Genomic DNA, 71673 nt, shown 5'->3' on the forward strand with positions numbered 1-71673 from the left:
AGATTTCTAGAGGCAGTGCAAATGTAATTAACCCTAAAAGAATTGTGATAAAGGGTGTCTAGCTTTATGCCTGAATTTACCTATCCCTGTTTGCTTTTAGGCTGTCGAATAAGTGTGAAATGATACAAACTGGCAGTAAGATATGTTTGTGAACTTATATGCCACCCTTATTAAGAGATACCTCGTGGGGAACATATGAATGACAGGGCTGCTGGTGTCGTGCAACTTTTGTAAATGTGGTATCTATTACACCCCTCCCCTTGGAGAAGAATTGAGCATCATCAGGCTGTTGAATAATTGTTTGCAGCAGTTTGATGCTTTTATCTTGTATATACATCACTAGAATTTAGAATGTAGATCCTATTCTGCACTTGGGAATGGGACGACAGCTGTATATGCTTCAACGTTTTGTTGCTTGTTTTGGTATTTCTTATTCATGTTCTGATTTATTTTCCCCCTCAAGTCATTTTCTCCTTGTATCTAGTTGAGATCTACATCTTCCAAGTCATTTTCTACTTTTCTTCCATAATTCCTTTTTAGTTCAAGTTTTTTCTTCTCCATGAACCAACAGGATTCATGTGATCCCGGTAATCATTCAGACGTGACGGAAGAACGATACGAGGTAAAGTCGCCTGGACCATCCTTTGCTACTGGGACGTTGAATTCAGATAATCAAGAAATGAAGGAAGAGCCAGCTGATGCTCATTTTAGTGAACCCCAGACTTCCAAGAGTTCGTCATCTCTCGCAGATGCCGGCAAGGGAAGCCTGCAGGATGGGAAATGCAACAGCAACATAAGTGCTTGTGAATCTTCGGCATTGGAATGTTCATTTCCCATGTCAAATGAGAGCAGTGATCAAGGGCTTTCAGGAAAACAGCATGAGGCTTCAGCAAATATATCTTCTTCTCATGTGGGAAAAAACACGCCACTGCATGCGTCTTCAAGGAGCTCTTCGTCCAGTGAGCTTCCAATCGTGCCTCAAGAAACTTCAAAGAATGTAGCGTCTGTCTTGGATGCACTTCAGCTAGCCAAACTTTCGCTGAATCAGAAACTCACTAGCTTCGCTCCTGTAGCCAGAGGAGCTTCTGGCAATGCTATTAAACCCTTCAACCAGGAAATAAACAATGTGCACAGCTTCAGAGTTCCCGTTAGTTCTCCTGGCCTTTTCAGATTGCCAACTGATTATCAATATGAAGCAAATGCTAGAGCCAATCTTGGCATTGGCGGACGATCAACTTTTGCTAATTTTCTGCCAGAAATCGCTCCCGGCAGACTCCTTTCCGAACCTTTTGTTGAATCTCAAAGTCTATTCCCAGGCGACCCATTTCTCACTGCTCCCCATAGACCCTTCACTCCTGAAATCAGGTCGGAAATTCCTCCTCAGAGGTCTCTCAGTCTCAGCCAGCATAGACTAAGTCAAGGTCCATCCTCTTACCATCTAGACCATTTCACAAGCCCGGTTCTTCCACCAGTTAAAGATACTTACCCATTTCTCCCAGATATTACGCTTCGTGTACCCTTGAACGAAGAAGGAACTTCGAGAGCCTTTCCACGTCCAGAAAGCAGGTTACCTCCAGGTACACGATTGTCTTCCTACGATCAACATGTTAGACCAAATATGTACAACAGGTAGCCCACCTGCTGCGACGAACGCCGCATCTTTTTGCAGGCACAGTTCTCTTATACATCCTTTTCCATCTTTTTTCTTCTTTTTGACCCAGAATATACATCTGGACATGTTGAGCAGGACGAATTAATACATTGGCTGTTTCTTGTTGTGGATATGTTGTGTTTGTACAATACAATAGGGTTGTGCTGCTGTCAAATTTTGACAATACTGTATGTTTATTTAGTCATTCTGGGATCAGGATCAGTACATGATGTTATTAATTATTACATATGTACCTTTGCAGCAACAGAACAGTTCAAATAGTTTCTGTTTTGTATGATATCCAGAAACAAGGTTAATTTCTTACTAGAATTGAAGTGTGATTCATGTTCTTAAGCATTTGATTGTTGTTGAGTCATGCAAAAATAGCCTTACTCTTACATAACATATTTTAGGACATTGACAGATTTTGGAACACTTGCAGATAGCAAGAAATGCAAATCAAATGCAAGACAAGATTTACGTGATTCACAGGAATATTTCAAAGTCTATTCCCGAACAACTTATACATGTGGTTTCATCTGCTTGTTCGGCAGGGATGAACGTTTATTTTCGTATAAAGTGGGTGGAAATTTGAAATAGGACCGTCGATCGTTTGGTAGAATGATGAACAATGCAGTTGATCAAATCGTAATAAAATGGGTGAAAACGATTTAGTGTTCGTTTTATTGTATGATTGAACAAGTTAAATCTGCATTCTGAATGTAAACACACTTTTTTGTGTTGTTAATTGCTCCTTTTCCAATCACTTCTATTATTAAATTTCACGGAAACCAAATTTTGATAAAAGTTATAAGTTTGTATTTTTAATCCTACTGCAATTATTTTTCATTTAACTACCCGAAGTTCATTAAATAATTTGTAATTCCCTCTTTAACCTTAAAAATGAGGTTCATTTTGAATTTAGCTACACAAACTGTATTTACATAATCAATTATATGAAATAATAAGTCTAAATATCATAATAGTTTTTTTGCTAAAATTTATTATTCCCAACTTCATTCCCTGATAATCAATTTATCTTATATAAATTATAAGACCACAGAGCTAAATTGGGCACAACAACCACACAACATTTCATAGCAAATTTGTCACGACTTTTGCAACGGATCATGTTCGCGACAAACTTTGCAACGAATTTGTGATTATGTAACGAATAATATCTCTTGCAAAATTTTTGCCACAGAAGACGCAATTGCTAATGAGCCTCATGGAAGATAATATAGTTAGCACTGGAAAATATTATGAGTTCATCAGAAGATAGCTTTCATTAATCTGCCATCCCAACCACCTCAAAAGATTGTGAAAATGATGATGACCCTTTTTTCTTTTATTGGATATATTGAATTCTCCTTTCTATATTTACTTTTAATTAAATGTCTGGTCATATTTAAATTTTATAGATTGTTTAGATGTTAAATATCAAAATTGAAAAAAATGTTGTAAAAATAGAATTATAAAATTTTATAGTAAAAATTTGCAACGGAATTTAGAGAAAATTTTTACCAAAAATTTTCATTGCAATTTTGCTATAATTTTCATTACATATGTCGTTGAAACATAATATGATTTCGAATAAGATTACTGCAAACTTTGGTATGAATATATTATCACAAATATCATTGCAAAATATTGTAAAATCCGCAGCAAAAGTCATAGTTTTCGTTGTAAAATTTGCTAAACATCAAAGTTCTCAGCGCCGTAATTTGGAAAGAACTTTTGCCACAGACAAATATTCGTGCCAAAATTTATCACGGATAAAAATTCATTGCAACTATAGCCCTACTACTAATAGCAACGGAAAATTTTCCATTTGCAAATTTTTTTTGATATTCTTTTTACGATCGATTTTATCTCAAATTTATCCCTAATTTAGTTTCTAAAATATGGTTTTTCATAGCAAATCAGTCCCAAAAAATTTAATACATTATTTGAAATTAGAAGGGAATTTTCGACAGAAGTCATCACAAAATTCGTCCATAAATTTTTTTGCTTTTTTTTTTTGTCAAGTTTTTAATATTTTATACTTTATTTTTGAAAAAAATAAATTAAAATTAATTTTAAAAATATAAATATAGTGTAACAATGCGAATAATAATACAAAAAATACGCCAAAAATCCTAATCTAGCAACTCGGGCTGATGCTCATTGGCGGGTTTAGGCTCGGTAGCATCCTCAGCTAGCTGCTACATTGATCCCTCAATTGGAGCGTCCTTGATTGAGGGGTGAGGTGCGTCAGCTACAGGTACAGAAACATTGCTGGGAAGCCCATTCTCGTGCATATCATGCTCAAGCATTTGCTCAAGCTGTGATATGATGTGAGGGTTTGTTACAGGTAGAACGATAGTGGACGTGGATGGTCAGGTGTTTGTGGTTCACGAGTGGGTGGTGTCTGATATATATTACAAATACGTCTTATGATCCTTCTGTGGCTCTTTTCACGAAAAAGTAGTGTATCGATTTTTCAACTTAGGTTTTCGCAAATCATTGGGGTTTACATTATTTAGCAAATGACTCGAGAGCAATTTGTTTTCTGTCTCAAAGCTTGCTAGATACACTAGATAATTGAAATCTCATGAAGCTAAATCATAATTGCAAAGATAAGGAGTCATAAATTCAACCAAAAGACACATCCAAGTTAGACTCGAGTCTATAAAGGAGTTGGTTGTAGATGAAGTAATCAAAATTGACCATGTGGGGACAAAGGACAATGAGGTCGATTGTTTGATGGAAGGACTTGATCTGTCATAGTTCAAAACTCCAGATTGGGGATGGGAATGAAAACCAACAATAATGTGTTCTCGATAGCAACCGAACATTCTAAATGAAGATCCCTTGGAGAAGGTTCAATGTGGTATTAATAAGTCATAGGATACATCTTAACACCTAAATTTAGGCTGATATTTTGTATCTAAAGTTTATCCCCTATAAATCTACTAGGTGTTGTAAGTCCTGATATAGTAAAAGTTCAACTCTCAACTGGGTTAAGTTTATTAAATGAGATGCAAGCAGTGCATCCTTGAGATGCCAACTAAGTGAATGTAGTTGTTTGCCGACAACCAAGGAAAGGGTTTTTTCTGAAAGCATTCATGAATGAGTCAGGATACAAGGCCTATAGTGTCAACCCTAAAAATCAACATATTGCCAGTAGCTTGTTACCACTAACTAACGCTGTCCTAACCACGCTCAAGTTCAAAGCTCAGTACCATTTAGCCCAGTGGTAACTGAGCTCAGATGATTGGAATTACATAATGCTAATTTTGATAGGTATGTAAATATATATTGGGATTGTAAGAGTTAAAATAACTCGTAACTTGTCCAACATTGGAAGTTCTTTGAAAAAGAATCTTCTTTTATTGAGTTCAAAGTTCAACTTGAGTTTGAAGTGTTACTAGAGACTAGAGTGAACTATAGAAACCACACACATGCACCGCTGCTCGCTCGCGCGCCTAGCCTGGCTCTAGCGCGGGTGTTATGACAAATGTCAAAATATACATGTTTTGCAGCAAAATTATTAGGATTGACTTAAATTTTGTAAGTGCTGAAATGTTTCGCTGTTACAGGTTTGTAACTATTATAAAGTTCAGACGTTTATGGCTGAAGTCTGGCGAGTTGTTGGTCGGTGATTATGACTGCTTTAATGCCATGAGCCATATATATAAGGATGCACCCAACAACTATACACACTTAAGAGTACAAGAAAACAGTTGTGCATTGCTACCTTCTCTTCTCTCTAAATTCTTTTTTTCTTGGATTTGCTTAGGAGTCCCCGCGACTGACTATTTCGAGGTGAATTTCAACATGGTGTAACGTGAAATTCTAATACCATCTTATCTTGGAATAAATGAAATTGTACTTAGTGCACATGGAAATGAGGTGTCTAATTGCTTTAGGGTAATCAGAAATCTTGTGTGATTCAGGGTAAAAAATGGCTTCACCCTCTCGACCAAGTACCTCATGATCTTCATCAAGTCAAGACTACTACTTGACCAATTTGATAGTTGAGTTGCAACGGCAATTACAAAACAAACACGATGAATTGGTTGAACTGAGGCATGAGATCTCCGGGCAAGCTTACTACTATCAATTGTCTGAGAGAAGAGCTAACAAGTTGGATGAGGAAAATCAGCATTTAAGGTGGGAGGTGGAAGTTTAGCACAAGGATGAGTTGGATCAACTCAACCAAGAAAACCACCTGCTCCACAACGAGTTGACTGAGCTTCGTGAAAATCTATAGAACTTAATAGTGGAGGATCTAAAGGTGGACAATGAGCTGACTAATGGGAGTGTAATTGACTGAGGTAGATATCCAATTGACATATATGAGTTGTTACTATACAACTCATAAAGCTAAGTTTTATTGCTTTATTCCATTTTTGCTCAACTTGTTATTTCATTGATTGTGATCTAACTGTTTTCAATGGAGTTGGTTTTATTCAATAGTTTGTTTTGGTTTAAAACACTGCCTCGCATGGTACCTATAGTTCATTTCAATGTATACTAAATTAATAACTAATTAATGGTATTAAAGTTCAAAATTATTGCGACTACGTTGATCATATATATATATATATATATATATATATATATTATTAACTATATATGATTGACTTAAATGCATTTTTTATCCCGTAACTTAGGGCATTTTGCATTGTCATCCTTTAACTTTCTAAAATAGTATCTTGGTCTTATATCTTTTTAATTTTCGTGATTTTAGTCATTTTTTCGCCAAAGTTCACCCTTTTTGTTGGAAAAATAATCTCACGTGATATTTTTTAAAATTGGGGATTATGTTCCTATGGTCCATTCTACCAGCATTTGTTCCTTTAACCTTTTTGAGGTAGCATTTTGGCTATGTATCTTTTAAATTTTTGTAATTTCAGTTATTTTTCCCGCGAGAGTGAACCCTTCTTGAAGGTGAAGGTGATCTCCGGTGAATAAAAGGACAACAATTGCAGAAACTAAAAAGATGCAACCAAATTAACAAAGTTAGTACAACAAAATACGTTATTTCAGATACAGAATGAAAAAAGCATTTAATTCATATATGTTTAAAAGAGAATCGGTTATAATATATTAAACAACCCAAACTAACAAAGTTAGTACAACAAAATACACTATACCGACATACTAACCATACTGACAGCAACAAATAAAGAAAGGTCTATCAAAACATACGCGTGCTTTGACTGTGATTTCATTGATTACATGCATGGTAATACTAATAACTGCAATTCACTTGCTACGTATCGCGAAATCTTATGAATTTAAGTCAGAATCATTTTTAAGGGGTGAGTGAATTGCATTTATGAGTATATGATTGCTTGGGCAAATCGATGAAATCACTCTTTAATGATTCCCAGATTTCAGAATTCAGTCAAACCTCACAACATTAAATTGACAAGATCAGCCTCTTAGTATTTCCAAAAGTGAATAAATAATGTTCTTCAATTCAGAGGAATATGATTTTATGACCTGCCATGGAGACCTGTTTTTGAAGATTATAAAGCTTCTAACAGGCGAAGATGATACCTGCACTCCCTCTCTCCCTCTCTGTCTCCTCTCTCTCTCACATATGGGCACAGAAAACTCCTGTTGGAAAGTTATGATGTTGCCATGGCTGGCCTATGGTCACATCTCTCCATTCCTAGAGCTAGCCAAGAGATTATCAAACAGAAACATACAAACTTACCTTTGTTCCACACCTGCAAATCTCAGTTCTATCAAGAACAAAATCCCTGGAAAATACTCCTCTTCCATTCATCTTCTAGAGCTGCATCTGCCTGATTTCTTGCCTCAACTTCCTCCTCACAATCACACAACCAATGGCCTCCCACCCAACCTGATTTCCATCCTCAGGAAGGCTCTGGATTCGTCGAAACTGGATTTCTCCACGATCATGAAATCCCTCCAGCCCGACCTATTAATCCATGATACACTGATTGAATGGGCCGCGGGCGTGGCGTTTTCAAACAATATCCCGTCAGTTTCTTTCTTAACTTCCGGTGCAGCAATGTTTTCCTTCTACTATCATTCCCTGATGAAGCCTGACGTGGTGGAGTACCCTTTCCCAGCCATTAAATTTACAGGCCCTGAGCACGATATGATAAATGGTAACATTGAATCTTTCAGAAAGAGGAGTCAGGAGAGAGATCTTGATAATCAGGAAGCAACTGAACTCCTGCTGATCAAAAGTTCCAAGGAAATTGAAGGGAAATATATAGACTATCTTTCTCAACTTACGGAAAGAAAAATCGTGCCTGTCGGGCCACTAGTCTCCGCTGATCGAGGCCCTGATGATGAAAACTCTGACCTGATGGAATGGCTTGGAAAAAAAAGTGAGTTTTCGACTGTCTTTGTGTCGTTTGGGAGCGAGTATTTCTTGAAAACAGAGGAGATTGAAGAGATAGCTTACGCATTGGAGCTCAGCGACGTGAACTTCGTATGGGTCGTCAGGTTTCCAGGAGACGAGGAAAAAAGGGTTCAGGACGCACTGCCTGGAGGATTTCTTGAGAGGACGCAAGAAAAAGGTAAAATTATGGAGAAATGGGCACCACAGGCAAAGATTTTGGGACACCCAAGTGTTGGTGGATTTGTTAGTCATTGTGGTTGGAATTCAGTGATTGAGAGCATCCACTTTGGGGTTCCAATAATCGCCATGCCAATGCAGTTCGATCAGCCCATTAATGCAAAACTGGTGGTGGAATTGGGAGTTGGTGTTGAAGTTGATAGAGATGAGAGAGGGAGATTTAGGAGGGAGGACATTGGAAAGGTGATCAAAGATGTTGTTGGAATTATTGGCGAAGAATTGAGGAGAAAAGTTGGTGAAAAGAGAGAAACTTTGAGGGCTAATGGTGAAGAAGAGATTGATGAACTTGTACAAGAGATAGCGCAATTGTGTGGAAAGAGTAGTGTTAAGGGATCATCCTTTATCAAGTAAAAATTGGAGCGATCGACAGCACATGGATGGAGATCAAGTTGTATGTTCCCCTGGAATGACTTGTATTCAAGACCTTTATTTGTTAGTATTTTGGAGTTGTGTTAACCTTTGCCTATGCATTCCTAGTTTACAAGGCACCAAAAGAAATATGACTATAACACAAATTGATTTGATAACTTTGAAGGTGGAATCCATATGTTTTGATCTTCTTTGAGTTTATTTGAGTATTAAGTAACATCAATTCGAGAGTCCTTTAACTTATTTCCTAATTAAATGCTATAAATATAAAATATTCAGTGTTTTGACTGTCTTCTCGTCTTTGACTTGTGTTTTCACATATGTGTTTTAGTCTCTTACTAATAAGGAAAATTATAATTTTGACAATTTGGTCTTGCAATTTGAGAACAATTCCGATCAAAAATATCATAAATTGCCCGAAAACTCCATGTGTTGTAAGCGTGATAAGTTGATTCGGGGATTTGTAGCCATTTTGATGATGTGGCTTTTTGACATGGCTTTTGCATTGTTTCAGCATATTATGGAAAAATTCTTTCCAAATTTGGTCGAATCAAATCAATATACTTGCTCTGTGATTGGTCACTTTTCTTGAACTATACATCAATCACTCAACAAAATATATTACATTTGCTGTATAACTGGTTCAGGTTTGACCGAATCGAACTTGAACTAGAATTTTTCGCATATTATGTTGAAAAACGATCAAATATGTATAGTCCTACGATTTCAACAATTTTTCGCGTATTATGTGCTTATTTGTGGTTGTGTTTTATGAAAGTCAGATGAATGATTATGTAATCGTATAATTTAGTGTTGAATAAAATCGAATGAGAAAGTTATTGATGATAAAATAATTGTTAAATGAAATTAAATGATGATGATTGTTAATGTTGTGAATTGAAATAAAGAGATAGTTGTCAATTTTGAAAAAGGTCGTCTAAAAAGCTATTACTAAGCAATGTAAAAAACAGTAAGAAAGGAAGATATGAAACTAAAAAACCAACGTACGCATATGGAGTTACAAAGGACGTTATAAAAATTGTTGCAAAAAGAAATACAAAGGTCAATACGACAACCATTACAACATAATACATGACCGTTATGAAGAGTAATCCAAAAATCGTGCCAAAATTCAAGCACAACCATACATATATGTGTTACAAAGGCCGTTCCAATAACAGCTAAATCAAAATCAATTTAGTCATTCCAAAAACAGGTCCAAATGTATTTTTTGCTATCGAACAACTATTGTAACGACATCTCATGGCTGTCACAAATTGTAACAGCTTTCAAGCAAGCCTCGTTACAAAGAATTTGTAACGCCCAAAATAGCCATGGTATAAGGTGCCATTACAAAAGCTGTTACAATTTTCAAAAACAGTTCCAAATAATTAACTTGATCGTTAAAGGTTGTTACTATAAAATAATCTTTTTGTAGTGTATATAGCGAAAATCAGAATTTCCCCAAAAGAATTCGGACAAGAAAATTGCAATTTTAATCTTGAATTATAAAAGGGTGGCATTTTTAATCCTGTTAGAATTCAATTAGCTCAATTAGGCCTCGTAATCTAAAAAGAATTGGTATATATGTTAAGGGCAAAATTCATAGAAAAGTATAAATTTTGCCAAATTTGTGATTGCGACAAGTTTTGATGGTAATATATCAATTTCTTTTAGATTGCAACACCCCGAAATATAGGCTTTATTTTATTTACTACCTTGTATATTAGAAAATAGCAAAATAAGGATCATAAATATCGAAATGGCAAACAGCACCCCCCAAAATTAATTTTTTTTTTAAATTATAGGCCTCTGGCCACTAAATATTTAAAATGGCTAAAAGTTGCTAACGTGTAAAAATCTAAAACTTTTTAAATTGGGAAAAGACCTAACTAGACATGTTTTGAAAATATGGATAATTACATATTATGCTCCCTTGAGGTTTGGTGTAATTACACATATACTTTCTGTGGTTTGAAAATTAAATCTAACACCTCAGAGATTTGCTTCCGTCTAACAAATAAATCCTCCATTTAGTTTAAAATTTACCAAAATTATTGATATTATCAAAAACATAAAATAAAATCTATATTAATCCATGATTGTCTGATTAGTGAATTATGGTAGGTCAAACAATTATTTTCGAACTAAACTATCCTTATAATGGTGAAGATATACCTCCTCACATGCATTAACGCGTGGACGTATGAGAATAATTTGATCATAGCAAGATTTATTTGACCTGTCGTAAGTCGATATAAGTCAATTAGGGGTTAATATAATTTTTTTTTATTAATATCAGCAGATTCGGTGAATTTTGACTAACGGATTGACTTATTTGTTAGAACAAAGCAAACCTCATAAATGTTAGATGTAATTTTTCAAATTACTACAGATTTACGTGTAATTATACCAAATTTTAGGGAAGATGAGTGTAATTATCCCTTAAAAATAACCTTGAGCATAGCTAGGCGGCGGCGAGAGGGATGGATTGGGAGGGGGCCGAGGGTTGGGGGTTGGTTTTTGTTAAAATTTTATTATATATAATAATAATTTATTTTTTAATTTATAATTATATATGAAATATTAATTTTATTTTTTTATAATTTTATGTGTTTATATTTTTTGTTGCTAATACATTTAAATTGATTTTTTTTTCTTTTGTTTCCTTTTTTTTTTAAATTAAGGTATGTGTTATATATTTTATTTTAATTTATAATATATTTTAAAATGTATAAAATTATTAATTATATGCACGTTGAAACATTGTGTCACTATAGCTAGGTTGAAATATATAAATACATAGTTTGTTTTGTTACTAGAGAAGAGATTATAAAGAATATGTCCAATCACTAAAATATTCCAAAAAAAAAAATATGTGGTAGGGAAATTGTTTTACATAAACTCTTATGTGGCAGAAAAAAAGAAGAAAATATATTAGTTGACAGTTGATTTTTATTAAATTTTTATGTCAGTAAAAGCCCCCAAAAAACCACACTATGTTTGTTTTCATTTTCAAGTTATCTCAAGGACGAGTCAAAACATAACCAATAATTGCCATCATTCAGAAACACCTTATCTAGGTGTTTTAAACTGTTTAGTATAAATACATACATATACATAAAAATATATAAAAAAGACATGATTTGACAGTGATTTGACAATGAATAGTAATTTTTGTCTCCCAAAACATAACATTAAACATACAATACTTATTTTAAATTATTTTCAAAAATAAATCCAAACATACATAATATCTCTAACACACACTTATTTATCTTTGTTTTTTTCTCTCTATCTCCACAAAATACAACAAAACACTCAGAAAACAAATCCAAACATTATACATAATTTTTGTCCACCTAATCAATTTCCGCCCACTTCTAAAATTCGATGCCAAAGTCTCCAATTTCTATTTGTCATTTCTATATTTAAAATTTTTGTTTTGTTACCCCCTAAATATACAAGATATTAAATGCAATTAAACTACCCCAAATATGACCCCTCCCACAAAGGCATAAAAGAAAATTATAACTCAAATTAAATTTGATTGAACCAAATCAAATTATAAAATTATTATAATATATTTATTATATAATTAATTATTTTTTTAAAATTACATTATAATCACACAATAAATATATTGTATTTATTATATTATTAATTTAAATCGGATCAAATCCCACCTGAGTTTGAATTTTCTAAATGCACAAAACATGTATCATAGTACCTAAGATCCTTACCCCCTCAAACATATGATTTTCACATTTTGGGAAAAATTCTTTTTTGGCCCTATTAAAGGGTTATTTTCGTTTTTGGTACCATAATTATACAAGTGTCGTTTTTGGTACCATAAAATACAAAAATACGTCGTTTTGGTCTCAAGTTAACGACAAAGGCCATGTGCCTTGCACATGACTGTTAACTCCTATTGGCTCATGTGATTTTGACTGATTTTGAGTTCAAATGCCTTGTTTAATAGTACCACAAAATAAAAATATATATATACTTTTGTACCATTAAAAGAAAAAAATATTTTGACGAACTTTGACCACAAACAAAAAGAGTTTCTTTTTATTTTTTTAAAAAATAAATATATTAGGAAAAAATTGTTTTAATATATATAATAAATAGTTCTAAAGTTATAATTATTTTTATTTTAGATAACAATTTATCGCGGCGCAAATATGTCAAGTAAGCCGACTTACACGTGTCGAAAGTTCGATTCACAAATTATGAATTTCTTAATAAAAAAATTTATCTAATACTTTTATTCAAAAAATATATTTTACTTTTTATAGTTTGTGCTCAAATATTAATATATTTTTATACAAATAATAATTTAATTTTAAAAATAATAAAATAAATCCTAACATTATCTGAATAAAAATAATTATAATTTCATAAGTATTTATTAAATATGATGTGTATGGTCCAAGGAGACTTGGTCCAAGAATAAGCAAAAAGGCCCAAGGCCCCATAAACAAATATAATAGCCTATGAAGGAAAATCTACTTAAGATAGCCCAACTAGCAATAACAGGCTCAAAACCTATCTCTACACATCTTTCCATAGCACATGTGGCATGTATTTGGACCTTCCATGTGTACCCTTTATCCAGCATGGAGGACTCGTGTTGAGGGAGGTTCCCTCAAGAACTCGAACTCTTGAGCCAGCTAGACTCGCTGCAGACCAGGAGTCATCCTCAGTCAAAAAATCTCTTTCTTACCTGGATAAAAACTTCAATTTCAAGATTAATTGAAAATACGGATGAATTATGTTTTATCTTAACTGTTTCTATCCACTTTACACCAAAAATAGGGCTCACGTACAATTTCTTGATGAAGAGGGACACTTCTCTATAAATAGAGGTTTAATCTCTTAGACGGGGATACCTTCTGAAAGTGAAACTTTTGCTATTATTCTGCTATATTATTTCTACATGCACTTTTGAAAACAAATTCCTCTTTCACATTTAGTCATTATATTTCTTTATTACGCTCTATCATTTAAACTTATTATTTACTAATTTGAACATTGGAGTGTTAATGTTGTTTTGCAAGTTCTGTTTTCCAAATTCTTTATTGGTTGGCCCAAGCCCATTATCGAAAGTCCAAGCTCATTGGACCCATGCTAAAATTGCAGGCATCAATACATATAAAAATAAAATTTTCATAATATTTTTATTTTTGTAAAAAAGAAAAAAAATTCTTATAGTTTGTGGCAAAGTTGGTTATATTCTTTTTCTTTTAATGGTATAAATATTGATATCATTAAACAGATATTTGAAGTCAAAATCACGTGACGGCTACATGCAAGACACATAGTATCTATTGTTAACTTAAGTCTAAAAAGTTATGTTTTTATATTTTATGATACCGAAAACGACACTATTATAATTGTAGTATCAAAAACAAAAATAACCGGATTTTTAGGGGAACAAAAAAAGATTTGCCCTCACATCCCATTTTCCAACACCTCTCCCCTCTATACATCCATCTCTCAACCTCCACTCTCCACGTATCTTATGTTCTCCCACGTGTATGTGTTACCAAAAATTCAGTCCCTTATCCAAATTTCTCTAAATATATAAATAAACAACCTTTGATCATTCCTCTGCATATGATACTTAAACGGAACTGCTTCCGACAAAAAACACAATATAAGGTTAGGGAAGAAGACAGCAATCCTTGTAAATCATGGATACAAGAAAGAGAAGCATCAGGATTCTAATGTTCCCATGGCTTGCTCATGGCCATATCTCAGCATTCCTCGAGCTGGCGAAGTCACTTGCCAAAAGAAACTTCGTCATTTACATTTGTTCTTCACAAGTAAATCTAAATTCCATCAGCAAGAACATGTCATCAAAAGACTCCATTTCCGTAAAACTTGTTGAGCTTCACATTCCCACCACCATACTTCCCCCTCCTTACCACACCACCAATGGCCTCCCACCCCACCTCATGTCCACCCTCAAGAGAGCCCTCGACAGTGCCCGGCCCGCCTTCTCCACCCTCCTCCAAACCCTCAAGCCCGACTTGGTTTTATACGATTTCCTCCAGTCGTGGGCCTCGGAGGAGGCCGAGTCGCAGAATATACCAGCCATGGTGTTTCTGAGTACCGGAGCTGCAGCGATTTCTTTTATTATGTACCATTGGTTTGAGACCAGACCGGAGGAGTACCCTTTTCCGGCTATATACTTCCGGGAACACGAGTATGATAACTTCTGCCGTTTTAAGTCTTCCGACAGCGGTACTAGTGATCAATTGAGAGTCAGCGATTGCGTTAAACGGTCGCACGATTTGGTTCTGATCAAGACATTCCGTGAACTGGAAGGACAATACGTAGATTTTCTCTCCGACTTGACTCGGAAGAGATTCGTACCAGTTGGCCCCCTTGTTCAGGAGGTAGGTTGTGATATGGAGAATGAAGGAAATGACATCATCGAATGGCTCGACGGGAAAGACCGTCGTTCGACGGTTTTCTCCTCATTCGGGAGCGAGTACTTCTTGTCTGCCAATGAGATCGAAGAGATAGCTTATGGGCTGGAGCTAAGCGGGCTTAACTTCATCTGGGTTGTTAGGTTTCCTCATGGCGACGAGAAAATCAAGATTGAGGAGAAACTGCCGGAAGGGTTTCTTGAGAGAGTGGAAGGAAGAGGGTTGGTGGTGGAGGGATGGGCACAGCAGAGGAGAATATTGTCACATCCGAGTGTTGGAGGGTTTTTGAGCCACTGTGGGTGGAGTTCTGTGATGGAAGGGGTGTATTCCGGTGTGCCGATTATTGCCGTGCCGATGCATCTTGACCAGCCGTTCAATGCTAGGTTGGTGGAGGCGGTGGGGTTTGGGGAGGAGGTGGTGAGGAGTAGACAAGGAAATCTTGACAGAGGAGAGGTGGCGAGGGTGGTGAAGAAGCTGGTTATGGGGAAAAGTGGGGAGGGGTTACGGCGGAGGGTGGAGGAGTTGAGTGAGAAGATGAGAGAGAAAGGGGAGGAGGAGATTGATTCACTGGTGGAGGAATTGGTGACGGTGGTTAGGAGGAGAGAGAGATCGAATCTCAAGTCTGAGAATTCTATGAAGAAATTGAATGTGATGATGATGGAGAATAGGGAAGGAATGTTGAGTGAAAATGCATGAGCATTGAGTTTATACTTACAAATAATAGTGGAATTATTTATATGTTATTTCATTATTACTTTAATATTTTTTTCGTTTTATTAGTTAGAGATAAGTATACTTTGTTCCACTGGGATTAGTGTATTTATACGTAGATTTCTTGTGGGTTGGAAAACATATGATATCTTTGAGGTTTGATTTTGTTTGATAATAAGTTTCTCCGTAGCTAAAATTCAATAAATTTATTGATATTATTAAAAATTTAGATAAGAAATTATATTAATCTTTCATTATCTATTATAGATTACAAAAAAATTAATAAATTCATTTTGATATTATCAAAAATTAAATAAGGAATTATACTAATGTTCTATATAGATTTGGTAAGTTAAATAAAAAATCTTTGTAATCATATTTTTCGTATATATTATCATACAATTAATGTACGCGAGGTATACTTTTATTTTTATGATACTTATTTAGTTAGAAAATTTTTTATTTAACCTATAAAATATTAGTACTATGTCTATCGATGGTGCATTAGAAAATTGTAGTTTATTGCCTGTGATTTAAAATTATAGTAAATAAATATTATTAATTATAATTAAATAAAACTTGATATAAAAATTATGGTTATGCATTATGAAATTATTTTTGTTATATCTATGAGCCAGAGTAATATTTTTATTAGAATTTTTAGTCATGATAAATTTTTACAGCATCCGCAAAAACTAGACTATCACCTATTGTGTGGTCGTAGTTAACGCTTATTTTTAACTAAGTACTTAATTATTGTTAAATATAAAATTTCTTATAGCATCATTATCAAGTTTTATTGAACTTTTTTGGTTCATATTAACAGCATTGAAGTTCAACTTATGGCGGGGTTTATTTGTTTTAGGAAAACAAACCTTAATATTATTAAATATAATTTTTTAAATTATAAAAATTTTATATATTACTATCAAATCTCATATAAAGAAGATGCAATTATCTCAATTAATTATGAGATGTTTTAGGGCTTGAGGTCAATCAAAGACCGTGGAACTCTTTATTTTGACAAAACAAAAAAAAGATGATGACCAATTATATATTCTTCCGAGGTTGGTGTAATTATATGTAAATTTTTACAATTTAAAAAATTATTTAATATTACTGAAGTTTGTTTTCTTATAACAAATTGGTCCTTCTATTCGTTACAATTCACCAAATTTGTTAATATTAAAAAAAAGAGGGATAAAAATTTATATTTACCTTTTATGGACTATTAGATTTATTGTACCTCACATAAATCTTATTATAATCATATTACCCTCATATGTCTTCACATATTAATGCATGTGAGAATGTATATCTTAACCATTATAAGGGTTATTTAGATGAAAAAAAATTGGTTGATCTCCATTAAGTCAGTAATAAATCAATCGAGTGTAAATATCAAATTTTATTAAATATTTTTTGTTAATATCAACAAATTCAGTGGATTTTGACTAATAGAGTAACTTATTTGTTAAGCGGAAGCAAACTTTAGGGGTATTAGATGTAATTTTCTAAACTACAGTGAATTTATGTGTAAATTACACCAAATTTTAGGGGAGAGAAATATAATTATCCTTACATATCATTAATGAGAATACTATTTTGTTGCTCATTTATTTTATTTTTGTAGTATTATAAAATTTAGGGAAAATTGAAATTTTAGTATAGTTTAGGGGGAGTGATATTGTTGGTCCTATACGAACTTATTTTTGTAATATAGTGTTATAATTTTAAAATTGTGAAAATTTTAATTCTTTTTAGGCCACCTTGGCCAGAAAACTGCAAGATTTACGCAGGAGCTAATTAAATTATTTTAAATTCGTAATTCGTATACATGATGCAGATGAAAATGTCAAATTCTCTAAGTTATATTATTAGAATTATAATTTAATTAGGTTATGTATAAGTTGTATATAATTATTTAGTCAAAATCGGCTTGAAAAGGATTGTAATTAATTGTCAAATATTTGAAGTTACAATACTATGAGAATAACTTATGTAGATTAAAGATATCACTCCCCTTAAATTGCAAGATTATTTTTTTTTTCTAAAATTTATAAGTTTCAAAACGAAGTAATGTAATTTTGTAAAATTTAGTAAAAGTCCTAAAATTAAGTGAGCAAGGAAACTTTAAAAAAGAAAAGACAAAAAACAAATCATTAAAAAAAGGGGAGTTTAATTTTGATACTTTAAAATTTTCCTATATTTAGACCAACTCTCAGAAACATCTTCTCAATCTTCTTCTCTAGTATGAGTAGAGGGTTTTTTCTCGTATGAGAGGTTAGTGTTTAGGTTGTGTCCAGTGTAGCATTGAGTGCTTTTGTTGTTGTCCCACTATCACTGAACTCGCCGTCCGACACTAATTCCAGCCCTACAACATGTGCTTCAATTGGAGTTCAAACGTACACTAATTGTAGATTATAGTCATGCGCTAAAATCAAGATTTACTTTCTCTCTCTTTCGATCTATCCAATGTTCGAGACCACCACCAATTGAGTCTCCACTTCCAGCGACTCAATTACATCCTTACCCATCCAATTCCGTCCACTATATGGACGATTCTCTCCTTTTTCATTTCCACCACTATTTAACAGCCCCGCCACTATTTCTCCGTCATATCTTCGCCGCAAGCAATCATCTTGCCGGCGGACCACTTCCCCTGCATTCGCCTCCCCATGGCACGCACATCTCTCTGATCAGTTTCTGTCAACAACTTGTCTACGTCATGGCCTTCTCATCATTTGACTTCTCTTGTTTCTTCTTTATTTTGCCACATCAATATTTATGTAGGATGTTGATGGGTAAATTATATTTTTAGTCCCATAAGTGGACCTATTTCTAATTTTGGTCCCACACTCAGGTTAATTTGCACATTGAGTCCCATATGTGGTGTGTTTGTTTTCAATTTGAGGATTATTGAAGGAATTTCGTCCAATACATAACGGCAGCTACTCTCTCTGTCACTTGCTGTTAAATGTGGAGGAAAATGTGGAGATTTGGAGGGTTCCTTCTATTTAAGTCTTATTTCTTCATTTCTCTCTTGCATTTAGTAGGAAAAATGTCATGATATATGGCTGCTAATCGAGAAGTTTTTTGTCATTGTGGAAGGCTTGCGATTTTGAAAACCTCATGGACCGACGACAACCCAGGTAGGAGGTTTTTTGAATGTACGAAAAAAGAAGCGGGTGTTGTTTTTTCTTTGGGAAGACCGGCCAATGTGTGCAAGGGCAAATGTTATTATACCCAGAGCTTCGAAAATTAAATAGAATGGAGGACAAAATTGCACAGATGCAACAAAGACAAACTGTTTTAGTTTATTTTTTGTTGTATCTTGACTTATGGTGTTGTTTAAGTATTGTTTTGGTTGAATCTTTCTCAATTTTTTTGGAGTATACGCTCCAATTTTTCATGTATTCGGCAATATTAGGTTGCTAATTTTAGGATATGTAATCTGTATTTTGTACTCTATCATCCTGTTGTTTTGTAATCAGCAATATGTAATTTTGTGACATTTTCCTATTAAATGAGAGAGAAATGAAGAAATAGGACTTAAATAGAAGGAAGATGATGTAATGGTTTTTCCCACCAAATTGCTGATTTTTCCTCCACATTTAACAACAAGTGACGAAGAGAGCAGTTGCCGTTATGTATTGGACGGAATTCACTCAATGGTCCTCAAATTGGGGGAAGAAAAAACAATATGGGACTCAATGTGCGAATTGGTCTGAGTGTGGGATCAAAATTAGAAAGAGGTCCACTTATGAGACCAAAAATATAATTTGCCCTGTTGTTGACTGTGTAAATGAGGTCTATTCTTTTCATAGGGGGAAGAATTTATTTATTTGCAATCACATGAGGATAAATTGCATTAAACCCTATTATAATACGATAAGAAAGAAGATGTATGACAAAATGCAGAACACTAAACTATCATTCTCTTTCATGAAAAGGGTACGTGGTATGATTTAAATCATGATAAATTATTTGAATTAACAAAAGTATATATATACATATGCAAATTAAATTTTTTATTTTAAATCATATTTCAGCTTCTATTTATTTATATTGTCTATTTTAATTAAAGCAAAATTGTATAGACACGAGGTGTATTAAATAAAATAGAAAATACAGCAAAATTATTGGAATATTAAAAGGTCATCTGGTTTGATCATAATATGTTTATGATATTTCATGGTTGAATTGAGTAATATGTTACGAAAACTCAAAAAAGAAAATAAAAACAAACAAACACACGGGAAAAATAATTAATAATTATCTCCAATAACCAGCCAACATTCACATGCATGACTTCTAATGTAAGGTAGAAAAAACATCTCCCTATGCCATCACTTGTCATAATTTGTTTCATTTCATGATCATCATAATCTGGAATGGATGGACGATTCTCAGTGTAACCAATACTGAGTTTGTCTTGCCCACATTTGAAGCAATATGATCTGTAAGAACTACATTAGTTTGTACTCTCCATCTTAATGCAAGAAAGAGACCATATTGTGTGTTCTAACATGCATATACTTAAGACGACTTTATTTTTTATATAAGGTTTTAGTATATTGAATCTAAGACAATCACAGCCATTCATTTATGTTCGGATATACAAACATCTGCAGTCTTTGAAATTTAAATTCCGAAACCTCCTAAAATTACAATAAGAAATGCATATAGAGCTCAAAGCTCAAAGCATAAAGTGGGCATAGCCCCAAAACATGTTGCTTTTCTTTTACCAAAAATAGCTTGAAAAGAAAGGGAGGGAAGGCAAAAGAGAGAGCAAGTATTAAAGCAAAAGCAAAAAAGTGGACAACCTTAAATGTGCAAGAAAATCATATATAGGTATATCATAAGATATGACAAAAAAAAATGCAGGCATATATATATAAGAAGCAGCCATGTTAGAGCACGGGTACAACTACAACATAGTCAAGTTCAAGAAAATGAAGAAGAGCCTTGCTGCAAGCATCGGGAGCAGCGGCCGGCTGTCGGCAGATGACGAGGACGACGACGAGGCGTCGAAGATGGCGATAGCATCTTATCAAGCGAGGGAAGAGGAGATTGAGAGGAGGAAAATGGAGGTGAGGGAGAGGGTGGAGTCTCAACTCAGTCGTGCAGAAGAAGAAGCAAAGCGTTTGACACAAGTTTGGGAGGTAAGTTCTTGAAAATGGTTAAATGCAATTTATCCTTTTTGATATGTGAAATGGGCAAAAAATCACTATAAAAAAAATTAGTAAATTATTTTTATAATTTGATAGGGAGTAATTTGCTTTATTTTTCAAAGCGAATGAAATAATTTGCTAAAAAAAATTCGTGGGAAGATTTTTGCTCATTTTTTATATCTGATGGGATAAATTGCATTTTTCTCTCTTGAAAACTATAGCAAATATTTGTGTAGAGTGTACATTGTGAGTTGATTTTTGATTGTGTGTATGAAAAATACATCGTGCAAGATACAATGGTTAATGATCCTAATCTTGAATTTTATATTATTTTTTCAGAAGTTTTAAGATCTTCTGAGCTTAAAAATATTACGTCTGTCAATATGATAAGATCCACATAGACCAGCATATAATTTAATAAATTTACATAATTTTTTTAGAATAATATAAAATTTTTAGGCTTTTACATTTGTGTTGTAAAGTAGACGCTCTTAAATGAGTTAGATTCAAGAAAATTGATTTTGAAATAAATGATATTTATGGAAGTATTGTATTTGTCAAATACTTGTTGTAATTATGTAGTTTCACAAAAATGCTAATTATAATATTTAGATAAGACAATAATAATTCCAATTTGAGTTATTCAAATAGCACTGCCGCAGTCCAATAGCAATTCAAAAGTTAAATTTCCAAACAAATTTACAATTTTTTTCAGTCAAAATGGAAATTTGGAGATTCTTACTCACTAGTTCGAAACAGTCCCTCAATCTTTTCTATTCTTTTGAGTACCAAGAATTGGACCTTTGACATGACTAAAAGAGTCGGAGAAAGAAGGATTTGAGACCCCGTCTGCGGCTTTATCAAAACGAATAAAAACAGAAAGAAAATGAGAAGCAAAGCCAATCATTAGAAGTCATTATTATTTGTCGATCAGGGCCTAGTTCAGTTGGTGAAATTGAATTATGGGAATGTTGTATGAAAACTCACCTTATACATGAGATGTTGTGTTTACTGAATAATAAATGTTGTATTTACTGTAATAGTAGATAAATTATTTAACATTGATTAAAGTATGATTGTTGTAATGATATTTGTTAGATATTGATATCCGATAAGAACGTTTTTTATTAATTTATTTCAATTAATAATAATCCATCGCTCTTCCTTATTTATTTATATGACGAAGATAAAAAATATTTATTTATTAAAATTTTGAAATCGTGATTATTTATAATGTAAGTAATAATTCATCTTTTTGCAGTTATACTAATATATATACTGAAAATTCAAATTGGAAACTATATTTATTTTTGAATTGTTTTACAAGTATTGCATATGCCTTATTCAATTTCACATTGTGAAAATTGGATTCAGGAGCTGGAAGTGTTCACAGATCCAATGAGAAAAGATGTGAGCAGTGTGCGGAAAAGACTAGACATGGCCAACCGTGATCTCAAATCTCTTCAACAGATCTGCCAAAAGAAAGTAAACATTCTTCTCTTCTTTTCCACAACAAAACATAAAAAGAAGGGTAAATTACAAATACTTCACGATATTTGCTATAATTAGAAATAAATCTCATTATTAAAAAATTATAAATACCCCTTGAATTTAATAATCATCTAACAAATACCCCATACAATGAATTGTCACCAGGTATTTGTCAGACAATCATTAATTTCAAAAAGGTATTTATAATTTTTCAAACAATGAAATATTTGTAATTATGATAAATCTTAGAGGAGGTTGTTGTAATTAACTCTACAAAGAAAAGAAAAGAAAAGGAATAAAACCATCCCTTTTGACCACATTTGAAAATAGAATCAATTCTTTAACCTTTTGTTCTCTGCACTGTTTGCACATTTGGACAGGAGAAAGAATATAAAGAAGCAATGGAAGCTTTCCAAGAAAAGAGCAAAGAGAAAGCACAGCTGACCACTGCCCTTATGGAGGTAATCTTGTTTGAAATCAAGATAAGCAAATTTTGACAAGAATTCAAGCGAATCACTGTTACTTCACTACCCTTTTCCTCTGGTTTTGCAGTTGGTGAATCAGAGTGAGAATTTCAGAATGAAGAAGCTGGAAGAGCTCAGCAAGATTGTGAACTTGAAAGCACAAAATACTTGAAAAATGTTATGTTTTTTCCTTTCTATTTTATAGTCAATGCAGCTTTTCTTGCCAAGTATGTCAAAGTATTTATGTCAGCACGGATGCAATAGACCAGGTTGTTAGACAAGTAAAAGAGTCGTCCCATTTGGCTGTAACGATCCAATAACATAAATCCAATCGTGCCATAAGTGTCACGACTCTGTAGCACTATAGCTAAGCACATCGTGTCCGAACCAAGGGTATACAGGATACTAGTTAAAGATGTTTAAGTTGATGGGATTTTCATAGTTTCAACTGCAATTCATAGCATATACAATCACAACTGACATAAACAACCCACTTGTGGACAGGACAGGAAAAGGTATCTCAATATCCATTGGAATGTAGTAGTAGGGCTTATTGTTGATCTTTCTTAGACAAATCAACTACAAATAACAAAAAGGTAAAGCTGAAATTGCGAGTGATTAGTGATAGATGAGTAATAACACTGTAGGCCCTGGCATTTGCCTCTGACTTTGCATCTCCCGTTTCTTAAAGGGAATGGCAAGAACACCCTTTTTTCCGGTTTTTTCTCTTTTCCTCTTTCAAATTCTGTCCCAATATATGTAAGGGCTGCACAAAGTGTTGGTCAAATATTTGTAGATGAGAGAAGCTCTTTGTACTCTGCCAATAGATTCGAGATTTCATTTAACCGCAACTGGAAATCAATAGAACAGATTTGCATTAGAACGTGAAGATTAAAGAGATACAAACTAAGACGTGTGGAAACCAGTGTATTCCATGATTTGCCATTTTGCTCACTAGGAGATCTAGAAAATTATCATTTCTGATAGAGTAGGAATTTGCTACTCTTTGGTACCCATGCCACCAAAAATAAACACAGAAAATAAAACCACACTTTAGTTCCACTAAAATCAGTCCTCGAACCGAGACCACGTTGTCAAGTGCCCAAGGAAAAGGTGCAAGGCACGGTAAACACATTTATGAAAGTAATCTAGAAATTTGAATGTTTTTCACACATATGTACAACACCAATAACTTTCAGCACATTAGGGCGCAAACAAACAAACTTAAGTACAAGAACAAGAAGGAGAGTATCTTATTCTATTGGTCCTTTAGTCTTTACTTCAATTTTCATATATGAAACAAATCTTATATATAATTCAGGCCTAGTGAAATCCCTCCAAGAAGCACATAATAATACTCACAACTAGATGGCTGGACTACATATGGATTAAACGTCATTCATGGAATAAAATTTCTTATAAAAGATTGCAATTGAATAAAGCATAAATAAAGTGGCAGTCACAAGAAGTGCATCTTCTGCAATTTTATGCCTTAACCAGGCAGTGGTTTGCAGGAGCAGAAATCTGAAGGCCTGAAGATAGGAGGATAAGAAAGAAAAATGAGAAAGCATGATTATGGTGAGAGCTGACAAGAGAGCTAGAGGATCTTAAGGGAGGGGTAGAGATAGAGACTTTGGCACATGAAGGAGAGCAGTAAATGAGGTGTTGCTAAATAAATGAGGGAAACTTGTCTTCAATTTCTTTTCGTTGTCAAGCAGCAGAGAATCTTCGTTTGGTCGCTAGCTTAAGGACTTTTACTGGGTTGACCAGTTGTATCAGTTCCAGAAACCAGCAGGTTTGAGCTGTAGAAGGTAGGGGTGTAAATGAGTCGAGCTCGACCATTTTTTATGAGCTCGAGCTCGAGTTTTCAGCAAATTTTATTATTATAAATAAATAATATTAAATATTGTTATATTAATTATAAAAAATATTAAACATATGGTATAACATAATTTATTATTATAAATATAAACTACTAATCAATTAAATAGTAATATAATTAATAAAATTATAAAAAATATATACATCAAATTATTAAAATACTTGCACATAATTTTGTATAGTTATTAATATTAATAAAAGAAATACACATAAGTTATTTTTAAAAGTGATTGATCTCATATATGCAAAAAGAAAAATAATAATTAAAAGATGATTTTTTTAAACTTAAGTACAAAAATAATGATTGATCTCATAATATATATAATAAAATAAAAATAATTAAAATTGTTCAACTATCATTACTATTACTACTACTATTATTAGTATTGTTAGATTAATTCATGAGGATCGTCAAAATATTGACATAAGTTTATAAGTAATAAAATAAGTTGAATACTATGTATCTTGGTATAAATATATACTCACAAATAGATATACAAAATTATAAGTTAATTGTTAGGACATGTTAATTTAAAAAAGTATAAGAGATTATAAATGGATATTAAAATCTAAAATAAACTTATATGCATGCGTCATATTAAATAATTATTTAATATAGTTTTTATGAACTAAAATGTTATTTTCCTTTAACATATTCTAACAATAAAAGTTTTAATACAATAATGAAATATTTTCAATTGTTAAATATTTAAACACCCGCGTCAAGTGTCATATGAACCTAATATACAACTATTAAGTTTGAGTGCCTTAAAATTAACTATTTTTGCATGTTTTTACATGAAATTAAATTTTAGACCCATCAAAGAAGATAAATTTAAGAATAGACATTGACTCTGCCAGCATTACTAGTTTCTAACAATGCTTTTCACTTGTCCCCAGTACAAACTTTCATGTTAAACAAATACCTCAAGAGGCAAGCTTTGAAGTTTATACTGCAGATGAAAATGATTCATGGTGCTGCGTTCATAATGCATGAAACAGTGTAGACATTATAAGTTTATAACCATCAGATATTCAAGGAAAAAAAAATGAATGGAGTCAAATATAGTCAAATGTGAAACAATCCATAACATGCTCCATGAGGACTAAAATATCTTGTACCTGAGTAGCACTTTTTACATGATAGAAGTGAAATGCATCTTTTCCAGGAAAACCAGATTCCACAAGCTCTAAATTAGATCCATCCTTTCCTCTGTCAGAGAATGAAACAGGTCACAAAATGTTAGACTGTTAGTCAAACAAATTACCGCAAAGTGGAAAGTACACCGTAATCTGACGGGAGATTCATAAATACTAACTACTTTAAGAGCAGACCAAGCTTATAAAAATCAATCAGACGGGAGATTTCAGAAAGGTTTTGTAAATTAAATCAAAATGTTGAAGATTCTTCCAACACAGCAAAAACCATTACTTTTTAGTATCATTGCTCAAGATTCTCTTATATGTCTGCATCTTGGATCTTATAGCAACAGAGGCCTGCTCAAGTTTCATAAAAACAAAAGAAGTGCTTGAGTTCTTGACAAGTTTTGCATTCTCTCTATTCTCCATCAAGAAATTGTTTCCCAAAAGCTACTTATCTTTGCTCATTTCTTAGAAGATATAGAGATCTGTACACACGCACACACATATATATATATACATACATGCGTGTTTGTGTATGCATGTATAAATCTTTTGGCTGTTAGCAGGGAGCACTCCTTAGGGGCCCATTTTATGAAGCAGAAACCACCGGGAACAAGCCTACAGGATGGTAAGTGAGAACCAGGAACAATGCTTCCAAAACTACCCAAATTTTCCCAGATTTAGGAGATTAATTGTAAAAACTCCTCAACTTGGAAAAACCTATGATGTAAAGCTTCTCCCCATGGGAGTGCAATATCTCCAGCTATATAACCATCAGAGTGAGCTAGTATTTTGACAACTTAGTATTAAATGGCAGTCAGACGCATCAATCACTTTAAGTGTTTGCCACCACTAGCTAAAGCTGAGACAATTACTAGAGAACATGACTTTTAACTTTTGGCTCCAAATGTCATGCATAAATGTGCTGATATACATTATTATAGTCATTTACATCCTTCTGTGAGCATACGAGCAGAATTTACATTATTGTGGGAGGAAATAATGCATTTGCAAATACCTCACAGGTAAAGTACATTCGTGGAGTTGTATCATTTGTGGGTTTGCTTGGACTCCTTGTATCATTTCATTATTTATGATTTGTGCAATTTACATTTACCCAAAAAAAAAAATACATTGCAAAGTTTGCACTAGAATGAAAGCTACAACACACAGAGAGAGGAAGAGAGATTCAGGTAGATAGATACAGAATGGATTCTGTATGAGTATGGAAGAAAACCAAAAGATGCAAGTGGCCAACTAGATGACCAGCGAAGAGGATATTAGGAATATGGAACATAATTATTGAGAACCAAAAAGAAGCAAGCATGCATTAGAAATGGGAACATGCAACTGTCCAGAAACAATGAAAAGGGTCCACTCAGATACCAATCAGGAAAAGTCCATAAAGAGCAGCGTAGTAGGACGGAGAAGAACTTAAGTGGGATAACCGTTGAAGACCCAAGACAGAGTATCATTTGAGAGAACAAAGCCCTTGTATTGTTTAAACCACTCGTAAACCATCCCCAATCTCCCTGTATTAGCTAACTCTACCATTGAAAGAGAACACTACATTTGCTAAAACAAATTATATACCATGCCACTTTCCTTTGTCCAAGTTTCTAATTATTAGCATCTCTCATTGTCCACAAGAGATACGTATCGCCAGTTTGTTTCCTTTATGAACTGATCAAAATTTATAGAATAAGAAACAGGCAGACACGACAATGTAGCAGTCTAGGGGAAAAGAATTTCGAATTTGTTTAGCATTATGTCAAAGAATTGACTGAATCAGCAATTTCACAAAAATGTCAATCAAATGCCTAGAAATCCGGAAGAGTTTAATCTCACATATGAAAGCGGGTGATCAACCGCTGATAGTCACGAAGTAATGGGCTAAGCTCTTTTAATTTAATAGACTGTGGTGCAGACTTCATCCAGTGTTCTCGGAGTGCCTGCACAGCCTTTAAACAAATAGGTTCAGAAAACAGCAGACAGACTAGCATATGTTAAAATCTATAAAGACAAATTAGATATTCAAAAACCTGCAAGTTACTGACAGCCTGTTCACTGTGAACTCTTGATGCTAGTTGGAGAAGTTCTTTGTCTTCCACTTCATCCATGATACACTGTGGAGTAGAAAGCAGATTTGAAATTTCTAATCTTTTCTGTAACTCTGAAACTGCAGATCCATATCTCTGGTTATCCTGTGGAAAGAGACACGGAAATTTTGTATATGATTTGTTATTTTCTCATACAAAGATTACGAATTAATTTATTAGTCCTATTTCCAAGTTAGGACAGGTTCAACCACTGTTTTAAAATTTGTAGACTGTTCTTGAATGACAATGGTACCGAAATAATTTGGCTTGAAATATTTCTTTCAGCTCTGTATTCATACTTTTCTGCATTTAGCTTAGAATGCAGTACAAGTTTGGACATTGGAGGAGTCAATTTAGAAGCGACAAGGCTCCTGAAATCCACTTCCCCACAAGATCCTGAAAAACTGTTTCCTCTTTTGATTCTTGTGGAATAATTAGGAAACAAGAAGTTTTCCATGTACATTGTGTTGGCATCAGTGCAGGCTCTTGTTCAGCTTCAGAGACATCTTTGGTGCCTTTGTCCAAATCTATTTCAATAGAAGCATACACAGCACAAGTGTCCACTTTGTTATGAAGATTAATATACTTTTTATTTATGTTCTTTAAGAATACTTTATGCTTTTGAGACATGAGGAAATTACATTCATTCTTAGTACATATATTTTATGCACACAAATATGATACATATTTACGTATAAATTTGTTTAACATTTATATTTATTTTAAATAATCTTTTCTTGATTTATTCTGTAAAAGTTGAAAATTTTAATTTTTTTTTCCAAATAATCTTTTTTGATAAGTTCTAAAAAATCTTAAAGTTACATTTTATGTCCATGACTAAACTAAGTTTACTTTATTTGGAATGGTAATTCAAATATAAGGGAAACAATAGGTCTCGATATTGTTACCTTCACAACAGCTTCCACACAAAAATATATGGAATTTATTTGTATTTTAGTAACACTATATATGTATACATATTATATTTGTGTAGCATAACTTATAAATGTAATGTAAATGTAGATTACATATTTACATTCTTAAAAAGAAAAAGAAAAAAAAAAGACATGCATATTGATGCATCAAGAAATTTACTTAGAAAATAAATTAGAGTTCAATAATTATATGTTAATCTATATAATTCAATGAGTTCATAATACTTTATTACAAAGCAAAGTTTAAGTTCAATGTATTAACTTAATATATTGTATTCAGATATAATATTATTAAAATAAAATTTTAATATTATAATAATAATAATAATAATATTAATTTACATCTTGATCTTTAAAAATAATAACATCTCAAGGATGATTTTGTCTAACAAAAGATTTAAAGAAAAATTAGTGTTTTCATAATAGAAAATAGATAGATAGATATAATATCCAGAAAAACGTGCCTTCACTCTTCTGGATTTTAATTACCTTTTTCAGAACAAAGGCAGCAATAGAATGTACTAAGAGTATAACGGCCTCCTGGACATGTTACTTATTGTGAAAGAGAGGGAGCTATGTTGGAAAACATTTTCACATACCTTTGCTCCCATGGTTGTGTTTCTTTCTTGAACAACACCAGATGAAGGTGCTGGTAACCTCTTTGCAATAGGATCATCTGTGGTGAAGCATATTATATATGTAACTCCAAACTAATAAAGTCCAATTTGGGAAATGGTTCAGAAAATGGAATCATTTTCATCATTTGAAAGCTTTACACCAATACAGGAACAAGAGTCATTATTTCAGCAAAGGATAACAGCAGCAGGCTTCAACTTTTAGAGAGATCAGGTTTGCAGAGACCATTAAGGAAAGAACAGAATATGATTTCACAGTATCCAAAAATCAAATTAATAAATGGATCAAACAACTTATTAGAATGATATTTACTGTAGTTATGAAATTAGATGACGCCAATAGTTAGCATGGTTGTTGATGCAAGATTCAGTAAACAATCATATTCTGGAAGTACTAAATACCCTCAGGTACAAGCCACCAGAGATCGCCATAAGTTGATTTTCCATCAAAGCCACCAAATAATAAATACCGAGAACCAATAGAGTTCATGGAATGGTATGCTCGAGCAGCTGGAGGTTCATTGCTAGTAGGTAAGCGTTTCCACTGCACGGACACTGCATGCAATTATGAAATAGTACACCATCAAGAGTCATACTTATGGACATAAGGAGAATGAGATTCATAGAAGGTGAATTAGAGCATCAATCCTGTACTCGCAATACACAGGAATTACAAGAGCTGCATTAATATCAACCCCGTCACAATGTGTAACAGAGACAAGTGCTCTTCTCATAATGATGATGCCAGGAGCATAATGAATGAGTTTTGCAGTTACATCACAACTACTGGGTGAATGGTTAGACAGACAAATTCCACAGTAGATGCGGAAGAAGGGTGCTAATGTATGCACAACCAAAACCTTTCAGTGCAACCACAGTTAAGAGAGTGCCTTTCTAGTAATCAAACTCCATCAGTAGTTTGCCGAAGAAAATAAAAGAGAAAGCCTTTGGTCTAGCACCATGGAATTCAAAGATCAGAACTAAAAAATTTAGAATGACGAAATATCACACGTTAGAATGACTCATTTCCGCATACTACAGAAAATATAATACTGATTTCACCCTTGACAACAGCACTTTGCCTTCATCAGCACTCAAATTTATCATCCCCTCCAATATCCAAGGCTTCATCACTTCACATATCTCCTACCTTTTCAAAAGTGACATGACTTCCTGATCTAATGTAACTCTCTCACAGTAAACCACCAAGTACATCCGCCCACAGTTAAACATAAGAAATAAACAATAATAGAGAAAGAAGCATATTTAATAAATGCATAAGGTTCAGAATAGCAAAGACAAGCTTCAACTTTTGTTAAGTCATACAATAATGATTTCACACTGTTTCGATCAAGTTTCTAATTAGTTGGTTTTGCTGACATTGCCAGGATTGCTTGGTTGACAGGAACTTTCATTCACCTGGTCCTGGGCTCACTAGGCTCGACAACCAGCATTTAACAAAATTACTAGAAATGTCTTCTTGCATGTCATTTCTACAGTTATTATATAGCACTTTCTTTCTTGAGTTACAATAATCTGTATGTCTAGTAATGTTAAATATATGTAACATTGTAACTTATCATTGAAGCACACTCATATCAGGTTATCATTATTACCAGCAGCATGTTCTTACACCTGCCAAAGTCAGGAAACTTTTAGACCAAATGTTAATGTCCTAAGTCAAGAAATAATATGTCTAGCAAGCAAGATTGTGATTCAATATTAAGAGTACATACCACATGAACATATCAAACTTTAAAATGATTTTCAACATGTAATAATATACAATTAGAAGATGAGGTAGGTAAGTATACAGTCAGTAATGACACTAACTCCTAGGGGAAGTTTTTGTAATTAAGCGTAATCTATTTATGCATGTGCATATTATGCAACATTTAGCATTATAATCTAAACCAATTACCCAAAGATTCGATGCTGATAAGAAGTAGTACAATGAGGGTGCTGCAACATCATCATAGTTGTGAAATCTGTTTCACTTATGTGTATATTTCGCGTCATACTGATTATTATGGATTCTGTCTCACTTTTCTCTTTTTCCTTATAGAATATAGATACATGAAATACTTTTAGAGGTAGAGCAACTTTCTTTAAGAAAGGAGAGGAGAGCAAGTGACAACATTATCGGGCAGCAATGTAAATGGAAACCAACACAAAACAAGTAAAAAGATAAATACAGGAAACTAGAAAGATCAAACCAAAATGATATAACATCTTAAGTAAAATAATAAGCCATGGTGGGTCAGATGCATAATACGCACCTCTATCTAATACAACACAATCATTGTGGTAAATGTCATAACGGCTCAGCCAACCGCCAGTTCCATGCCCACCAAATAATAAAAGCTGATAAAAGAAAACATTTATGAGTTAGCTTACATGACAAATACAAGAACAACGATCAAGAGAAACAGAACTTTTTTATCTTAAATTATACTAGTAGAAACATACAACAAATGATCATTTATACTCAACACTGTCAATTGATTCATAGGATTTTGAAGCTTCACATGAAAAAATTTCAGCTAAAATTCTGGGAACACAGGCCAAATAAGTGTGTATCTGGCCAGTAACTAAAATTTGTTCGAAGAGCCTTATGCTTGGAGAGTGCATGATCAGGAGAACTAAGGGTGTAAGATGAGTCAAACCAGCTCTCAAGCCTAACAAGTCGAGCCAATTGAGGTTCAATCCAAGCTCAAGCTTGACCTTGTCTACCTTGGCTCCTTCAGAACCAACCTTGAGTGAAAATACAAATGTGCAAACTCATGGAATGGATCAAGAGCTCTTTTAATTTTATATTATTTATATTATTATGAGTGCGAATAGTAACAATATCATTATCATATTCTCAAAAATAATATCAACGATAATAATAAGATTACATTTTAATTTTAAAATTCTATAATGTAATAAACACTACACTTCTATTTATTATGATAATATTGTACCAAAATATACCAATGATAGTCAATAATATAAATACTCAACTTAAAAAATTTAAAACAATAACGTTTCGTATATATTCTAGTATATACAATTATATTATGTAGCGAGATTGGATTCGAACGCCAATAAGCTGGATTGTGAATGATGTGAGCTCAAGCTCAGCATTTTTGAGATAAGATTGAACTTGAACTTGAAGTTTCAAGCTGGACAAGGTTCAAGCTCAGATTTTTTAATGACCACTTGAGCTTGAGCTTGAGCTTGAGATTGAGCTTGAGCTTGAGCTTGAGCCCTAAAGTCGAAGCTCGACTCAAACTCAACTCATATACACCCTGTGGAGCACAAATAAATGTCTGTACACTACAATGCCAAATAACTTAATCAAGCAAGTGAAGCACAACATTTATGCAGCCTACCCATATAAGTAATGGGATAAGGTTTTACTGTATTAAGTTGACTTGTTCATGAACCATCAAAAACAAAAGTTCACTTGTTAATGATAAGTGTAATGTGCACAAAATTTAGATCAAATATGACATGTATGAACAACTAAATAATATATAAAGTTACATAGTGCCCTCCAGAAGCGATGGTGTGTCCACAGCGGGGTGAAGGAGATTGACCAGGAAGCTTCAATTGGGTCCATCCAGGTGCTTCATTCTCTTCCTTCCACAAGAAAGACCCAATAATTACAAAATAGATTAAGGATGCAAGTAGTAGTTCTCAAAATGCCATATTCCAGAATAGAATCAGATCTTAATAGTGAAATAATGAACGAATAATAGTTATGAATCTTTAGGAAAATAAAAGTTGCCGGCTGGTGTAACTCTATATATGAGAAAGTCATTCTTCTACACCTTTATCTTTCTAATGACTTGATTCATCCAAGGAAGGAATGTAATTAGACCTTCAGTGATTGAAAAATATCACATTACTACACAAAACTAAGCTCAGGGTTAAGACTCATGATCTCAATCAAGTGGTGTAAAACTCAATTTAACATCTGACTACAGTCCCAATAATTCTTTAGTGGATGGAACATGAAATCTGTTTACACTGAAACCCCGTCATTTGATATAATACTTAAAATGCATTCCTCATACCTACACAGATATTAACCGTGATCGGCTTTCTGATTGCTTCCACTAAATGAAAGGATTAAACTAAAGGGAGAAAGATGTACCTTCTTCAATAAGTCCCTTTAAAGCCCATAGATCACCCATGATTGGCCCCCCACCACCTGCAAAATTTGAAAAGACAAATCCATAAAGCTATATTCAATGTAGACTAATCCAAATAAACAAAATAAATTTGAACATAGTTAACATGCCATACCGAAAATGGAACTACAAGACCAATCTATTCCCGCAGTCAAGATTCGAATTTCAATATAGGAATTGGCAACAAGTTATAGCAGAAAGTTCAAAAAATGAGACTTCTATGCATCCATTACAGTTTACCTTCAAATATTGAAGATTAAAGTTGCATTGTACTTTAGGGGAACTTTCAGACAGACGGTAAGTTGCAATTCTAGGAAATAGGAGATTACATGTGGACATTCTCAAAAGGATCAGGAGATTCAAGCATGAAGAGAGCGAGCATATAAAAGGGACAGCACAAAAGTAGTTAATTCAGGGTCATCTGCATCGACATTGCGCACAAAGAGGATGAAACTATCAGAAAGAATATTGACTCTACTCCTATCACAATTGCTAGTGTTTTTGGGGCAAAATATTTGAGAGAGAGAAAGAGAGACATCAAGAGCACTTTACTTCCAAAATTAACTTTTACCAGAATTGAGCAAAAGATGAACAGTACAAATTCCACAAACAGAAACTCCATTTCTTTCAGAAACAGAAGAGTCAATGGAAAAACAATTTACAGTTCCTGGTAGCAGTTAAGGATGCTAAATTACCTCTACCACCATAGATGAGCAACCGCTTTTCAATCATTGTGGCAGAATGACCACATCTTGGTGGAGGTATTGTCCCTGAAACAGACAACTCCATCCACTCAAGAGAAACTGCGTAAGAAGCAATGAAATATCAAGGTGCCGACTATGCTAGATTAATATGAAGAAACAAAAAGGACTTGGCAACACGAAAGGTAAATATTACTTGTGTCTAGGACATAGACATCTGAGAGCCACTTCTTACCATCCCAGCCACCATACCTGCAATGAATTTAGACAATCTAACACAACAAGCAGAATAAAAACCAAGTAAATAATCAGCCAGATATAGAAGCTGATCCCCACATCACAATTTTACGGTTTCCAATAGCTGAAGCAGCAGCAAAATCCCTTGATGAAGGCAAGTCCCCGAAACTGGTGAGCTCTGACCATTGCCATATATCTATAACCAGAGGAAATTAAGAATCAACCACTAATTTACATGTTTGGTTCCCATGTCATGACAAAGAAGAGAAAATCACCATTGCTTAGCCGGAACTAACAGAAGCTTACCAGTATCTAGAACCCAGAAATCACCTAACCTGTAACCACAAACTTTCTTATAAATAAAAAGTTTATACAGGCTTCACCGATTAGGTTAGCTGGAAGATACACAAATGTACTTTTTACAAGAATACCTATTGCCACCAGACCTCCCGCCAAAGACGAACATGTGACAATCAATAGCAACAGCAATATGAAAAGCACGTGGACTTGGGCCCACTTTCCCATCAGAACCACTACCTGTGCACTCTGGCTCAAACCACATATTGTTGTCTGTTACCAAATTCAGAAACTTAAAATAAGACATTTGTTGTAAATCGGTCATTTTATAGTACTAGTATGTTAAGTTAAGATGCATAAACATTTAACCAAAAATTTTAGAAGCATTGACTTTCAGATGTTACAATTTTTCCAATATAACAATAACAAGACTCTTAGCACTTCCAGGAAAAGGTATTATGCACCCCTGGCATGTAAGTTCAAGCTATATGTGCTTCTTGAGGATCAAGAATTCGCACAACATCATACCATTTTGAGGTAAAGGCTAACTAGGTCCACTTTCACAGGGTCTTGCAAAATTACAGCAGGCCCCATAAATGGAAATTATACTTACCTCTCTGTCACTCACAAAACTGGAAGGAACGGAAAATATTAGTGAACAAATTTTCAGCTAATTGATTAGTTATTTACATTCAGACGCCAAATATAAATAGGAAAATAAAGTGTCAAATGTAAAATCACTGTCTTTCCACTTTCCAACTTAGACGTACTTTACCGCCATATCTTGCCAGCAAAAAATCAATCACTATAACCGCTTAGTACCACCATGCGCAGCCAACTCTACCTTCTATTTCCAACGAATCCAACCTCAAAAATATCTAAGGTCAGTTCATATATTGTTAAACAGAAGCTAGTGTTCGTGTAGATGTACCTCGGCAGAGACCATCATCTGGACAGGAATTCCTCTAAAATTGGTGGACCTACAGAATTTAAGATTCACCACCGACATGAATACCCCCCCCCCCTCCCTGGGGCTGACATCAAAAACCTCTTGGCTCCTCTCCCTTAATCCGACCCACTAACATATCCAGCATCCAACCTACACCACCATAACGCCCTTGAGAATATTTATTTCACTATAACATCAAAAGCTTTTCACCTGGAGAAACTGCCAAAGGGGCCAATTCCAGTAACCTATTACTTTAATTCATCTCCACAAATTTATCTTAATACTCTTTCTTACCCAACTAAAATCTGAGGTCTTACCACCTCCCACTTAAGCTGCCACGTCAATTTCACCCACCACCGTTGATCAAATTATAATGCACAAACATCTGTTGTAGTAAGATTTATTCTGTCAAAAGGAGATCAAAAGAGAGAAAACATGTTGTACTTAAGTAGGAAACTTATTAATAGCATGATTTATATCAAAATATTAGACAAGTGAAGCGAGAAAAAGAAAGCACGGCATCCATATCAACTTAAATGAAATCGAATATTCTTCAATCTGAATGGTACAATTATCCATTTTGATTTGATTTTGATTCTCAACAATTGGAATGAATGGACATATATGTGAGTGGGAAGCACGTGACAAAAAATGCATGTCAATGAGGAGCATTTATGTGCCTGTGGAGGTGAGTAGCAGGATAGGGTATTACCACATAGCATTCATGATTTTCTATATGCTGGAAACGATGGTAGTGATAATTAAAACTTTTAAAATGGAAAATACGCAATGATAAACAAAGGTGACAGGGAACAAAATGCACATCATTGGGGGAGACACATAGTTTATGTTTTTTAAGTCTGACAGTATTTCTCCTTTTTGGTGATCCAGAAAGCTTGAGTTTGTTTTTCTCTTTTTCCGTTTTCTTCATCTGTCTTTCTTCCTAAAGGCTCATTTTTGGGTCTTATAGCATAAACTATCAAAAGGAAGGAAGACTCTTAGGATGAACTCTCTGTAAGCATGTCAATATATTGACATTTGTAATAATTGACAGTTTTCTCTTGGTAGAACTTTATAAAATCAATCCTATAGCTGTAGGTAAAACTTTATAAATCCATGGTCTCCAGTTCTAGGACCCAGTTACATGCAGCCAAAAGTAGCATATAGTTAATGTTCAATCACGCCTGTAACCATAATCAACAAACCAAACCCCTCTCCCTTTACCAGAAAGACCCGAATTGGTGTTTGAAACCGAGGATTAAATCCACAGAATTTGGTTTGAACTACCAACGTCCAAAACTTAAACAGATTTTTGCTGAATTCTAGTTCAATCAGCTCAACATTTTGATTCCAAACACAACGCAATCCAAAACAGCATAGAGATCTTCTCAGGTTTCACGCTCTCCACTCAAGTTTCTCGTCAAGCAACTCGAATGCCCGTGTCATAAACTCAACAGCACCAACTCGTAAACAAAATCGCGACTTGCAGTAATAACATACCAAGCGCAACAAAAAAAAAAAAAAGAAACTAGTGTTACCAATGTCATAAACAATGACGTCATTGAGGAATTTCTTGTCCAGCAGACCACCGAAAAACACAATCTTCGACTTCCCGATGTTCACAGCTGTATGCCCGCTGCAATTCCAGCAAAGGATCAGACTTTACCAATGCAATAATATTCAATTTGTCAGAGCTAACATTTAATTTGATATGCATTTACCTTCGAGGTTGGGGCAGAGGTCCAGTGAAATCGGAAGCAGAAGCTCGAACCCAGCAATGGGTCTTCATCCTCTTCCTCCCTCTCTCTCTCTCTCTGGGATTCCACAAGACTACCAACTGTACTCGAGTATTATTGTAGTGATTTCTTGTTTCTCGTTTCTTTTCTTTTCCTTTGGTTTGGTATTAAATTTGTTCTTGTCAAAACAACATTTCAATTCAGAAATTGAATATCCATACAAGTTACAGAACAATGAAGGATAATTTCTATTATTGTCTCGGAATTGGATATTTGGCCCAACTCGACCTACTCAGATGTTTATATATATTTTTTCCAACACAAGATCAGTTGGGCTGACCTCTATAATAATGAATAGAGTTAAAAGCAGACACCCCTAACAATTGAGGGATTTTGCACTTTACCCCTTCTTTTTTTTTTTTGCATTTATCCGCCCAATTTTTATATTTCGTAGCACTTTGCACTTTACGACGAATAATAATAGAATATTCAGTTTGCATGAAAACATAAGGTCAGATGGAGGAGTGTAAAAAAAAAGAGGGTAAATTACAATGACCTCCCATGAGGTTTTGCATAACTACGAATACCCTCTCATTATTGAAAAATTACAAATACCCCCTAATATTTGATGAAATTATATAATCTTTGGATGGAGGTATGAAATTGTTAATTTTGTTCTTATCCTATGTTTTTATTTTTTAAAAAAAATTAAAAACTCATAATAAAAATCGAACGAGATAAATGGAATAATTTTAAGAATTATATAAACACTTATCCACTTAGTCTCAAAAAATAATTAATTTAAAAAATAAATAAAATTATAGTTTTTAATCTATAATGGCATTTGATTAGTTCACAATAAAAATGGATGGAAATCTAACAGATTGGACTGATTGTTAGACGCCGTTAAAATTAAAGTGGTAATTTCTCAAATAACGAATAATACTCGTAATTATGTCAAATCTCAGGAAAAGTCGTTGTAATTTACTCAAAAAAAATGATTAGGGGATAAATTGCAAAACCCCTCAGACATTGGGGGTGTCTGCTTTTAACCCTAATGAATAATTGGTTTTTGCCAAACCATACAATCAATGCTCGCACACATCAGCTCTCCTTTTTCTCTCCTCCATTTTGTGTTGTTCGAGGGAACCGCTGTCCAATTTTCGTTCAAGTATCCATGGAGGGGGAGTTGAGCGACTACCATATCCACCGTAGTGGCTTCGATGGTGATTTTGAGAATTATTGATGCTCCAATAAGGATCGAGAATAGAGAAAATGCTATGAGTGAAGAGGGAGAAATGGGATGAGTGAAGGTGGGAGACATTGTACTTTTGATCCCAGACGATAGAGAGTGTTACACTTTTGGTCCCACAATTTAAGAGCTCAGCACATTTGGTCCTATAAGCTAAAAAAATATAGCATTTGGGATTAAAAATGCTATAATTTTTTATCCCATGGGATCAAATATTCCACAAGTTTTTCTATAGTACCAAAAATACTACAAATTTCGTTAAACATTCAACAGAGCGCGTGCAAATCACGTGCTTCCTGCATTAAATCAATGATCAATTCCTTAACAAAGCACGTACAAATTTGTGGCTGGCACTAAAATTGCAAGTTTTTATGATTTACGGGACTAAATCTAGTGAGTGCTAAAACAATGAGACCAAGTTGCAGAAAGAGCAAGTCGTGGGACGTAAATTATAATTTTTCTTGCTTAAAAATATTAAAATGCGTAAAATATATCTAACCATACATTTATTTCCTTTTGAGGCAATCGAATAATATAATGAATCATAGAATCATTGCTTTGTAAGCAAATAGCAATTAGATGATTACACAAGAATTACAAGTGTAAATTTCACTTGTCATGTTATTCATATGAAACTTGATTTGCTTGCAAAGGTTTCTTGCATTGTTGTTAGCTTATCTTCTTTGGAAGTTTAGCAACTTGATACCATATACAAAGACGAAGAAGAAAAGGAGTGCCCACCCGACGTGCGCCAAAGCAACATATCCCAGAAACTCAGATTCGTAACCTAGATACTGCTTAAGATAGTACTTCACTGGGATGTCACCATGCTCAGGTACATGAACATTATCCATTTTGTCTCCCACTTGTGATGTTATGAGCCCGTAAATCGTCCATGCAACTGGAGAACCCCAATAGTACCACCTCCACCAAATCGGGATTTGCTGCAACATTTATAATAGGGTAAATCATGACGAGCTCTCATGAGGTTTGTCAACTACGGATACCCTCTTGTTGTTTGAAAAACTATAGATACTCTTCTAAAATTAATGGTCGTCTAATAAATACCCCTTGTGAGAAAGAAGACGCAAATTGTTTTTCTATTGAGAGAAAGAAATAGATGCAAAAAAGAGTTGAGAGTAGTATTCTTACCATTCTTGGGATGAGAAAGCCGGAGAAGAGGTTCCAAAAACTGAGGAAGAAAGACATGACTATCGCGGCTATTTGGTAACTTGGCGTGAGCGCGACAAGCATCATTCCATATAGAGTGAAGTAAACAAAGCACATGAATACGTAATAATAGAACCATAAGAACTTCGTTGCGCCCCACTCAAAACCAATCATCGAATAAAGGAGAAGACTGTAAACAAAAGTTTGGATGGCAACATAAATTGTTTCAACGCCCACCTGTTACGTTCACAAGAAGAAATGGAGCTTTCAGTTAGAAGATGGAAACAGAAAATCGATGATTATAACCAACTATATTACCTGTGCAAATGCATATGGCAAGGCTGAAAACATCCCAGCTGCTCTTTCACGGTAAAAGACTGTTCTTTCGATTGCCACTACTGACTGAACAGCAGAAGTGTTTGTTCCTCCAAGGAATAAAACAGCAGCATACATAGCTCCCATAAGATTGGACAAGTCTTGTTGCTTGTGCCTATTGGAAACAAGACAAAACATTTAGCCAAAATTCAAAAGTATATGTACACGTACACTCAAGACGAATAAACAAACTTACATTTTATCTCCTTTATCCCAGAAGATGACTCCAAATATGATTCCAATTATAGTGGTCATGAAAAAACGGATGACATTGTACTGAGGATTTCGCCAATACGACCAGTGTTGTTTCCAGAAACATGCCTTAAATTGAACGAGAAACGGTTGCGAGTATTTTGTCGGAAAGTATAGGTCTTGGGACTCTGGTGTAGGAGTGCTTAGCTCCTTATTAACTTCTTGATTTCTCCTATTGTTAGAACATCAAATGAGAAAAAACATTATGTTGTCTCCAGCAAATTGTGTAATGAAAGAGGTAGAATCGAAATTATGCTTCAACTTTAGTACCTTTGGAGATCAGAATTGGAGTATATTTCAGCAAAATCCAAGCCAAGTTGAGTTTCAACTGTCGAAGAACTAACTTCCAACATCCATGTTGCTGGATTGTATCCGTCTTTGATTTTAGGTACTCCTCGAATGGACTGCAACATATACATATTTCAATGATTAGGGATCGATCTTTTATTCGTTTCATGGCTACTGCATTCTGTTTGGGAAAATTCATAGAATGGAGTAATACGTACTTCAAAGTATTCTACTAAAAGTTGAGAATTACGACCAAGAGGTCCTGCGTAAATAACTTGTCCTCCTCTCTTCATTAGAAATAGCTGTAAGAAAATATAGAAATAACATGGTTTCCTTCAATGACGATGTTGGTGTGAACAAGTGCAAGCTAAATAGCTCAAAATTAGAAATACGTACCTCATCAAAGGATTCAAAGATATCGATGCTTGGCTGGTGAATTGTGCAGACAACGGTTCTCCCTGTGTCCACTGTATTCCTCACAGCCCGCATGACAATGGCAGCAGCTCTAGCATCGAGACCTGATGTTGGTTCGTCCATGAAAATAATAGATGGATTTGCAACTAGTTCAACAGCAATGGTGAGCCTCTTTCGTTGTTCAGTTGACAAACCATCTACTCCAGGAAGCCCCACGAGAGAGCCCCTTAGAGAATTTAGCTCGACTAACTCCATCACTTCCTCGACAAACATCTGAAATAAAGTGTCTCATTGTCCATGCTAAGTTGAATATACTATAAGATTCTGCTAAATGTTATAGTTGGCAGTGAAATCCACAACTCAAGTATATGAAATCATACAACAATCGACTAGCCATAGTTCAACCGTGGACCGTCATGAGAGCAAATTTTGTCACACAAGCAGATGAATATTATGGTGGTTTATTGAAAATTAAGAAAAGAAAGAAACGTAGATATAAAGTGATCAGATAATAAAATAACTTGCCTGTCTTGTTTCTTTGTTTACGTCAGCTGGAAGACGAAGCCAAGCTGAATACAACAGAGACTCGTATACTGTAACATGCGGAGAATGGATGTCGTTTTGTTCACAATAGCCGCTCACACGAGCAAATGTCTCTTGATTCTTCACATAACCAGATATTTTGATTTCGCCTTCAATGTATCCACCAGTTTTTCTTCCGGCTAGAACATCCATCAAAGTGGTTTTACCAGCACCACTTACCCCCATCAATGCTGTCAAAACTCCAGGTCTAAAAGCGCCACTAACATCTCTCAACAATTGGAGTCGCGTTTCCTCAACACCTTGGCCTTTCATTTCCTAACAAAGATACAACTATGATCACCCACGAGGCCGCCTTTCGCTCTTGCTAGGATAAAATTCTCATTCAAATACTAATCTCGTATTTATGTACTATACATTGTTTTTAACAGGAATAACGTACATCAATTTGTAGATAGATAGATAGAGAGAGAGAGATGCAATATCATAGAAGGAGGAGTTGAATAAGTTGACTTACAGGTGGCATATCAACGTAGTAATTGACATGATCAAACGATAGCGACAAGGGCTTGAACGGAAGCACCATTCCTCGCTTGCTATTTGCACTAACCGCATCGTTTGCATTTGTTTGTTGTGGGAGCCTGTGTTTCTTGCTCTCATTCTCTAAGTTGGAACTAGCAGATTTGGAATCTCCCAGTGCTGCATTTTAATGTTTTTGAGAAAGAGACAAAATTTAATCCAAACCTTCTTCAGGTTCCAAGTAAGTCATATTTAATTTGGTAAGTTTCTCAAGTTTAAAATCGTGTATCTTACGTTTCAAGTATGTCAACGCTGCAACGAAGCAGAGATTGAAGAAAAGAGAGAATGCAAACAGCGCGATGACACAGGTCCAATACCAATGTTCTTCTGTAAACATACCCCTAGCAGCTAGAAGCTCCTTCCCGGCCGTACTCCCAGAAAATCTTGTATCATTATTGGGCTGTAAAGCAGATTGTACGTCTTAAGAATCTCCAACATGGATCATGAATAACGTAGATTTGATGCATGGAAAAGAATGACTGTGTGAAAAACTATTAGTTTAGCTCACCGTTGACCATCTTGGATCAAGAAATTCTACGAGAACTATTGCATTCTGTCCATATGACATAGGAGAAAGATAGTATGCCCATTTCATCCAGGGTTGAAGGTCATCTGCAACAACAAAAGGGTTGCATATAATTAAATTTCAATGACATGACAAATCTATTAATGAAAGATCTGTAAAAGAACAAAAACTTCTAACCTTTGGCAATGATGAATCCACCTAGTACAAAGACCAATAACAATGTAAAGGTTCCAAGTGTATTTGCAACGACCTGCGTTCTTCCGAGGGCAGCGATGAAACGGAAGAGACCTAAGGCCATCTGATGGATGCCCACAAACGCCAAGAATTGGCGGAAGAACCTGGAGTTTAAATTTTTTTTTTTTTTAAAAGTTGTGGAATGATATTTATGAAACTTTCATTCGCTTGCAAATCTTAAGAATTATATAATTTGGCATTGAGAAAACTACCTTCACTTACCTACTAGCCGCAGGAGCAAATCCGACAGTATAATATGTTAGGATTATCCATATTCCTGACTCCATCAATGAGATAGGAATTCTGAGGAGCCAAATTGGTAGTGCAAAAGCCCAGGCAGGGTAAAATAGAGCATCTCTCTGTTTGAAAAATACAGGCAGCCTGAAAATGGTCATCGCAAGCTCAGCCATCCCGTTAAACATTACGTTGAGGAGGCTGAAGAAAAGGGCTCCGTAAAATTTTCCTCCATCGTCCGTGTGACCGGACTTCATAGTTGTTCTAAAGAACACTGTGAAGGTAAAAAGTGCCATAATTGTGATTTGTACAGTCTTAAAGATGTACACAAACGAGTTGCGCTTCATTAATAACCACTCTCTTGCCAAGCATGCCTTAAACAAATCTTTGTTGGAGATACCATACTTGTCTTTCACTAAGGCTGCTGGGTGAACTTTACTCTTGTCATAAGGAACTCCAAGCTCACTGAAAATCTTGTGGCCAATGTAAAAAGACTCGAAATGATGGACAAAATCAGATACTGAGATGTATCGATAAGGTTCATTTTTTCTTGACCAATACTGCTCTTGGTCCTTCTTGGAAGTAACCTCTTGCAAAAAATCAGCAACTCCCTTCCTCTCAGGACATTTGAATCCTATGCTCTCAAAAAAGTCCAGGATGTTGTCACGTGGACCTTGATATACAATTTGACCTTCTGAAAGCAATATTATGTCATCAAAAAGATCAAAAGTTTCGGGGGCTGGTTGGAGAAGGGAGACGATCATGGTTATATCCATTATGTGAACCATTTGCTTCATATATTTAACGATTTGAAATGTGGTGGAGCTATCGAGCCCGGTTGAAATTTCGTCCATGAAGAATACTTTTGCAGGCCCTACCAGCATTTCTCCTACATATAGAAAAAATTTAAGCATTTCTCGAATAAACAATGATCGAATAGTGGAACGAACATTGATCGTATCCTTTCACATACCAGTTGTGACACGCTTCTTCTGCCCTCCAGAAATCCCCCTTCTCATTTCATCGCCAACCATTGTATCAGCACATATATCCAGTCCAAGAATCTGTTTGCACAAAAATATGAGAAATTTTGTTAATTTGGTGAATATATTGAATCTTCCAAAGGGGACTAGAAAACAAACCTTAAGCACATAGTCTGTGACTAAACTAGTCTTTTGTCCAGCTACAGCAATGGCTTTCATGAAAGCATCGATCTCAGGGTCTGGTTTGATACCAGCATCTCTTTCTCGCCTCGATAATTCTGCCAGTAGTTCATATCGTGCACCGACTCCAAAACAACGGCTGGAAAAATCCAACGTTTCTCTAACAGTCATCTCACCGTGATGAAGATCGTGCTGGCTTATGTAAGCACATGTTCTCTGAGGGACAAATTCCCTCAGTTCATGGCCACAGTATGTGATCTTCCCACTAACCTTGTACATATGAAAATGATAAGAATGTTAAGATTACACATCTCAATTAGCTAATGTATTAACTAATATCTGCAAACATGTATGCACACCCTAAGATCTTGCTCCAGCTTTCCAGCAAGCGCCTTAAGTAACGTAGTTTTCCCCGAGCTGGGAGGTCCCAGAAGGAGTGTCATCCTGGGAATTAAACATGGTTAAAGTGAATAAAAAGATGCAATATTCTAACTATTTGTAGTCTCGCAAAACAGTTTATCTTTCTCAAAAACATTCCCAACCAAGCTTGGAATGGATCGTGTTTCCAACCTTGATGGTTTCAGTATTCCAGATACGTCGGTGAGAATCTTGACAGTCTTCTTTCGAGATGGAAACAACCTCAGAGAACCAAGAACTCCCTGTTCATAACCAGTATGAATTTAAGGAGAATACTTATTGTTAGCATGAAGATTACTTCAAAACATCCTGTGACAAATTTGTTAATTGAAAAAAAAAAAAAAAAAAGGCTGACAAACTGATCTACCTCAAGGGCATTTACTGTGGAATTGAAGAGAGTTGGAAGTGCCCTGTTTCCAGCAAATGCTTCCCCTTCAACAAACAAATGCTCAAACCTGACTTCACATTGTGGTACACTGATCCCCACCCTGTGTGTTTCAAACAAGAATGAGCTCACTTCAACTGTATCAAGAACTAGTCAAGATTAATAGGAGATGCATAAAAAAGTGGTTTCTTACCTACTAATCCTCTCACGAAGCTTCAGAAGTAGCATCTCGTTATCATCCTCAAAAGCTCTCAGCATACTGTCCATGATCTGCTTCTTGTCCTGTATGCCAAGATTAGCAAAGTCGACTTCTTCATGGACGACTCTTCCGTTGTCCAAAACTTGCTTCAAGATTCCCTTCCTCATTCGATCATAAGTCGGTAGCCTCTCAATTGCAGCCCACTTGAGCTCTTCCTCATCATCCCGTCTCCCACTTTTTTGGAAAACGTCGTCTCCCGTAGCAACAAATGCCTCCCGGATGCTGGCCGAAGCCCAACCCTTCATGCTGGGAGACGAAAAGCTCGCCCTTCGACTCATTGACCTCGTCAACTCGTCTCTTGTTACTGCACCTGCCATTTACGCAATCTTGATGTCTGGCTCCAAAAGAGTTAGTTTCGTGTGAAAGAATAGGAATGAAATGTAAGAATGAAAGAATAGGCTTGTTGCTGAGTAAGGTTTGAGGGTGGCTGGTTTTTGGAGACAGTATATATATATATATATATATATGGAAGTTTAGGAGAAGGAGACAAGGGAGATTAGTTCCAAGGATTGGTATTGAAGAGTTGTCTGTCAGACATATATTCCATGTTTTGTCAGCTTACGGCAATTCTATCAACTGTCTTTCTTCTCTGAAATATTCATGTTTTTGTCTTTAGTTTGTGAATCTGTTTATACTTGCCATGATTTTAAGCTGATTTTCATTGCACCTATATATTTATGCCCTCATGATGAATAAGACTCTTCCGACCTCTCTCTCTCTCTCTCTCTCTCTCTCTCTCTCTCTCACACACACACACACACACACACACTGGAAACAATTTGAAGAACCAATTATTACAAGAAGATTCAAAAGCAATGAAACACAAAAGAAGAATAATTCGAACTTGCAGTCCTCACCACTGCAGAGAATACATCCACTCTCTCTCTCTCTCTCTCTCTCTCTCTAGGATAGCTGCTCTTAGCAATGTCCCAAAATCTTTTCACTGTGTTTGGATTCATATTTTCGTATTTTTTCAAACAAGATAAAATATATCAAATATTTATTTTTATATTTTTACAACTTATTTGTGTTTTTTTATTTTTCAATTTTTTATATATAATATATATATTTATCTATATAATATAAAAGAGACATGATTTGATAAATAAATAGTTATTTTTGTCTCTAAAAAATACAATATTAAACATATAATATAATATCTATATATTTAATATAAAAATATATATAAAAAAGATATAATTTGACAATGAACAATTATTTTTGTCTCCCAAATCCAAACATCAAACCTACACCACTTATTTTAAAATATTTCAAATTACCTCAAAATATAAATTCAAACATACCATCTATCTTCAACACACACTTACTTATCTTTATTTTTCTTTCTCTATCTCCAAAATACAAAACAAAACACTTAAAACATAAATTCAAATACTATATTTGTGTGTGTGTGTGTGGTGTGTGGCTTTGTCAGCGTTTTGGATATAGTACTAATACATGAATTTTGGATTCATTATTGATTAAAAGGGTGTTTACATGAGTTTATAAGTTTTTTAAAATATGTTATTAGACGTTGAGAATTTATAGGATGTTAAATAGTGTCGACAATTTTCAAAAAAATTATTTATAATAAGATCAAAAAAATAAAATATTAGGGGTTCATAAACTCTTTTTTTTAAAAGAAAATAAGATTAAGAGTTCTAGACTTATTTTAAAAATTTTGACCAGCTTTTTCAACATTGATCATATTAGTTCTGAATCATTGTTGCTAATATTTTATAAGTTTCATAATTATACCGACACTTCAATAACTTCTTTTTAAAATAAAATCAAACATGTTATAAGCTTCCAAAACATAAGTTTATAAGATGTTTGAAATAAATTTAAAGAATAAATTACGAGGACTCCTCTGAAATTTGTCATAATTACAAATACCTCATATAATTAACGGTGGTCTACAAATACTAGGATCATTAATTTCAGGAGAGCATTCGTAACTTTTCAAACAAAAAAACATATATTGGGTAAAATTATAGTTTGGTGTTGGAACAAAAGCAAGATTTCTCTCAGACCATCAAACATTTATTGCAAATAAACACTGTAACAGAATAATGAAAAGAAACTCTACCAAGAAAAACTGTGTACAGGCAACAATATCTGTAAGAGTTCTTGGTTCTTTACACAAGAAACTCTGTTGAGTTCAGTAACTCTCCCCCAAGGCTCCCTTCACCTCCTTTGGAAGTTGAGGTACTTGATGCCGTAAGCAAAGACAAGACAGAACAGGATTGCCCAGCCGACATGCGCGGCAGCAACAGCTCCTAGGAAGTCATATTTGAATCCCAGGAAACGGTCCAGATACTGCTTCACTGAAATATCAGGGAATCCAGGCACTTCAACGGGTTCGTTGCGGTCACCCACCTGAGACGTCACGAGACCGTATATAGTCCACGCCACTGGAGACGCCCAGTAATACCACCTCCACCATATAGGAATTTCCTGAAAAACGTCGAACAGTTTAGGAATATGGCCGATTTAATCTCCATTTTCTTGAAGTTAAGTTAACTGCATCTATCAGGTTAAGGTAGAATCCTGTTTCCAGTTTTAATATTAAATTCTGATGAGCCACTTACCGTTCTTGCAATGAGGAAACCAGAGAACAAATTCCAGAAGCTGAGGAAAAACGACATGACAATTGCAGCAATCTGGTAGTTTGGAGTGAGTGCGACAAGCATCATCCCGTAAGCAGTGAAGTAGACGAAACACATAAATACAAAGAAATAGAACCAAAAGAATGTATCGGCTCCCCAGTGGAATCCAATCATAGAGTAAAGGATAAGGCTGTATATGAAAGTCTGGATTGCAACATAAATGGTCTCAATGGCCACCTGCAGGATATGAGAAAAATTATAGATATCAGTTCATGTACCATCATATTGATTTTGCAGCCATGAGAAACGTAAGTTTCGATTGTTCTCACCTGGGCAAATGCATAGGGCAATGGTGAATACATCCCTGCTGCTTTTTCACGGTAAAAGACGGTCCTTTCCACTGCTACAACAGACTGTACAGCAGATGTGTTTGTTCCTCCAAGAAACATGACGGCAGAGTACATAGCTCCGACCAGGTTCATCAGGTCTTGTTGTTTAGACCTATACACCAGTAATAATTGAACGTGTGGATAATAAAAGACCGATAAATGGACATGTGAAGAGAGAAATCTACAGCCAATATTTAATACAAGAGTTTACAAGACTTACATTTGCTGCCCTTTGTCCCAAAATATGACTCCGAATATAACACCAATGATTGTCGTCATAAAGAACCTGATCGCATTGTACTGAGGGTGCCTCCAATAAGACAAGTGTTGCTTCCAGAAGCAAGCTCTACACTGAGAAAGGAAGGACTGAGCATATTCTGTCGGGAAATACAAGTCCTGCGACCCTGGGGCTGGAGTGCTGAGTTGTTTAATTAGCTCTTCGTTCCTCCTGTGATGACATTTATCCAAGAGAGAGGGGTAAATGAGTTAAATGATGTGGTCAGAAGGGCATGCAACGAAAGCATTACGTAAAGCACTGCATTCTTATATCTATTTACCGGTAACGATCAGAGTTGGCGTAAATTTCTGCAAAATCGACATTAAGTTGTGCCTCCATGGCAGGAGTGCTGACCTCCAGCATCCACGTGGCAGGATTATAACCTTCTTTGATCTCAGGAACCCCCGGCACGGACTATAGTATATTTCAGGTTCAGTTTCAGAGCAAAAAGGTATAAATACTTTCTCATGTTGAACCAGAACTACTTACTTGAAAGTATTCTATTAACAGACGAGAATGATGGCCTAGAGGTCCTCCATAAATAACTTGCCCTCCTCTCTTCATCAGCAGTAGCTGCAGGACAATTACGTCACAAATTGAGGATCAGAGTAGCGAACTCCAGTTGGACCAAAAGATCCCAAGGGGAAAAAGAATTTATTTTGTTAACTACCTCGTCAAAAGCTTCAAAAATATCTATACTTGGTTGGTGAATTGTGCACACAACAGTTCTTCCAGTGTCTACAGTGTTGCGAACAGTTCGCATCACAATAGCAGCAGCTCTAGCATCAAGACCTGATGTCGGTTCATCCATGAAGATTATTGATGGATTAGCAACCAGTTCTACGGCTATGGTGAGTCTCTTTCTCTGTTCAGTCGACAAACCATCCACTCCCGGAAGACCAACTAAAGCATCTCTCAAGGGATTCAACTCGATCAACTCCATCACTTCCTCCACAAACATCTAACGGAAGCAAAAGAACGTAGAGCGTTAGTAACTTTGTATCATCCATCACTTCTTTATACTTACTCGACTACAGAGCCGAACAATGTAATCATCGATCAGTTTCAAGATATTGTACCTTCCGTGTTTCCTTGTTTACGTCAGGAGAAAGACGCAACCAGGCAGAGTATACAATAGACTCGTAAACAGTGACATGTGGAGAATGGATGTCATTTTGTTCGCAATAGCCGCTGACACGAGCAAAAGTTGATTGATTCTTTGGATAACCAGAAATGCTGATACTTCCTTCAATGTATCCGCCTGTTTTCCTTCCTGCCAAGACATCCATCAACGTGGTCTTACCAGCACCACTTACACCAACTAATGCCGTCAGAACCCCGGGCCTGAAAGCTCCACTGACATCTCTCAGCAATTGAAGACGAGTTTCTTCAATCCCTGTCCTTTTCATTTCCTGGTGAACAAACAATCATGATCTACTTAGCTGCACAGTTGCAAAGATAGCTGTTTGCTGGTTCTCTCTCATGCTCTTTGTAGCAGAAAAGTAATAAACAGACGACTACGATGCATACTCCATCCAACCAGTTTATGGTTGACATTATATCATCTTTTTTCTATGCACTAATAACCCTCCCTTTTCATTGTTAGTTTTAGTTTCAAAAGTGAACTTATGTAAAGAAAGTAACGTGATTGAAAAGGATTCTTAACATTTGCTTTTGGGGGCTTACAGTGCAAGTATCATAATGTAAGGAATCTAAAATTTGTATAAATAGAAGGTAAAGTATGCGGTCGTTCCTGCCCCTTTATGCATTTTATCCTTAGTTAAGAATGAAGTGGAAGGCAATTCATTAGGAGAAAGCATGCAGTTAATAATGCTTCTTGCATTTAAATCGCATCAGAAGGGACTTACAGCAGGCATATCGACATAGTAGTTCACATGATGAAATGCTAGTGACAATGGGGTGAACGGAAGCACCATTCCTCTTCTTGTCATTGAATTATCTGCCGAGTTGTTTCCTTCAGATTCACTCCTTACAGACATTTCTTTGCCTGCATTTTCCATGTTTCCCATCAATTAGGACGACTTTAAAGAAAGAAGACGGGATTTCTGTATATATATTAAGTCGACTTATTGTCTAAGGCCTTTGGGTCTTTCTTGAAATCTTAAGATCAGAAAGCAAATGAAAACCACATACTCTGACATCCAATTTAACTGTAGGAAAGTAATTAGATATAGTCTCAGACCTTCGGCTGTGGGAGCTGCAGAGGCTGCACTCCTGTTACTGGTTTGAATTCCGTCGGAGGCGAGATTCTTTTTCTTATTTTTCTCATCCGGGATAATAGACTTTGAATCTCCAAAAGCTACACAATTTTGCATTAAATGGTGAAAAAGAGAACAAGATGTTCAGAACTCTCAAGCAGAAGGATAAGAAAAGCCATATCTTACGCTTTAGGTACGTCAGTGCTACAATGAAGCAGATGTTGAAGAGGATAGAAAAGGCAAAGAGAGCAGCAACACAAACCCAGTACATATAATCCTCCAAAAACATGCCCCTCATGCTAAGAAGAACCTTGCCCACTGTCGGTTCAGGAAACCTTGGATCGGTGTTCGGCTGAGAAGAATAAGAATGCAAGATATTAAGGCCAAAAACTCATTAAAAAAGCAGAATTCAACGCCATTAACATTCTGTAGAGTAGTATAAGAACTTACACTGCTCCATCGTTTATCGAGAAACTCGTTAATGGCGATAGCATTCTGACCATACATCATAGGAGACACATAGTACCCCCAGATCATCCATGGTTTAATGTCATCTGAAGAGCATCAAGTTGATTAGAATGTCAAATTATAGTGAAATATATGCAAAGACATGAGATTAAATGTACAAATTTATACGAGATCAGTCCACTTTCACAAACAAAAGAAATTATTTTATCAAAATGGAGTGAAGCAAAACTAACCTTTTGCAATAATAAAACCACCAAGAACAAAGACCATTAGCAAAGTGAAGGTACCCAGAGTGTTTGCGACAACCTGTGTTCTCCCAAGTGCGGCAATAAACCGGAATAGTGATAAAGCCATCTGATGCAGTGCAAAAAATGCCAGCAGTTGACGGAAGAACCTAAAAAGGAAGGAAATTATAGTCAACAATTCCAGTGTAAGTCCGAGCTTAAAATAGACGAATGATAAGTCAGTATAGACAACAATATTAGTTGCCATTCTGCTTCCTTGTGTGGAAAGAATATTAATGTTTAGAAGAATCAAAAAGACATACCTACTAGCTTCAGGAGCAAATCCAATAGTGTAATAGGTAAGAATGATCCAGATCAATGATTCCATGAGAGAAAGAGGGATCCTAAGAAGCCAAATTGGTAGAGAGAAAGCCCAAGCAGGGTAAAACAGAGCATCCCTTTGTTTGAAGAACACTGGAAGTCTAAGAACCGTCAGCGCAAGCTCTGCTGTGCCATTAAACATCACATTGATCAGGCTGAAAAACAGTGCACCGTAAAATTTTCCTCCATCAGCTAATTGGCCTGATTTCATCTCTGTTCTAAAAAATACCGTGAAGGTAATTATTGACATTACAGTTATCTGGAATATCTTAAATATGTACAAGAAAGAGTTGCGTTTCATCAAGAGCCACTCCCTTGATAAGGATGCCTTGAACAGTTCCATATTGGATATCCCATATTTTTCAGTAACCAAAGCAGCAGGATGGGCTTTAGTTTTATCATAGGGGACAGCGAGTTCATCAAAAAGCTTCTGTCCAATGTGGAAAGAGGTGAAGCAATCAACAAACTCAGCTACTGAAATATATCGGTAAGGCTCATCCTTCTTAAACCAGTACTGCTGTTGGTCTTTTATTGAAGTAACTTCTTGTAAAAAGTCTGCTACTCCCTTCCTCTCCGGGCACTTGAATCCAACACTCTCAAAAAACTCAAGGATGTTCTCACGAGGACCTTGATAGACAACTTGTCCTTCAGAAAGCAAGATAACATCATCAAAAAGCTCAAAAGTTTCTGGTGCTGGTTGGAGAAGGGATATTATCATTGTCACATCCATGATATGAACCATCTGCTTCATATACTTAATAATCTGAAATGTAGTCGAACTATCAAGACCAGTTGAGATCTCGTCCATGTAGAAAACTTTTGCTGGTCCGACCAACATTTCACCTACATCACCCCAAAATGGTTAGGAAAAAGAACTAGAAGATGCACTGGAACACAGTCAAATTAAGCAAGATTAAAGCTCTAAGAAAGTGGAAATCACAAAGATCTGTTCACACACCAGTTGTGAGCCGCTTCTTCTGTCCACCAGAGATCCCCCGTCTCATCTCATCTCCCACCAATATATCAGCACATATATCTAATCCAAGGATCTGCACTAATAAGACATCGGCTCAATCCTATATTTATATGACGTAGGTGCACATCATGGGTAAAAAGAAAACAAACCTTGAGAACGTAGTCCGTTACTAGACTAGATTCTTGGCCTGCCACTGCTGTGGCTTTCATGAATGCATCAATTTCAGGGTCAGGTTTAATTCCTGCCTCTTTCTCTCGCCTGGACAATTCTACAAGGAGGTCGTATCTGGTTCCAACTCCTAAGCAACGTCCTGAAAAGTTTAATGTCTCCCTGACGGTCATTTCTCCATGGTGAAGGTCATGTTGACTGATATAAGAGCAAGTCCTCTGAGGAATGAACTCTGACATCTCATGACCACAATACGTGATTCTTCCATTTACCTACCATTGCAAACAATTATAAAAACAGTGACTTTTTGCAAATAGGACACGAGAAGCGAAAACAGGATACAATAACAAGATGAAAAGATTATGCACCCTAAGATCTTCGTCCAGCTTGCCAGCTAGTGCCTTCAACAATATAGTTTTCCCAGCGCCTGGAGGTCCAAGAAGTAGTGTCATCCTACACAAAGCACAAAAAAAAGAGTCATGGTAAATATTTTCAGCATATAAGTCAATTGAATTTTGTCTTTTCATATACTAATTCCTTCTATAAATGTTTGTTTATTCGTCAAACTTTAACATATCAACATGCAAGAGTCGAGATAAAACTATACTTCTATGTGTATTATTTCCTTTCAGTTTGAAAGCTATGTACCTAAATAAGTCTCGAATTGAATGCTTGCTTATGTACAAATCAATAGATTTTCATAAACCAACCTTGAAGGTTTTATGATCCCACTAACATCATGAAGTATCTTGATAGATTTTTTCTTCGAAGGGATAATCTTCACTTTCTCAAAAATACCCTGCAGACAAGAAAAATTCCTGAATGTAACTTGAATGTGCATTTATTGGCAGAGATACTTTGGTAGAACATAAATACGACCCATCAGTGTATGCTATTCTAATTCCACATGACGTTCATCAGTAGATATTAAATAAGAGCAAGAATCAGATCAAATAACCTCTATCACATTCAAAGTAGCGTTCAACAGAGTAGGAAGAGCCCTGGATCCAACATAGGCATCTCCATCGACCGACAGATGCTCATAACGAACTTCTACTTTTGGGATATCGATTCCAACCCTGGTAGACAAAACCCCAGAATTTCAAAGTTTAATTTGGGATGCAATATAGATTAAACATCAATGTTGGAAAGAAAGAGAGAGACAGAAAAACAAAAAGAGCAACAAAACTTCAGAAATTGTTCCTCACCTATCAGTTCTATCTCTTAGCCTCTGCAAGAACCTCTCATTATCTTCATCAACAACTTTGAGTATATTATCCATGAGGTGCTTCCTCTCTTGATTGCCAAGATGAGCAAAATCAACCTCTTCACGAACAACTTTTCCATCCTCCAACACTTGCTTCAGAATCCCTTTTCTCGTACGATCATACGTTGGGAGCCTCTCAATGGCAGCCCAAATCAGCTCCTCTTGATCATCATATTCTCTCCCACTTTTCTCAAAGGCATCCTGTCCTGGTGCAGTGAAAACCTCCCTCACACTAGCTGAAGCCCAACTTCTTGTGCTGACAGATGCAAAGCTGATCCGCCTACTGGCGGATCCCCGGCTGAGGGACGTTGCCGCAGCCCGGTCGTCCCCAACAAGCGCCGCCATCTTTTTGAACTAAAAACTCACTTGCTTCTGCTTCAGTGCCAAGATTCACCTCCCAATCCAAACCCAAAAGGACTAATATCTTCTACTTCTACGCTAAAGCTGCACAAAAATCAGCACTGTATAAGAGCTATTAAATCAAATCTGCAGCAAACAAAGATCCAATTCTTTTACAGATTCCATAAATAATTGGCCACAGTAAGCTTAAACTTTCAGCATACATTATTCTTTCTGGGAATACCCAACTTCAAATATTAATAGTAATGATCTAAAATATCCAACCCAGACTTTCCACCAAAAATATACATATATTATATATATCACATATAAATTACAAGCAATGGCAGGATAGTCTAATACAAGATCGCAGAGCCGTTATTGAAAAGAACAGGAAACCACTTGTTTAATCCGACCCACATACAAAAACAAGTTCCAAACTTGAATCCAAAGCAAAGAACAGAACTTGATCAACCCAATCGACATGCAAAAATCAATTCTTTACATGAAATCCCTTCGACCCACATGCATACAAAGACTGATCACCTGCATGAATATGTGTGAAAGAACTTGCACACAATAAGACACCATAAAAGGGCTGCACAAAAACCCAGAGATCGGACGAATGACCACCTAGACGACACTTGCCCTCAAGAAAAAAGGTATTAATCTATTGGTATATATGTATACAGCTTGCTTTTGACACATGAGTGTGTACACTAAGAAAAGTAAAAAAAGGCGCAGCACTGAGATTTTTATATGCATTTTTGGTGGGCTATGATTGACTTGTTTATTTTTGGAACAAGCATAAAAGTATATTTCCAAAGGGTACAGAGAATACACAGTTGTTGATATTTATTACAGGATGTAGCAGTTGCTTTACACTGAAATTTAGTTGGGCAGAAGACGTGTGCTATAGAACTCTATCCGATTTACGGTCGCGGAAGAGTTGTATTTTGGAAAGATGTGTAATAACTCAGCTTTCCATGTTGGCAGTGGGCCTTCCAGAAGTGAGAAGACTAAAACCATTTGACCATCTAGAAGAACATATACATATATATATATATATATCTATGTAAAGAAGAGTATATTAGATTTTTATCACTAAATTATGGGGCGAATACCAATTTATTTCCTGTGATATTAAAAATAACACATTATTCCCCTATGAAAAAATAGTAATTTATCCCCTATACTTTTTAAAATGAAGTCATTTTTAAAAACATAGGAAGGTAAATTGTTGTATTTTAAAAAATATAAGGAAGTAAATCGCTATTTATTTTTTTATAAGGCGATAATTTGCTCATTTGCGATATCACAAGGGGGTTACTTGCATTTTTCCCCATTATGTAGCATTTTATCCCCGTCAATTATGAAATGTTACACTTTCCCTCTTCTTAGTACGACTTCTATTAATATTCTTGATCTCATCAGATTGCAGGTGATTTGGCGATGTGAGTTGAATGGGATTCAATATCCATGTCGGATAAACAATAAAGTGGGATCTTCTTCTGATCCGTGATCTAGACGATGGGTTGGCCTGCAACTAAGGTGAGCATCTGGGTCAGATTGTTCGGGTCCTAATTGATCCGAATAGGGTCGATAGATTGAGCGGGATAACTTTTTATAATTTTTTGATTTCGATTAACTCAAATTCAAATAAATTGAATTGATTGTTGGGAAGTAAAATATACTCGATTAGATTAATTAAGTATATGATATTTTTTTTTTTTATGAATAATACTTGATATTTATTTAATACATGCATAATAAGAATATAAAAATATCTAAAGTACAAATGAAGAAAAAAGAATCATTTTGTTTGTAGCTAGTAAAATAGTAAAGTAAGAAAGAAGGATGTTATATGAATTAGTCCATCTACTTATCAATTTATTGATATTATGAATTTGGATTTTATTAAATTCTGATGCTATACTATTTTTTAACATTAATAAGTTAATATTATGATATGATATTAAAAATTTGTACAATATTTAAAAAAATTAAAGTCATCACACATATATACAAACTACAGTTTGTAAGTATAAAATTACCAAAAGAAAAATATATTTTAAATATTTTTTTTATCGTCCCTACTTCACTTCACATTTAAATCACATAAAAATAGAAAACAAAGTCCGATTATTCGTTTCCAGAGTCAGGTACCAAAATTTATTATATAAAAAAATTGAGTATCAGATCCGTAAAACTTAAAATCTGAAAAACACCACCACCGGCCACCCTAACCCGCAACACTAGGCGTTGGACTTGGTGAGATGCCCTTCAATTAAAATCCTCTTATGACGAAGTTAGAGTTGTCTTAGAGCTTATAATAAAGTCGCAGAATTAATATCAGAATCAATAATGCACATTTATATTTTGAATCGCTTGATATTTATAAGAGTTATATAACGTGTCAAAAACTTGTGATCTACATGTCTCGTAATCTATCTTTGGATGAGTCGGGAATCAGCAGATATCGTAGCGAGTTGCCAACCCGACTCAATTCAAAGAAAGCGGGAACTCTTGTCCTAGTTTTGAAAAAAAAAATTATTAACTAAAAGTAGACCATTATATGTCGTTTTGTAGAAGAGAAAGTTGATTTTTTTTGTTTTTTTCTAACGTTGCAATAATATCTGCAAAGAAAATACAAAAAATTTAATTAAATCGATGGGACAAGGCGGCTAGGTCAGTTATGGAAGGCTCAACCGAGGGCAGATGGATATAAGGCTCTAAATTATTGTTATCGAATTCAATATATTATTATTTACATTTGTGAATTAATAATAACTAAACATAGAAAATATATTATTTAGATAATTTAATATCTAAATAATTACCATAGTTCATAATAAATAGTCCTAACAAATAGTTAATTATGACCCTGATTTTTGCAAGGATTACTAAAACATTTGCCATAGCTCTTAGCTGCGAGAAATAATTTTTTCATGGTGAAAAAGCTAGTTTTTTTGTCGATTTTATTTGACCATGATTAATAATAGTTCATTATTTTTAACGAATTAAGGGTTAACAGAAATTTCACCTTTTTATTAAAGAAGTTTACATTTTGACGGGGTAAAACAAGAACGTTGCTTTAAAAACTTCAAAATACCCCCCCCCCCTCCGATTTTAAAATTTTAAATCATGACTAAGATCCTCGTATTTGTCTACGAGGTAGGACCTAACTCAGCATCACAGCCGTTGATTTTAGAATACTATTAAAGGAGAAGATTTCAATACGTGGGATTCGTTTAAATACGAATATATGTTCCATAAAAAATTCGGACAATCTAAAGGAAAGATTCACCATTTTGCTATTAAATTTTGATCTTATATCCGAACTAACTTAAACATACAAGAATTTCAGACAATGAATGTTAGTTTTCTGATGTGTTTCTAAGACATAAATAGAGTTTCCACTGCCTATCCATAAAGTAAAGGATTCGCCATTTCAAATTCTATTATTCCAATTTTATATTATATCACGTGTTACATATTATAAATGTGAAATAAATTTACTATAATCTTTTTTAATGCATCAACTTTGGTGCAGGTTACGTACACTTTAAGCAATACGATGTATACAAAAAAAGACCAAATTTGTATAAAAATTAAATAATAAAAAAGAGTATCTTATAATACTTGTCTTGCATTACATATATATATATATAATATAGAATAAAAAATAAAAAAAAATAAAAATAGAATAAATGGTTCAAAGTGTACATTGGCTTGAACGAAGGAGCAAAGTATATTTTCAACAAAAAAAAAAGGAAAAAATGAAAAAAAATATTTTATCTTATCTTGGCAAACAATCTAAAAATAATAATGATCATAGATGTTTTAATCTAGTGGTTAAAATTGATGTTCGTTAATAATTTTGAGGTCTAGTAGATGTGTGTATTTGTATCACTTTATATGATTTTATTATATTTTATTTTAATATTTTTGTTATATTGGGGTATTGTTAATTAATATACTGCTAACTTTTTTTTAAAATTTTGATGTAATTATATAATTATCTATAAAAAATTAGTAGATAATAAACCATGGATTACAAAAAGAAAAACTGAATATTGTGCAAAATAAAAATGACACTAACAAAAATGCTAGTGATGTAGGTCGTGCGAAATCTGGATTGGGTCGCAAGATCTGATCGCAAAGTTGGGTTGTTGGATCCTTCTTTCAAACTACCTGTTAGTGGATCCTGAGAATAAAGCAAACGTGAGACTAGCCGAGTAGCCATCGGCGATGGCCCTCCAATGCTTAAGTTAGAAAAGTGGGGTCGAAAAGATTAAAGTGAGGTCGAACGAGATCTCAAAATGGCGGTAAAACGATGAGATAAAACGTAATTTGAATAATCATAAATGAGGCTATTTATAGCCGTACGGTACCGTCTTGGAGAGTGACACGTGTCTTCTCGAGATGCTGCCACGTCATCCTAATCCAAGGGCCTTCATCTATTCCCTGGTCAAAATTGGTCAAAATAGTCAACTGTGAAGATGTAAATGCCTTTACAAGGTAGGGGTATTTAAGTAATTTAATAAATTCCTTCATCAGCTAGAAAGGAATCTTCTTTCTCAATTTTATTTTTTCAAGTATTTGAATCATAGAATGTGAACTAATAATAGGGAAATTTCTTCCCAGCCACGTCCTATCCTAATGGTTAAAACTAAGATCTATAAAAAAAGAAAATTCGATTTTATATGTTTAAGTCCCATAAAATGTGTGAGTATTTGTCTCATTTTGTGTGAATTGCTGTAATTTATTTTCGTGCCTTTTGTTATTAATGTCTTATTGAAACCGACAAATTACTGATATATATATATATATATATATATATATATTAAGGGAAATCATCTCTTTGATGTCTTTCTCACTTTTTGGTCTGCTTTCTTTTGTAAATACTTAATTTACTTTTTTTATTAATCTTATAACTTCCACTTCCCCATTATCTTTTAATATTTACTTATTTCTTTTTATTTTCATGCATCATTTTTACACTAATTTATTATAAATTTAATATTTACTTATTATTTTCTATATATTTTATTAAACAATAAATATTTCTAAAATATTTATTTTAATTAGTATTGTGAAATCTGTAGATATACAATATGTGCCACGAATACTAGTATATATATATATATATATATATTATCATATAATTATCACTCCTATAAAAAAATAGGAAAAATTATTGTATATATTAGTCCTGATCGGATCCAATTAATCACACAAATATATTTATTATATAATTGATCTAAATCCGATCAGACCCGACTTAAACAAGAATTTTCTGTATTAACGGAAACCATAAAGAAAACCCCTTCACTATTATCAATTTACATAGTTAGGCAAAAAAGAGTAGAGGCCTAATGCTCTTTAAGAGTGGTTGGACTTCATTGCTTTCACCATAAAGGGGAACTAATAATGAAAACACAAATATTTTATTGTGAGAAAATTGAGAAAAAAACAATTAAATTTATCTTTAAAAGGATAATTCAACATAATCAAATAATTTCTAGGAAATTTAATCATTTGAATTAAATGAGAAAAAATAATATATGATAAGTGAGGGGGAAAAAATTAAACAAAAAACTCGAAGAATCCCGGGAATGCAAAAAATGACGGCTCTCGATAACTGGATAAAAAATAAATTGGATAGAAAAAACAAGTAATTATTTTTTATTAATTGATTAATTAACAATTCTGCAAGTGTATAGGTACTATAATTCCCTTTAATACGAGGATTTTTTTTTTTTTAAAAAGAATGATTTTAATGTTAATGTGGAAAAAAGAAGTACGAACATAGCCTCAAAATTCAAAGAGCTGACAATTCTGTATTAAAAATGGTACTTTCTATTGGATTTGGAATAAAGTCACTGTCAAATCAGTAATTTTTCTAATAAATGTAATTAAATGTTCATGAAGAATATTTTAAATATTGATGTATGCGCACAATAGATAGAGTTTGAATAGGTTACAAGCTTTAATATTTTATCTTTTTAACGTAAGGTTTATATAAAGTTGGAATAGATAATACCTCACACAATGGGACACAGATCGAGTCGCGAGATGTCTCAAATTCTTTGAGAGAGAGTGTGCGTACGTGTATGTTTGAGAGAGAGATGATATTTTTGTTTTAGAACATATTTATTTAAGGTGAATAGGAATTTACCCTCTTTTGATATTAAAAAATGAACATATTATCCCCCTTTGAGAAAAATATAGCAATTTATCCCCTTATACTTTTGAAGCAATTTACCTCTTTATATAGGAAGGTAAATTGGTTCATTTTAAAAATCATAGGGGGTAAATTATTTTGTATTTTAAAAAATATAGGGAGGTAAATCGCTAATTTTTTCATAAAGAGGTAATTTGCTCATTTGCGATATCACAAGAGGGCTGCTTGCATTTTTTCCTATTAATTTATAGAGCTTATAAGATATTTTTAAAAAAAATTATATGATCGAAGTTATTTTTTTTTTTTAAAGAACTTATAAGATCCAAAACATTTTATTTTGAAATCTTATAAGTTATTTAAGATAAAATTTTCAAATGAAATTTTTGAGGTTAATACGCTCTCAAATATGTTTTAAGATGTTTTGAGGAGCTTATAAGCTTAGCCGAACACCCTCTGATGGAAAAAATTCAGTTTCGTGCAATGAAATAATATTTTGAAATATAACAATTGAATTTAGAAATAAAAAGCAATAAAAGCCACATTAGAACAAATAATATATAACAGTCGGAAACGCTATTAACGACAAGAAAATTAAATAAAAAACTTACAATGAGAATTGTATCGTAACAATTCTCAGTCCAATTAAAATCGTAAATTTAACCGAATCGCAAATTTGTTGCTTGTCTTGAAGAAAATATACGTTCCGTATCAGTAGTGCACTAGGTACGATGTAATTTCTCCCAAGATAAAACGGTTGCAGTTCTTTCAGTTTCAGCACTATACCGAAAAAATGACAAAACAATTTAGATGTCAATGTATAAAAATGGACATAGTTATGATGACAAAATGTAATTTACTCAACTATATATTATTCCGCCTCTCTCCCTCCTCATTTCACTTCTTTCCTCTCATTTGAATCAAACAAACCCTTAAATTGGAAATACTTCGACTTGATACTTAATATTATTGGATATATTGATTAAAATAAATATTAGAATACCAATTACATTAGTTAGTTTATCTTATAATTAAATTTGGTGAATTCCAAACATAACAACAAAATATAAAATTTTATCTTATGCTAAAAGTTTGTACATTTTAGGCCAATTTGTTGCCGGGGTGAGGGTAAATTTGCCTACAAAAATCACCCTCCCCACCAAGAAAATGGGTTAAAAATTAATAGTCGTAGCAAAAAGTTATCTGACCACGTCTTCGCAATGGTTGTTGGCGGGGTTTTTGCAAATGTGACTAATAATTTTTTTTTTTATAGTTTATAGTCATGACAGAAATAGTTTTTATCATAAATAAATTATATTTTTATATCAATTTTTATTTAATTTTGATTGATATTAATTATTTACCATTGCTACAATCTAATAAAATGGCAGTGGATTGGATTTGAAGATTAAATCTTTTAGGCAAAGTAAACAATGTGAAATTGGCTCTTTTTTCTCCACTGCGTTCACTGGGGATTGGGGTACATTTACACCTTTGCCCCCAAAATCATGTGGAGCTCATGTTAGTAGCTGGTGAGAGTGAGATTTTGCGTGAGGGTAATTTTGTGAACAAATTTGTCCTCACTCCGGCTAACTAGGGATGTCAAGGTGTGATTTTGATTTTTTTTTAAAAATTTATTTTCAAATCGAATTGCTATTGATGATTTTATAAAATATTTTAGATTGTCGCTTTTAAAACTAAAATCAAATGTGTGGTTTTGTGCGGTTGCGGATAGTTTCACGGTTTTAATGCTTATAACAAAAATAAGACGTTGGGACTTACAAATATTAAAAAATAAAATAAATGTTTTTATGTAGCAAGCAAGAAAAACCAATATTATGCACCATTAGCCACCAACATTTTTTACAGCTTTAAGTAGATTAAAATATAAAATCATGTATATTAATCCGACAAGGAAACACTTAATCCAATCAAAGGTCAATGGACAGTTTTAAAGAGAACAAAGATAAAAGACAAAAAGACATAACAAAGAAAGCGGTAAGAGAGAAAAGAGAGAAGAGGAAAAGGGGGAGGAAAAACAAAGAAAAAAAATAGGGGAAAAAATGAATGAAAAATTGAGACAATAATCAAATGGGCTTAAATAGTTAAATATATTATTTTATATAAAGTCGAAATATAAATTTTAAAAAAATAGGCTTTGTAATGTGAATTTTTGATAATATATGAATTTTGAAATTATATAATTCGAATATGAAACTTTTCTAAAAAATTAATTATTTTATCAAATTATTAAATATATAATTTAAAAAATTAATTATATATTTAGTGGTGCGATTTTATTCTAAATTTAAAATTATAATTTAAAAAATAAATTATGAAAAATGGTTCAATTCAATTTGATTCTCACGATTTTGGACGATTTTAAATTTTTTTTATCACCCGTACGGCTAACAAATTGTTGAAAAGTACAAACAATTCGTATATTCAATGTTTCTATGGTATAATTTGCATTATCTTTTTTTTTTTTGGAAAGTGGGAAAGGCCTATTTGGTTTAATTCCAGGGTTCATAATGCAATTTAACCCTTATTTACGTGAATGTGGTGTGTGCGTGCATGTATATATTTATGGGAAGTTAGACACCGCGCACGTAATATCTACGCCAATAATTTTACTAATATTTTTATTTTATTAAAATTCATAATTTGTTCTTGTATATTAAAATTTGTAATTTTCTTACAATCTCACGTGCAAAATTTCTGATAATTTTTTCTAATGCATTAATTTATCCATGCATATTTTACTTGAATCAAATTAAAAATTCAAACCTTGCACTATATATTATATCAATAGTGATGATTATATTTACAGCAATAAAAATACTAATATTGGTGCGTGCAAAAATCACATATATCCAATAATTAAAGTGGGAAGTGGTGAAATAAAAGCTAGAAGGTGAAAATGGTTAAATGAGTGAGAAGAGAGTGTTACTGCTTGATTTTGTGTATAATAGAGAGATTGATAGGTTATCAAGCTTTAAGTACGAAATTACAATGCTCCTTTAAGCTAACATGGTAACAAAAAGGATAAAAAGTATAGTAGGCAGACTCAAAGTGAAGAACATATGAACGTGTGAGGGTATGAAGGGTGCCCCTCTAAATGTGTCATTCTAAACTTGTGAATATGTGAATGTGGGAGTGCGAAATTGTGTGGATGAATGCATGAAGCTTAATGTCCTTCTGGCCATGCATGTCTTTCTACCGTTGCGGGAGAGCTCTATTTATAGGCATTTATAAGGTTGTTGGAGAAGATAAAGGATTTGGAGGGGATTAAGGCCTCAAAGGTGTTGGATAATGCAGATTCTCCCTCAGATTTGATACAGAGTCCTCCAATAGCTGGCTGGTCCTCTTCAAATTTGAAAGATAGCTGGAGGATACCCCCAAACTCGAGGGATTTGTTGGAGTCTATTGTGATCTTCTGGGGATAAGGCTGAGTCCCCTAAGGATTTTCAGGGAGGTGGTTGAGGAATCTTCTCCCAACTGAACTCCAAGTCTATTAGAGTTTAGAGTCTTTCTCTCTAAGGGCGCCATGTGTCCCTAAGTGCCTCTCTGGTCCTCTTTTTGTTAATCTATTCTCTGGGGGTCACTTGCCAAGTCTCCCAGGGCCTCTTGGGGGCCTTATGGGCTCTTCTCCTAACCCGGGCTTCTTGTGGGCTTTATGGCCTTGCATTTCTTTTATTCTTTATAGATTGTTTGGATCTCTTTGTGCTAGTTTATTTTGATACACATCAGTAGCCCCCCACTTTAATAAGTGGAGATTTTGACACTTACTAGAGTAGGCATCTTCAAGACAAGAATTTGGTCCTAAGAGAGGATATTTTTTTCGAGTTCTTGCAAAGAATATTAGTAGCATAAGCATGCTTAAAAAAAGAAGAGCTTACTTGCTGCTTGTACAGAAAAGGGCTTTTAGAAAGTGCCTCCATGGAGGAGGGCATAACGAGTTCCTTTTGTGTTTACTTCGGTGTAGGGCTTTATTTTTCTACAGTAGAATGTTAATGATAAAGATGTGTATATATTATTAATAGGTCTTGCACGGAGCAAAATTATTGTGCCTCCTCGGAGGAGGAGGGTACTTGAAGCAGAAGTTAAAGACTTTGTCGGAGGGAAGAATAAGGTGTTCGTCGGATACAAGGCCTAGACGCCACCACGGAGGAATGCTTAAGTACCTGCACGAGACAGAGCTTACAAGTCCCCTAGAGAAAGACCTAAGTACCTACCCAAAGGAGGGCTGGGGTGCCTCAACGGAGGAGGGCTCCTGTGCCTGTGTGGAAGACAGGGCTTTTTATGAAAGAGTGTCTGCCCGTAGGTGGGGTTTTATTTTGAGAAATTTGAGAAAGATGACTCATTAGGGGCTGGGCTTCTTCTGAGAAGGCTAAGAAGGATGCCTGCCTACGGGCAGGGTTTATTCTAATGAGGCTGAGAATGATGCCTGCATAGGGATAGGACTTACTTTGAGGAGGCTGAGAAGGATGCTTGCCTAGGGTAGGGCTTTTGGCTAGAGGCTTGGAGAAGTATCCATCGTGAAATCACTACAAGAAGACACATGTTATCACATCGGAAATGGTAGAAACATACCTCCACGGGTAATAAATTAGAATATTAAAGATACTCTTTAAAGAAAGCTTGTATGTGAATATTTATTCATTGAGGGGCAAGCCCTCCTGCCTGCCCAGGGGTACTCCAAAGACATGCCTTTGTAGGTCTAAAAGGTTTTATTGAAGCTTATTAAAACCTGTGCGCCTTCTAGTCTCTAGAGGCACTTTCTTGTGGGGGAGGGTGCCCTCGCCTTCTACCCTAGAGGACGTCCTGCCTCACTATTTCCTACACATTAAATATCGGATTAGTAGGGACATTAGCATTGAGTAATGATAATGTTGGGGTCGTTGAAGTTGGGCCTTGAACAGGGCAATAATCATATATTAGAGGTCCTCCATCGTGAGGGGGACCATTTTTCCGGGGGAGTCATCGAAGGAGGTGTTAGCTCTGTTGTTGGTTGCTTTCATTAATCTCACGTTTTAGTTCTGTGTTGCCACAGACGGCGCCAACTGATGCGTGCAGAAAAAACGCATATATCGAATAAATAATGCAAGCAAAAAGTATAGTGCTCGGTCCACTTAAAGTGGAAAGTGGTGAAGCAAGTGCTACAAGGTAAAAACGGTTAAATGAGTGAAGAAAGGAATGTTATTGCTTGATTTTGTGTACAATAGAGAGACTGATGTGGAATCAAGCTCAAAGTATGAAATTACAATGCTCCTTTAAGCTAATATGGTAGCAAAAAGGGTAAAAAGTATAGTAGGTAGACTTAAAGTGATGAACATATGAATGTGTGAGGGTATGAAGGGTGTCCCAAAATGTGTCCTTTTGAACTTGTGAATATATGAATTTGGGAATGTAGGAATTGTGTGGATGAATGTATGGAGCTGAATGTGAATCTTGTTGTGCATGTCCTTCTCTCGTTGGGGGAGAGTTGTATTTATAGGCAACTATAAGGTTGTTGAATAAGGTTACTGATTTGCGGGGGATCATAGCCTCAAAGGTGTTGGATAATGTTGATCCTCCCTCAAATTTGGTACAGAGTCCTCCAATAGTTGGCTAGTGCGGAGGATACCCCCCCCCCTCCCCAGACTCGAGGGATTTAGAGTCCTTCTCTCTAATGGCGTTATGTGTCCTTGAGGGCCTACTGGTCCTCCTTTTGTCAATCTATTCTCTAGGGACCGCTTGTCAGGTAGCCTTAGGCTTCCTAAGGCTTTATGGGCCTTGGATTTATTTCTTGTTTTTAGATCGCTTAGACCTCTTTAGACTAGTTCATTTTGATACACATCAAATATATTATTTCTATTTTAATTAACAATAAAATTAAACAAAAGGGAAAAAATTTAATTGGTGAGTGCATATAGATGCATGGAATTAAACTCATAACAAAATAAATATAGCTAGAAGGATGACAACAATAATACGAGACGGTGTACATTGTTATGAATAAGGGAGCTAGCTCCCCTACTGACCAAACGCCGGATGGAAAGTGGTGGCCCTCGTCCCCTAAGACACAATTAAAAGGAGAAGGCTAAATTCAGATGAATTGAAAGTTAAATATGTTCTATCAATTGAAGAGCATTTTTGGTATTATAATAATTTGGTATAGCGGTAGCAAAACTATCACTTTGAATTAAAAATCCTCTTCCTTTCATAATAGTACTAGTCATTGTGACACGCTTTTCTTGCGTGCATATAATAAATAATCTTTTACACTTTAAAATATACAATAAATAAGAATATAATATATCAATCAATATATTACATTAAATAAATTAAATTAATTTGTCAATAAAAGTAAAGTTTAGAAAATCTAATAAATTAATTATCGTATCAATTAAATGACATTTTCCACTTTACAAAAATTTGGTACGTTAGTGTTATTAACCACCGATATGAGTATAAACGATATATTAACATAGATAGAAGATATATAAATGTGTACATATAATCACCCGTACTCAAATTCCTTATATCTATATGGGGAAAAGTATTATTTTAGTCCGCTAAGTATGCCTAATTTTAATTTTAGTGCGATAACTATGTCCATTTTTATTTAGGTCCAGTAACTTACAGAATTGCTTACTTTTAGTCCTCTGACAGATTTTTAGACAATTTTACCCCTATGAGTGCATATGGACTAAAACTGTCTTTCAAAAGTTGTATAGGGGTAAAATTGTCCGAAAATCTGTCAGATGACTAAAAGTAAGCAATTTCGTAAGTTACTGAATCTAAACAAAAATGGACATAATTATCGGACTAAAATTAAAATTAGGTATACTTAACAGACTAAAATAATACTTTTCTCTATCAATATGTATAGTCTGTGTATGTATCTATGCATAATTGATGTAGGTATATTTCTTGTCACTTCAGCATATAGAGTTATAGTACATTAAAATCAAATAGATCCAACTTTGAGGCCTTTTAATAGGTTACTATACTAAGTATTGGTTGAACGCACACCTAAATAAATAGCCTCATTGAATATTCTTTGCTACGTAGTTATCATAATTTACTTTTAACCAAAATAAAATAGACTTTTTGTCGGTACGACCCTACTTATTAATTCGATGTAGTACTATAATTTTGGTCGAAAAAATTATATTTTTTATCCTATAATCACGACGTGGTAAGAATTTAATTAGATAAAGTAAGTCATATATATTTTTTTTAAAAAAAAAATTGGTACCGCTTTCAGTTAGATCTAATCCCACAAATATCTCCCGTCTTTTATGAAATTATAAGTTCATCTCTTGGGAGGTTTAGTGCAATTTACCCAGGGTTTTTTTATGTGAAGTTTCACTACTGAGTAGGGTATGTATTCGTAACTCCAACTGCAACATCAAGAAATATACTTGTAATTTTACTAAATGTAAAGGGTGTTTATGTAATGCAACCTAACATCAAGGGTGTTAATATACTTCACCCCAAAAAAACGAAGCATTAAGGACAAAATTCACCGAAAATCATAATCTTGCCAGAATCGAGCAACGTGCAAAACTCCAACGAAATTTGCAATTTTCTGCAAAATTTGTCTTCGACGTAAATGGTACGACTTAATTGTCAAATTGAATTCTAATAAGACTAAAATTGCCACTCCATATAATTATGAATCAAAAATTACAAATTTTTCCATTTTAGTTTAAGATGCCATTGTTTTTCTCCCATAATTCAAATTTAATTTTTATCATGGCCCAAGGGCATTGAGATTTGAACACTAACATCTTAATTAATTTAAATAAATTCATTAAAAATGTTATTTATTATTCAATACCACGATTATTTTTCTAACGAACCTATTGGTCCCATATATAATTCATATGTTTATTTATAAATCTAACCTACGAACCCTAGAAAATTCACAGGCGTATCGAGACTCATTTAAAATATTTTTAAAAAATATATATATATAAAATATATTAAACAATTTTTTTTTTCAAGAATTCCACGTCACCACAACTTAAACCACTAATAATTATTTGACAACTAGAGAACATTCTATAGATTCCAAATTATGGGTCTAATTAGCTACAATCAACATTTACTTAAATATTAATTTGTGTACTACCAAATTCAACCCCTATCTTTTTAAATGGGGCCACACACATTGACAAGCCAATTCAATGACATATGTCACGGATGCAAACGTTTGATAAAACCGTCTCTAATTAATGCAACTGGCCGACGAGGTCTTGCTCGACTAATAACATTAATTTAATATATATTTTACTTTTATAATAGTTTTTGGACTTTGTTTTTATGAATATTTTCGTTGATTTAAAAATATCGATATATATTTGAATTAATTTATAAATTTAAGTATACTAAATGATGTAATGAATAAAATCTCTGAAAAAATTAAAATTAATGCATGGCCACTTTCTTATAAGATAGGTCAAAAATAAAATTATGGCGGAAGAAATATGATCCCTTGTCATAACTAATTAGTTGTCGTAGTTAAAAATAAAAGACGGGATATTAATTAATTACGGCTGTGAAATGATAAGTAGTCGGTGATTTTGTGGGTGAGGCCAAAACATCAATTATAAAAAAAAAAAATTCTGACAAATGCTTTGGTTTGGCCGTATTTATAACCACGGAATTTTTTGATTAATTGTGATTTATTAGTTTTATCTGACATCGAAAGAAAATATTAATTTATTATAATTTTTAAGTCATAGTTATTTATACGTCGAACCCTTTTCAAATTGTAGTAAAAAAAAGTCAACTAGCACAAGTGGAAAATAATTATATATATGTATATATATGAACATATAAAATATACTTCGTTTACTTTTCTTTGTAAACGTGATAGAAAAATAGTCCAACGAATAATAATTAACAATAACAATAATAATATTGTAGAGCAGACTTTCGAGAAATCTAATTTATCCCATAACTAATTCGAAATGTCAATTCGTACGAGAATTTTCAATTTATTTGGAGCCAATTATACCTAACAAATATCAATTTGGACGTCTTATAACGTATGGGTAAATTACATTTTTGGTCCTATATGCGGACTTGTTTCCAATTTTAAGACGAAATCCCCTCTTTGGTCCTCAAATTGAAAAAAAAAAAAAAATACATATAAGACTAAATGTGCGAATTAACTTGAGTGTGGGACTAAAATTAAAAATAAGTCCACTTATGGGATCAAAAATGTAATTTACCCTATAACTTATTTAGGTTCGATGTGAAAATATTTATACTTATAGAATAAGGTATTTTAAATGAAATATTTGCAAAACAAATAAAATCAAATACTAAATTGAAGGTAGGTAGCTGCCATTGGCGGCTTTTTTTTTTTAAAAAAAAAAAGATTCCGTTCATTATAACACCATTTATTACATTTAAACTCAAATATAATCAATTCAATATATTGATATTTTTAGATCAGCAACATATTCACGAAAAAAAAATGATATTATTATAAAAAATAGATTATATATCTACATTTATGAAATTCGAACTTACAACTTCTTGATTATGAGGGCTCCGCTCCTAAATGAATAAGCTGTCGTTGGCGGCTTAGGCATAGTATTTGAAGATATTTTCTTTGTGTCAATATCGTTTGACAATGACCAAAGAGAAGCTGTTGTTAGTCTACAAAATCGACCCATCGTTTGGTGGTTAATTCTTCGTCTTGGACATTATTTGTACTAATATAAAAAGGAAATGTATTTCTAATTTATAAATAACACTTTGTGTCACTATTATATTATTTATTTTATTGTGTCGATAATATTTTTAAATTAATTTTTTTTTTGAAATATGATGTGTTGGTATTTATATTTTGTTCATATTTATAATATATTTTGAAATATGAAAAATTATTATTATATGCAAGCGGGGGATTGAGCATTATTGCTAGTGGTATAGGAAGGCTAGTGAAGCCTAATGCAATTACAAGGCATGTACGCGGTTAAGCTATGCAACGATATGTATTATGTTAGACTATAACTCGAAACGTCCAAAACGTCTTGTCGTTATACTATCAATTGGTGATAGTGAGAAAGAGGTGTCATGTCGAGTTGACGTGGAGTACGAATAGTTGCCATAATGCTGTGTTAAGTGCCAAACTTTGGGTCATACAATGGTTGTATGCCCAATCGCGAAGCAAACACACAGCAGATCAGCCCATTTTCTAGGTGATACATGATTGCTGCAGTTGTAGGGAATGTGTGCATGGGCTCAATCACAAGGATCACCAACTTGTGATTGGGAATTGATAGGGGCATTAGCCCCGTACGAATAGAAAGACAAAAATACCCTTCAATTCAAGGAAAATCATAAAAGGAGGACAAAATCTGTGTGGAAATAAATGGG

At 34.3% G+C, this 71673-nt stretch overlaps 6 protein-coding genes and 1 pseudogene across 10 annotated transcripts in view; 4 read left to right on the top strand and 3 right to left on the bottom strand.

Moving 5' to 3' along the window:
* Positions 1 to 2008, top strand: part of LOC105161040 (transcriptional regulator ATRX) — an 8602-nt gene extending 6594 nt beyond the window's left edge. For both annotated transcript variants that reach the window (XM_011078603.3, XM_088879865.1), the window contains one exon: positions 572 to 2008. In XM_011078603.3, coding sequence (XP_011076905.1) covers positions 572 to 1633 — 1062 coding nt within the window. In that variant the 3' untranslated portion in view covers positions 1634 to 2008. The remainder of the gene's footprint in view (positions 1 to 571) is intronic.
* A 5172-nt stretch (positions 2009 to 7180) lies between these two features.
* LOC105161041 (beta-D-glucosyl crocetin beta-1,6-glucosyltransferase pseudogene) lies at positions 7181 to 8852 on the top strand (annotated as a pseudogene). Its single transcript, XR_016065241.1, has one exon. The product of XR_016065241.1 is annotated as a beta-D-glucosyl crocetin beta-1,6-glucosyltransferase pseudogene (transcript).
* Positions 8853 to 14231: 5379 nt separating this feature from the next.
* Positions 14232 to 15937, top strand: LOC105161042 (UDP-glucosyltransferase 29). The gene has a single exon (XM_011078605.2). It carries the CDS (start codon positions 14327 to 14329, stop codon positions 15761 to 15763), a length of 1437 nt encoding a protein of 478 aa, XP_011076907.1. The 5' UTR covers positions 14232 to 14326; the 3' UTR covers positions 15764 to 15937.
* Positions 15938 to 20628: 4691 nt separating this feature from the next.
* On the top strand, positions 20629 to 23361 carry LOC105161043 (uncharacterized). The gene is made up of 4 exons (XM_011078606.3): positions 20629 to 20943; positions 22327 to 22437; positions 22824 to 22904; positions 22996 to 23361. Exons 1-4 carry the CDS (start codon positions 20689 to 20691, stop codon positions 23077 to 23079), a joined length of 531 nt encoding a protein of 176 aa, XP_011076908.1. The 5' UTR covers positions 20629 to 20688; the 3' UTR covers positions 23080 to 23361.
* Positions 23324 to 38026, bottom strand: LOC105161044 (Galactose oxidase/kelch repeat superfamily protein). 2 transcript variants are annotated; one of them, XM_011078608.3, is made up of 16 exons: positions 37687 to 38026; positions 37504 to 37601; positions 35151 to 35289; positions 35026 to 35054; positions 34819 to 34915; positions 34679 to 34734; positions 34477 to 34584; positions 33745 to 33801; positions 33132 to 33223; positions 31880 to 31964; positions 30003 to 30155; positions 29565 to 29641; positions 27974 to 28135; positions 27780 to 27883; positions 25911 to 26001; positions 23324 to 23758 (listed from the first exon to the last, which is right to left on the bottom strand). In XM_011078608.3, the coding sequence occupies exons 1-16, from the start codon at positions 37752 to 37754 to the stop codon at positions 23690 to 23692; spliced, it is 1485 nt and encodes a 494-aa protein (XP_011076910.1). In that variant the 5' UTR covers positions 37755 to 38026; the 3' UTR covers positions 23324 to 23689. The 2 variants fall into 2 exon arrangements, with proteins under 2 accessions (XP_011076910.1, XP_011076909.1); XM_011078607.3 differs by having other exon boundaries at positions 27780 to 27892; positions 37687 to 38024.
* A 1416-nt stretch (positions 38027 to 39442) lies between these two features.
* On the bottom strand, positions 39443 to 46361 carry LOC105161045 (pleiotropic drug resistance protein 2). 2 transcript variants are annotated; one of them, XM_011078609.3, is made up of 19 exons: positions 45724 to 46359; positions 45513 to 45633; positions 45299 to 45387; positions 45088 to 45172; positions 44708 to 44998; positions 44539 to 44629; positions 43554 to 44454; positions 43275 to 43435; positions 43080 to 43183; positions 42806 to 42971; positions 42510 to 42691; positions 41978 to 42310; positions 41435 to 41725; positions 41257 to 41340; positions 41021 to 41154; positions 40695 to 40922; positions 40442 to 40613; positions 40106 to 40360; positions 39443 to 39897 (listed from the first exon to the last, which is right to left on the bottom strand). In XM_011078609.3, exons 1-19 carry the CDS (start codon positions 46104 to 46106, stop codon positions 39628 to 39630), a joined length of 4341 nt encoding a protein of 1446 aa, XP_011076911.1. In that variant the 5' UTR covers positions 46107 to 46359; the 3' UTR covers positions 39443 to 39627. The 2 variants fall into 2 exon arrangements, with proteins under 2 accessions (XP_011076911.1, XP_088735667.1); XM_088879541.1 differs by having other exon boundaries at positions 44539 to 44998; positions 45724 to 46361.
* A 1383-nt stretch (positions 46362 to 47744) lies between these two features.
* LOC105161046 (pleiotropic drug resistance protein 2) lies at positions 47745 to 55906 on the bottom strand. Its single transcript, XM_011078611.3, has 21 exons — positions 55653 to 55906; positions 54709 to 55211; positions 54459 to 54579; positions 54211 to 54299; positions 53869 to 53953; positions 53482 to 53772; positions 53315 to 53405; positions 52299 to 53199; positions 51985 to 52145; positions 51734 to 51837; positions 51470 to 51635; positions 51268 to 51384; positions 50933 to 51072; positions 50144 to 50476; positions 49735 to 50025; positions 49554 to 49637; positions 49345 to 49478; positions 49008 to 49235; positions 48728 to 48899; positions 48381 to 48635; positions 47745 to 48246 (listed from the first exon to the last, which is right to left on the bottom strand). The coding sequence occupies exons 2-21, from the start codon at positions 55110 to 55112 to the stop codon at positions 47977 to 47979; spliced, it is 4437 nt and encodes a 1478-aa protein (XP_011076913.1). The 5' UTR covers positions 55113 to 55211; positions 55653 to 55906; the 3' UTR covers positions 47745 to 47976.
* Positions 55907 to 71673: the final 15767 nt, after the last annotated feature.

Source organism: Sesamum indicum, linkage group LG4, assembly GCF_026168435.1.
Source record: "Sesamum indicum cultivar Baizhima isolate 11 linkage group LG4, ASM2616843v1, whole genome shotgun sequence".
NCBI classification, from domain to species: Eukaryota; Viridiplantae; Streptophyta; class Magnoliopsida; order Lamiales; family Pedaliaceae; genus Sesamum; species Sesamum indicum.

What these genes read in the sequence shown, in the direction of transcription:
- LOC105161042 (XM_011078605.2), top strand. Translation starts at nt 14,327, where the DNA reads ATGGATACAAGAAAGAGAAGCATCAGGATTCTAATGTTCCCATGGCTT.
- LOC105161043 (XM_011078606.3), top strand. Translation starts at nt 20,689, where the DNA reads ATGTTAGAGCACGGGTACAACTACAACATAGTCAAGTTCAAGAAAATG. An exon ending in AACAGATCTGCCAAAAGAAA is followed by an intron (nt 22,438 to 22,823) that starts GTAAACATTCTT and finishes ACATTTGGACAG; the next exon opens with GAGAAAGAATATAAAGAAGC. An exon ending in TGACCACTGCCCTTATGGAG is followed by an intron (nt 22,905 to 22,995) that starts GTAATCTTGTTT and finishes CTGGTTTTGCAG; the next exon opens with TTGGTGAATCAGAGTGAGAA.
- LOC105161044 (XM_011078607.3), bottom strand. Translation starts at nt 37,754, where the DNA reads ATGAAGACCCATTGCTGGGTTCGAGCTTCTGCTTCCGATTTCACTGGA. An exon ending in CGTCATTGTTTATGACATTG is followed by an intron (nt 35,290 to 37,503) that starts GTAACACTAGTT and finishes ATTTGGTAACAG; the next exon opens with ACAACAATATGTGGTTTGAG. An exon ending in GGAAACCGTAAAATTGTGAT is followed by an intron (nt 34,735 to 34,818) that starts GTGGGGATCAGC and finishes AATTCATTGCAG; the next exon opens with GTATGGTGGCTGGGATGGTA.
- LOC105161045 (XM_088879541.1), bottom strand. Translation starts at nt 46,106, where the DNA reads ATGGCAGGTGCAGTAACAAGAGACGAGTTGACGAGGTCAATGAGTCGA. An exon ending in CTTCGTGAGAGGATTAGTAG is followed by an intron (nt 45,634 to 45,723) that starts GTAAGAAACCAC and finishes TGAAACACACAG; the next exon opens with GGTGGGGATCAGTGTACCAC. An exon ending in GCTTTCTCATCCCAAGAATG is followed by an intron (nt 39,898 to 40,105) that starts GTAAGAATACTA and finishes TAAATGTTGCAG; the next exon opens with CAAATCCCGATTTGGTGGAG.
- LOC105161046 (XM_011078611.3), bottom strand. Translation starts at nt 55,112, where the DNA reads ATGGCGGCGCTTGTTGGGGACGACCGGGCTGCGGCAACGTCCCTCAGC. An exon ending in TTTGCTCCTGAAGCTAGTAG is followed by an intron (nt 52,146 to 52,298) that starts GTATGTCTTTTT and finishes CTTCCTTTTTAG; the next exon opens with GTTCTTCCGTCAACTGCTGG. An exon ending in GCCAACTCTGATCGTTACCG is followed by an intron (nt 49,236 to 49,344) that starts GTAAATAGATAT and finishes ATGTCATCACAG; the next exon opens with GAGGAACGAAGAGCTAATTA.